The sequence below is a fragment of the Meriones unguiculatus genome, chromosome 2 (genome assembly GCF_030254825.1).
Source record: "Meriones unguiculatus strain TT.TT164.6M chromosome 2, Bangor_MerUng_6.1, whole genome shotgun sequence".
In the NCBI taxonomy this organism is placed as follows: domain Eukaryota; kingdom Metazoa; phylum Chordata; class Mammalia; order Rodentia; family Muridae; genus Meriones; species Meriones unguiculatus.
The window spans coordinates 32,668,212-32,740,300 of record NC_083350.1 but is presented as its reverse complement, the minus strand read 5'-3'; the positions used below and the strand labels follow the sequence as shown (position 1 = coordinate 32,740,300).

Below are 72,089 nucleotides of genomic sequence, written 5' to 3'. Positions count from 1 at the left end.
GCCTCAGCCGAGAGCTGAATGGGCCTTTTCAATCTCTAGCCGTTATGATCCTCTGAAATGATTCTGAGAAGAGGTGAAAAGAGTAGGTTTTCTTTCCGCATTGAGCTTCTATTGGTCCCTCGAGGAAATGGGGGTGGTATAGAAAGTGTGAGCTCACTAAGTATTACTGAAATGACCTTGCTTAATTTCCTCCTGAACAGGATATCTAATAATAGCAGCATCTTCTAATAAGAGCAAAGCTACAAAGTTATACACGTCAGAACCATTTTCCTCCGCTTGGATAGCAGAATCCAAGTGACCTCGTCTTTTCCCAATATGCCAACCTTTATAGTCTACGTTTGCTCTTAAATGTTTGATTTTACAGGTTCTCTTTACCCTGATACAAAGCATCGGTGCGAAGCTGAAGAGATTCAAAGGGAAAGGACCTTGCTGCCACCTCACCATGAGCAAATCCTGAACTGCAAATCTACCTCGTATTTAATTACTCACCTAGACAATGTGATGATAAGGTCTCAGGGTGTTGTAGCCCTCAGGGTGAGTGATTGGGATTGTTGCAATAATAAGCTTTCCCACAGCTAAGCCAAAAGGTTAAAAATATATGCGGAATTTAAAGGCAAGCATTGTTTATAAAAAGCTGAAGAAACCAAAAGCATAACAGAACCTTCTTTTGAATGAATGCCTCAGTTTCAAACCCTTCCATTGAGAAAGTAGGATTTCTGTGGAATGAAATGTGTCCCCTGGAGCAAGTTTACAAGAAGTAGGGTCAGTGATTGGGGCTGGAGAACCTGACTTTCCCGTGTCAACTTGTACCTCATCCACAGTGTCATTAGCTGGCATTTATGTAGTGAACATTGAAGAAGACTGGACTTGTGAGATGAATCAGCAATTCCCAATTAGAAACAGCAAAATGAATTGTCGTCTTTCAGAACCTTTACAGAAAGCAAATGAGAGAGTGACTAACAGACTTTGTTCTGCATCAATTATGGGAGGGGGAGTTTGTGTTGGGAGCCAAATTTCCAAAGTAAGGCATAATGGCCTTGCCAGCAAAGCTGTTCACACCCCCACAGAGACCACAAAACCCTGCAGCTGTAATTTCAGAAACACACATGTGAATAAATCAAGCAATTGAACACCTAACTATGCATCCGAGGCTGTGTCTGTGTTTTTCACAGGTGCCTGAGGCACTTGTGTGATGTTTGGCTTTGGAAACAGGGTTTAGTTTAATTGACAGGATATTATCAAATTCAAGCTGACTTGGACAGGCAAACCTCAACGTATGAGGGTGACATCCAGCATCAGGTACCACCTGTGAGTGATCCACAAGAGTGTTAGACAAGGTCCTTGCAGCTGGCTGGATTTTGAAGCACATGAGAAGACGAAATCCAAATGCTGTCTGATTCTAATTCATGAAAGTATTTTTCCAGAGCATCAATGGAGCAACATCATTTTCACGCGTTATTGCTATTTGCTGATGAGCAATGGGGTGGGGGAGAATGAATTGAGTATTATTTCATTTTATATGAAATTGCTTTCAGAGGGAATGAAAGGCTGCTCTGCGTCTATTACCCAGACAAGCACACAGAGCCATGGCTTTGTGTTCCAGCTGGCTGACATCCCAGCAGACATCCACAAAGCACCCAGCCAGCTGCTCAGGAAAGTGAGACTCATGGTAACAGAAGATCAGCCTACAGCCTATGGACATGAGCTCCAATTCTTCCAGGAGAGATCCATGCTTAACGGGACTTTAGCGCAGAAGTGGTCACTATGAACTCTACTTTGCAGATCCCAAAAGTGGTATTTGTGCTGAATCAGTAGTTTCCTCTCCAAATTCTGCTACAATGCAACACATCCACTTTGATTTAAATTACCAATTTCTCATTACCCACCAAGAAATTTATAGATTTGAGGCTTTGTATACATACACAGAGAGAGAGAGAGAGAGACACACACACACGCACACACACACACACACACACACACACACACACACATGCTCATGCGCTCCAGCAAAGAAACAATTCCAAAACTTTCTACCCAATATGCCACTGTCTGTGCCACTCCTATTCCTTCCCTAAAGGCTGTAAGGATAATAATGATAAACAATAAGGTACTGATAGAGGTTCTAAGTGGACTGTAAAAAAATCTACATGAGCAGTCCATGCATCTGGTTCAAATTCCACTATTGAAAATAGAGTCAGAGGCCCTATAAAATTTAAAAAAATAGCGTGACATGGTAACACTATAGTTAAAATCAATCTTATAATAAAGTGTCCCAGAAGAATGATTTTGATGCAAAAACCAGTAGTCAGCCAGAGCAATAAAAAGAACTCTCTACATGAATTTTACCCATAATACCTTATATACAAAGTCTCTTTGGTCTATTCAGATCAAATTTCTAGTATGTCTTGTTTTCATAAAATGATTATCAAAGAAACTCATTATATTTGCATGTAATACTAACCAAAAATAACATTTCAAAGTGACAGCAACAAAACTTAGCTCTTCTAATGACTTACAGATTACTAGTGTTAGTAAAAGCTTCAGTCAGAGGCCTGTCATACCTCCTTCGGCTTTGTTATCAAGAAAGCTGCAAACACAGACTGTTATAGTCTATTAAGGAACCATTAGGCCATAAAAAGTCATCTACCTATTAACACAGAGAGGGAATCTGAAAGGTACAATGGCTAAACAACAGCCTGGTCTTTATGTAAGGCCTAGAATGAGAAGCTATAGGTGTCTTTGCCATCGAAGAAACGTACTAAATTCCCAGTCGATTAAGGGAACAGGAAATGCAGGGCAAAGTAACAACATGACTGTGCCCTGAGTAAGTGATGAGAAGCATGGGGGTTTTAAAAAGCACAATCTACAACTGTCCACATTATTATGGACAAATTATCGGTCATTTGTTGCTATTGCAGACAGAGTAGGATCAAGACATGTTCTAGAATGTTGTGAAATCTGGTATTCGGCCCAGTGAAAAACACTGAGGAATCCACTATCCCTGCCCTTTCAGTAGCTCCTCTGACTGATCTGGGGGCATTTTGTGATCATAGTGTCAACTAGTGTTACACATTTGGACAATAAAGAAATATTGTCGATTGAAACTAGATCTCATGAAGCTTAAGTTTTAGTCTAAAAATAGTCATATTCATATGTGAAGGCCATGGAACTATTTCACACATTCACAACAGTATAAATGACTGACATAAACTTAACTACAAGGAGTCAAAATCAAGAATGCATACATATAATTCTGCTTATACAAACTCAAGAGCAAAATTGTGTTCTAGTTTTAAGGGCAAGAGTAGCATTTACCAGCTGGACATAGTGGCACATGTCTGTTACCCCAGCACTCAAGAGAGAAAGGACGTGTAAGTCAGCCTGAGCTACACAGCAAGAACTTGTCTTTAAAAAATAAATAAATAAATAAAATAAAAGGTATTACCTTTTTTTATTCTTGACAAGGTGTAGGTGATAGCAGTGGTGGGGGGAGTTGTTGAAGGAGGAGAGCACAAGTGGACCTTAGGGAATAACTAGGACATTCGTATCTTGTGTGCTTTCATGCATTCAGATTTTCTATCATTTGAATGTTGACATTTCAAAAAACAATCTAACAAAGTCAAAATACATGGTTTACTTTGAATCAAAGATAAGGCCTTAACACCCCTTATATAAAAACAACAATAAGCCAGGCAGTGGTGGTACACACATTTATTCACAACACTAGAGAGGCAGAGGCAGATGGATCTCCGAATTTGAGAGCCTCATCTACAGAGCAAGTTCCAGGATAACCAGGGTTATGAAACCCTGTCAAAAAGAGAGAGAGAGAGAGAGAGAGAGAGAGAGAGAGAGAAGAGAGAGAGGGAGAGAGAGAGAGAGAGAGAGAGAGAGAGAGAGAGAGAGAGAAACCAACCTACAAAATAATACGGAAATATTAAAGACATCCTAAATATAAAAAAGAGATGATGATGGGGGTGGGGCGAGAGAAAGTTACAAACATTATTTTCATTTGCAGTAACTTAGGCAGGTAGAGAAACTGGGCAGCTTTACAGAGAATTAGGGGAGGCTCCAGAATGAAAGCACTGAAAGCTCTGGGAATGAGGAATAGAACTGGAAGCCTGGTACCCTGTGGGTTGGAGAGAGGTTCACTTTGGAGCATTCCCTATTTGGTTTTGAAATGGACGCAGTCAGTTGCAAATCAACTGTTGTGTTTTTTGGAACAATTGTTACATAAATCATCCTTTGACATCTCTTGCTGTACATAGTACTTTGACAACTAGTACCGGTTCCTACTGATAACAGGTTGGACTCTGTGATGATTGTTCAGTAAACCTGGCAATCTCTGAATAAACAAGTGCTGAACCACCAGGAAAATAAAAGCCATGAGAATCAGGAAACCCTGTCAATAACAATGTGACAGGTAATGATACTTTCTCTCTAATTAAAAGACACATGTTCACTGGCTGTTGTTGTTTTGTTTTGTTGTTTAAGAAAGCCCACCTTTTGCGGTCTGTAAAAATCCATCTCCCTAACAACAAGAACAGACACAAAGGAAAAGGGTGGGGAATGATAAATCAGGTGAGTAGGAGCCGAAAACGAGCAGGAATAGCTATACTCAGAACTGACAAAGTGTCATTCAAGCCAACATGTGAAGAAAAAAACACTCCCTACATATTAACAAAGGAAACAATTCGTCAAGAAGATATGATTGTGAGTATATGTGGACTAAATGTTGGAACATTCAGTTTCATGAGACACTATTAAACACACATACACACACAAAATCCAGACAGGTTGAGATACAATAATTGTGGGTGACTCTCACCAACAGAGATCATCTAGATTAAAAATTAAAATACGTTTCAGAGCTAAACTATATCATAGATCAAGGAGAATTCATGGCAATCTATACATTGTTCCATTCAACAGCAGAGGACTGCACATTCTTCATGGCAGTACATGGAAATTTCTCTAAAAGCATGTCATATGTTAGGCTGTAGATCAAATCTCTTGAAATATATGATAAATAACCGCTTGTATCTTATCGTGGGATAGGAGAATAAAACTTGAAATGGGTAGAGACAGAATCTACAGATCTACACATGGACATTGAATAAAAGATTTGAGTGACCAGTGGATCACAGAAGCAATCAGGGAAGAAATTAAATATTCCTAGACTCAAATGAAGGTGTGAGCATACATTATCAGAGTGTCCAAGGAAGTTTTAAGGCAGCATGTGTAGCTATGTGTGTTTCCATTAAAAAAACAGAGATATTTCAATGATTTCTTGATATGCACAAAGGTCTTCTAAAAATATGAACAGGTCAAATCCAAAGTCAATAGGTGAAAAGAAAGAATAATCATAATGAAATAAATGAATAAAATGAAGATTGAAATAATAATACAAAAAATGAATTAAATAAAGCACTGTTCTTTGAAAAGATTAATAAGGTTAGATTAAAGCCTTAGCTAACTAAATCAAAAGAAAGAAGGCCTACATTAATAAAATTAGAGGTGAAAGAATTTAAATTAATATTAATATTATATAAACAACATCAAAAGGTCTGTGATGAGCTTTGAGATGGGAGGAACTATAAAAAAGAACAGATTGGGACACAGTGGATTCACTGCTACGTCCTAGCAACTCCATAAAAATCAGGTACAACTGGCCCTTGAACTACCCTATAAAAACAGAAAGGGAAGGAAGTCTACCAAACTCATTTTAGGAACACCATTATTCTGATTCCCAAACCAGGTAAGGATACACACAAAAAAAGAAAAGATTACTACAGAGGAACATCTCCAGAGGGAGCTACCGCTGGGATATAAAGTGAATACACTGTAATTAATATGAAAAAGAAAAAGAAAAAAAATATTTTCAGTCTGAACTCAGTAATACTTAAGTACACCACAGTCACTTTCATTCCAGAGACGTGGGAATGATTCAGCACCTGGGAAGCAGTAAATGTAATACCTCTAAATATAATCAGAGACAGAAATCACATGATCACCCTATTGATAAATAAAAAGGGGCTTTGACAAAGCTCAAAAGACCCCTCCAAAAAAAACTAGTAATAAAAGTAACATATTTTAACATAATAAAAGCTGAATATGAGAAACCTATAGACAACAGTACACTAAATAGGAGAAGACTGAAAGTATTTTCTGTAAAAATCAGAAGTAGGAACATTGTGAGTTTTATCTAGAACAAGACAAGAAAGGCACAAGAAAGATATGAAGCAAATATAAATGGGAAACAAGGTAAATCGTCCTTATTTATAGATGATATAATTTTTAATTAAAAAGACCCTAAAGATACTAACAAAAATTTCATTCTAATTAGCAGGATATAAAATAAACATGAAAAGAATAACTTTTCTAAAGACTGATAATGAGGAAAAGATGAGGCAAAAAAATGAGGAAAACACCTCATTCATAATAGAAACAAGTACAATGCCTACGAATAAAACCAGCCAGTTCTCTATAATGACAACACTACAACACTGAAGAAATAAAAATAATGAAAAAGACTCTAGAAGTTGGAAATATCTCCCTTGTTCATGGATTACAAAATTAGTATTGCAAAATGGTTATGTTACAAGAAAAATCTATGGATTTAATGCAAACTCTGTCAAAACGCTTATGACATACTTTACAGAACTAGAAAAAATATTCATGAAAACATCTTGGAAGTACAAATAGTAGATTAAGCTACATAAAAGAGATTGCCACTGAATAGTATTAGAATTCATGCAACTGCACATCCCGGTTAACTAGTTTCTGTTAAAGCTGGTCTGTTCTTGCAGTTTGGAGACAATCTGAAAGAAGAAGGAGGCCAAGAGGGGAAAGCAAGAAAGTCCATCCCCGGACTGCTCCTGAGTACATCAACCACACTGAAAGGCAGGCCCCCGGCCTAAGAGTAGCTCACCAATTCAAAAAGAGAATTCAAAAATTCTCTTCTGGAGTTTGTGTTGTATTGTTTGGGCTCTTTTTTATTTTTGTTTTTTGTCTTGCTGGTCTTTGATGGTTTTGACTTTTGTTTTAGGGTTGGATGTTTTGTTTTGTTTTGGTTTTTGGTTTTGTTTTGAAAGAGAAAAAGGACATAAATTTGGGTGGGGAGTGAGATGAGAATAATCTGGAAGAAATTGGGGGAAAGAAAACATGTTCAAAATAAGCTCTACAAAAAAGAAAAAAAAGGAAAAAATAAAGATAGATTACATAGATAGATGATAGGTAAATAGGTAGATAGATAGATAGATAGATAGATAGATAGATAGATAGATAGATAGATAGATAGATGATAGCTAGAAGGCCTCCTGCTACATACTAACGAGTGCTACAACAAAATGCTTCACTCTGGTCTTATGCTTCCTGTTTAAAAGTCTTACATGAAGAAGTGCTCCAGGAAACATGGTTCAGATGCTGTGTCAAAGTGGACCCAGCACAGTGCTGTAACTTCACAGAAACCCACAGGAATGAACACTTCTCCAGGAAACCCTGTGCTGAAGCAGGAGAACCTGGAGCTATGGTGCCAGAGGAAGGACACCAAGAAAACCTGGACAATTTCTTTACAAGGAAACCTATATGATGTCCCTGGTGCAAGCAAGGCAGTGGGAAGGTCCTCTCCATGTTCTGGCCAAAACTAGAAATAAATTCATCTCCTTTCTCCAATTCCTGTCCCCAGAAAAATTGCAAACAGGAGAGCAGATGCTGAAGATTAACAATGCCTCTGTACCCTTCTTAGGTTGCCTTCGTAATTACTCCTTTTAGAAATGGATGCAGAGGATCATCTGCCTCTGCCCAGAATAAGCCATCTTTCCACCCCTGATCATGAAGAAAATACCACAACTATGGGCTTCCTAAACATCCGTCAAATATATATCAAATATACATATAAAAATATGCATATAGATTAAAATATATGTAAATGGAAAAATGTATCCCAAAATGCACAGAAATTTGAAAAAAAGAGAGAGAAATTGATAAAACATTCCACGTATTTTTTTTTTATTTCACAGACTACTTGAGATAGAGATCTTAGTATCCAGCCATCAAGATTGCCCTGAATGACTTTCTGCTGAGTTACATACTGAACTATTTCACAGCCTATCACAAAGTAGGTACCCAGCATGATAACTCATTATATTGTACTTTCTTTTACATTTGTGTCTTGCCTCTCGCTATACTTACCTTTTCGACTTGCTCATCATCATTAATAAGAAATATTGATCTTTTCTTCTCAGTCTCTGAGCTTTAGAGAAATTAAGTAAAAGTATCAGACAACTTGAAGACCCAGTGGTGACTGTGAACAATTAATCTGAAATGGGAACCTATTCGCTTTCTTACAAAGGTCACGTATTATCCCACTCAACTCTAAACATGGAAGGGGGAAATGCAGGATTATTTGGTTCATTCAGGATTAGGATTTTGTGAAAAAACACCAATGAATTTTTGTCACATCTTAGAATTTTGCCACATCCTTGACATTTCAGGCATAGCTTTTGGACCCTTTCCACCTATTTTTTCACTAGAAGCAAATATCAATGAAGGCCAGTTGGAAATACGACCACCATGGCTAGATCTGAATATATTATTTTGGCAGAAACAAGAATACAGAAGAGGAAAAAAAAAGGGGTACCATGGCTGGCTGCCGCTTCATGGTAACCTGTGAAGAGATCCGTCAGGAAGCAACATGAAGTAGTGGAGGGCTTAGTAAGGAGAATAAAGTGCCATCAGGAAAAAGTCTAGTGCTGGGTAACTCATGAGTTTAGAAGGAGATGCCTCTCTCTATCCACCTGAAAGAGAAGTAACAATTGGGGGCATTTAAGAAGGGCACGAGAACATTGTTCAGAATCTGAGCCCCTCTGCTTGCAGTTGGACTGAGACTCCAAACCTTCTGGTTCCTCTTGTTTTGCCTAGGATACATTAGAACACTAGCACATGCATACTGAAGCACCGCACCATTCTCTCCCAGCATGTAAGTTACCTCCTAATTGTAAGAAGAGTTTCCCAATAAGAAACAGGGTTTGCAAATATGGAACAGCCACTGAAATCGATAATTGCTTCTATGCAGCAAAACCAACCTGAGTGCTGACAGTGGGAGAAACAGTGAAGCTGTGTTCTCTACATTTTAATTGAACTAACATTTACTGAAGATCCCTTACAGTCCGCATAAAATGAATAGCATTAGTATGTAAAGGGGAACTAGGGCTTAACCTCAATGTGTGTGAGAAAGAGCACTGTGAAGGAGGGAACATGAAAGGCTCTGACAGAAAAGGCACTTAGTCCTGGGACTTTGAAGAGATGATAAACACCTTAGGTTTGGAGGACAATTAGATACTAGCCAGATAAAAGAGGGAACAATGACACATCAAAACGGCCTTGGATATATGTTCACCATGACACTTGCTAAGGAATTAAATATTTTTCAAGGAAGAAAAAAAAAAAGCCTTATATATCACTCTTAAAACCTCATTCTTTTTACCTGCTTTGCTCTTCAAAACAAAGAAGACAAAGCAAAAAAAAAAAAAATAAAACCCCTTTGAGTCATACGGTACGGGAATGTACTGCCATGCAGCTAAAAGGAAATAAATTTGAGCCTCTTCAAAATTTGGTATGGGATTAACATTTAAATAAATAATTACTATCCTACCAGGGGGCTGCTTGCCACAGATGTGCAAGACTTTCCCCCAGGTGCACTCACTTGCAGCTCAAGTTATTTAGGTGGTTAAATGTATGCCCGGAACCTCATGCGGAGACATGACAAATGGAGAGAAGCAGGAATAACAGAGAGTAAATGATTTTCATTTATTTACATATTATAAAAGGATTTGCTTCTGGATTCTTAGTACACTATCAGCACTAGGCTCCTTTTTCCCCCTTAAAAGAATGAGGTCTCCTTCTGAGTCAAACAATAACTTGAGCCAACCCACTGTGTAAGGCAGCAAGGCATTTCCCACAATGCACCTGGAAGTTCCCTCTGCCTCTGTACTTTGGTACAGTTAATGACAGAAGACACAAAGAGAACCAGTTATATAGACTATTATGTTTCCAAAAGCTGATTACAGCATGTTATGTATGTATGTATAGTGTGATGGGTTTTGTCTGTTATCTTTTTGCACATTTTCACTTTCTCTTTACTTCAGGAGTCTTAAAGACAAACGACTATCAAACCACACTGTCATGCAATTTTTCGTTTTCCCTTCTATTTGATGTGCAAGCACCTAATCAGAAAAAGGTGATTACCACCAGGACAGGCTGGAGGGACACAGTGTGCTCTGCATCCCCAAGCTCTGTACTTGCACAGTCAAGTCATGTGGAAGCCTCAGCCTTCCGATCTTTTTCACTACCTGTGCACACCAAATACTGAATCACTGAATAGACAAATGTCCAGAGGCTTTTTCCAGGGCTCAAACTCCCCAAGGCTCCTCTGCCCCGTCTCTTCTCCCCCACTTCCAAGAATGCTCCACTGAATGTTTGCAGTATAACTGAAAGCCTTAAGCAGCCTGGCCGTATCTGGAACTCCTGTGGACGTTTACAATTCTTGTAAAATCTAGCTCATCTCTAAGGACAGGGCCCTTCTAGTCACCCTTTCAAATGGCAGCTCTTTACTTTTTCCAAAAGCTTCGCACTACTGATCTTATAAATAAAGTGGTCACCCTCATTGCTTCTGTTTCTAATCTCAGGCTCTTCTCCTTGTCAGATCAAAACCCACTGCTGGGCTCTGCACTCTATTCTTCTGATAACCTTAAGGCCACTGTTCTCTTTATTTGGAGATGTCATCTGCTCCTCATCTGCATGCCCTCCTCCTTACATGGCTGCAGTTCCAACGTGACTTTCTCTGTGGTCATTTTTATTAGGTCCACAGCACACTCTCATAGGGATTCCAGTTCAGGCAGTAAACCACTTTGCCCACAATTACTGGTGTTTCTGAAAACAAATAGGTGCTTCTTCCAACCATGGATCTTCTAAATTTTTCATATTTTGAAAATATTTTATATTTTGATGGCATTGTCCTGTAATCAACAGCCACATCCTGGATCTTGGCCACTACCAAACATTAACTTCTCTTCTCTCAAAATGTCACTTCAATCTCTCCATTATCTTATCCTTCCAAGTCATACCCATTGTCTCTCCAACCACACCAGTCATTACTGCCTAAGAGTTGCTACCCAATCATTTTCTCTCACTTTGTTATACATGTATTTTCTTGAACATGCAACTTAAATTACCTAACCAAACATTAAAACCCACCCACTGAATGTACTTTTAATGCCTTGTGTCTCCTGATTTTCTTCTGTCTTAAGTAAAAGTAAAACCTTAGATAAGTGCATATTCTCTGAAACCTTTATACCTGCACCCAACTACCTGAAATAGGTAACACACACCTCACATGCACACTTCACATGTACACACACCTCACATACACACACATCACAACACTATTGTGAGTAGGCCTACTACACTAAGGTTAAATTTGAAAGCACTTCAAATAGGCCATTACCCTACAGAGCAACTTGACTATATTTCCCAACATCATTCATTCTTCCACTCACCTAGATGGTTCCATTTCTTACTTGTCTTTTTAGTTTCCTTTTAAATTCTTCATACTGAATTTAGATCCTATTTCAACTAGGGAAGGAAATTAACCAGAAGTGAGACAACTCTTCCAGTATGCCTATCCACCCTGCATTTAGGTACTACCTTCCATCTTTGTAAATTGCACAGGATCTTTCAAAGGGCCAGGTCTCACAATGATACATTAGACCTCTTCTATTCATCTAGAAGAAGAAAAAAGATAGATGAACATAAATACCCTAAGAACCTGGGGAGGCCATCAGAATGCATGTGAAACACCACAGACCCTACAGACATGACTCTACGTCTCTATTCAGACACCAGAGAAATATACAAAACTGGAATTTAACTATGTCTTCTGGAGATGAGCTTAACATAAAAAAATGATCTATTTTATGTAAACCTTAATCTGAATAGTAGGGCAGAGCTGCGACTTCCTCATTTTATCTATAGTTTCCATTTTTATTAGGTGCAATTAGAGATTCAGTTTGTGAAACTAACTGGATTGGTTTTGCCATCCACATTAACTTGTCTTCTTGCTTTTAAAAGTTACGCTGTCAAACTATTAACTAATGCACTCCTTGTTCTTTGTCATGCCCTGGATATTCAATTTCTGTCACAATTATGCAGCCCAGGTAAGTTCCAGTGTTTCCGCTGTGTTTACACTGGAAAAGAAAGCTAGCATGGCTTTCTTGCAAAGATGTTTGTGATATCATGCCCCATATCATCATCAAGGCAGTAATGAAGGTTGGAGAGGAAAGATGATACACCACACAGGCAGTTCTTGCTTCTTCAATATGCCAAAGTGAAAGAAAAACATCTCAAAGGTATTTCAAAAACTAACCCTTCAAACTCATGTATCAATTTATTTTCAATAAGAAATGAACATACTATCAGTGTGTATAGTTGTTCAATTAATGGTAACATATCAAGGAAGTCAATTTTCACAGTTAATGAGGAAGACATTTAATCTTTTGATTGAGAATAGAAAAAACATTAATATTTTGATTTCCCTAAAGATTCCTTCTTAATATAATATTTTCAGGTATTTATAAACTGAATTTTGATCTTATCCATCATCTACTACTCCCCTCCAACTTCTCTCAGACCTCCCCATGCACATTGCCCTCCTACTTTCATTCCATATATACCATCAGCTACCAACTGCTAATAGGTCCTAAGCTAAGAATGGAACCTCACAGGCCCTTCCTCCATCCATGAAGAAATTGTTTATCGCATTAATAGATATGTTAATAAATATAATTATTGCATCAAATATAATGTAGAAATTAGCATATCATAAGCCTTCTAAAGTAACTGTTAAAACAAACCTCTGAACACTGAAACATAATTGTGTTCCTTTTTATAAATATATGTAGAAATCTGACCTCATGATCACTACAGAGTACGTATATTTTAAACTTAACTTTTTAACATTTAATTTCACTTTCAACTATATCTGTGTGTGAGTACAAACACGTAAGTGAAGTTACCACGGAGGCAAGCGGGATTAGATCTCTTTGGGGCTACAGGCAGTTATAGGATGCCTAGTGTGGGTGCTGAAAAATGAACCCAGGCCCTACACAAGAGCAGTACATGTTCGTAACTGCTGAGAGCACTTCAGTCCTTAAACTTAAATTTTATTATGAAGAAAAATCTCTCAGTCTTTTTCTTACCAAGAATAATGGGGTTTACGTTTTCAAAACACTGTGTCCGTAACTTCAATAAATATTTTCATTAAGCACTCAAGCACTGTATGGCCAAAGAGTTAAGTAGACTTTTAGTTATAATGTATAATATCAGATTTTTAAATTTTCATTAAGAAAGAACTGTACCTGAAAATCTCCTTGAGTGTGGAGGCAATTGAGTCCAGGGTCTGATCACTGAGCAGAACAATTACCTCCTCCATATATTAGCTAGGATTCTTACCTGTACGTAGTTAAAGTCGACCTGACCTAAAATGGCTATTCTTCTTTCTTGGGTATGAAGTTTGGGAATTCATTTTGCCCCCTTCATTTCTTCCATCTCTGTTCCTATAAGTTAACAAGAGTTCCTTTGCTTTATCAGTCTGTCCCTTCTCTCCAGGTCTGAGTTTACAGTTGAGCCCCTGGGTCTTGCTAGGGTCTAACTCTTCCCGTATTATATCTGTTTATTTAGAGAGGTTTAGGATTAATAGAAATACCCTATTTTTTTAAAGTGAACTCCTATAATGACAGGAGTATATTATCTTCAAGCAAGAGGAGACACTCCTCTCCTTAGTGAGCTAGGGATAGAGGTGGGTTTAAACAACCAATACAGGCTCATGAGAGATGAATATCCTTCAATATTCTGAATTGATCTTACCATATTGATGAGAACTATTCTTAATTAATACCCTAACAAGTACAGAACAGACCTAATGAGGCTATGGTTCAGATAAGAATGCATTTCATAAATAGCATGCATTTTTTTTCATTTCATTGTATTTATTTTTAGTATATTTTAACTAAAACAAAATTGTGTCATTTTGTTCCTTCCCTTTCTTTCCTCCAGCCCCTCCCAAGTACCTTTCCTCTGACTCTACTAGGACCTTCACTCTCAAATTTATGCCCTCTTCTCTTGTGACTATTATTGTTACAAACATGTACACACACACACACACATACACACACACACACACATATATATGTATGTATGTACGTATGTGTAAGTATACATCAATGTATAAATACAATGTGCTGGGTCAACTTTTGTTGTCTGTGTATATATGGTTTCATGTCTGAGCACTTTGTATTGGATAACCAAGAAGGGAGCTCATTCCTAGGAGAGCTTTCCCTTCCCCAAGAGTTTAGTCATCACTAGTTCCTTCTTTAGGAATGGGACCAAAAATTTAAAAAAAAAAAAAAATCTTCCCTCTTCCCCGTTAGTATGTCTATTGCTACTGCGGCCATTGTTCCAGCTTTCTTAGGCAGCCATTTAAAAAAAAAAATTGTTTCACAGTAGACTTTTCAATTTTCTGTCTCTTACAGTCTCTCCATTTCCTCTTTTGTCATATTTCCTAAGCCATGGATGCAGGAACTGTGATGTATGTCTCTCCATTGGGCCTGGGATCCCCACAATTCATTCATCTTTGCATTGTATCCAATTGTGGCTTTTGATAATGGTCTCAGTTTACTGTAAAGAGAACTGTAAAGAGAAGCTTCTTCGGTGAGGGGTGGAAGCTTTCAGTGGGTATAAAGAAAAGAGTTAGAATATAACAAGGAATCATGCTGTTTTAGCAAAGTAGTAAGTTCTTTCCGAAGGTCCATGACCTCACTAGTCCTGGAAAGGTTAGCTGAGTGTCTAATAACAGGAATGATTTCCTTCCTGTTGAGTGGGCATTAAACCTAAGTAGACAGTCATCGGTTACCACCAATGTGTGTGCCACTTACTACACCTTTGCAGATATATCTTGTCATGCTAGTCATTGCTGTGGTTCATGGCTATTATAACTATATAAGACCATTACATGCTTTGCTCCTTTGGCAGCTTTCTTAATATTTTCTATTAACAAAAGAGCTAGATTACAGGAAAGAGACTTTCAGATTATGTCATGCTTGAATAATCTCAATAGACATAGAAAAGTCCTTTGATAAAATCCAACACGTTTTTACAATAAAAGTCCTAGAGAGAGTAAGACTTGAAGAAATAAACCCAAACATAATAAGGACTACATATGACAAATGCGCAGTTAACATTATCCAAATAAAGAAAAACTCAAAGCAAACCCATTATCTCAAAGACAACTGTCAATTATCTTTACTGATTTTCAATACAGTAATGAAAGCATTGGCCAGATCAATAAGGCAAAAGAGAGAAATAGGGTTATAAAGAGGGAAAAAAAAGATATTCCCAAAATTCCATCAGAAAACATCTAGAAACAATCAACAATTTTAGCAATATACCAGGGTACAAAGTCAACTTGCAAAAGTCAGTAGGCTTCCTTATACACCAACAACACTGAGCAGGAGATCCTGGACACACTCATTTATAGTAACCTCAAATAAAATAAAGTATCTTGGAATAAATCAAGGAGGTAAAAAATCTCTACAATAAAAACTGCAAAGTTTTAGTGAAAGTGATTGAGAAAGAAATTCTATGTTTATGGATTGGGAGAATTAATATAATGAAAATGATCATCCTAACAAAAGCAATTTATACATTCAATGCAATCCCAGTCAAAAGACTCCAACATTCTTTAAAGGAATAGAAAAAAAAATCTCTAAAATTCATTTGGAATCATAAAGGACTCCACATAGGCAAAGCAATCCTGAGACAAATATTTTTAATCCAGAATATTAACAAGCATATTAATTACATTACAAAAGAATAAGCTCAACAGAAAAACTTGCAAAAATATATAATCAGGTTATTAGAGGGAAAATCAATTTTTAATAAAGCATGCTAAGATATTCAACTCTTTAGAAACAGCGGGTATTATTTTTATATATTACTTTGCATAAATTAAAATACTCTGAAGAATGTGAGCACTCTCAAATTACTCTCACAATAATATAGTGTTTTCAACGTTTTGAAACCAGTACAAAATATCTATTAAAATTAAAATGAGTGAACTACCTCAACTCCACCTCTTTCCTAATGAAACAATGATTGATATATGTAAGGGGATAGAAGCTAAGGTAAATATTATTTAAATGTTTGTAATGAGAGAAAGTAAAAGTAATCTCATTCTTGCATAGAAAGGTTACTAAATATAATTCAGAACATTTGTTGGTTGTATTACTTTTGAAATGGTCAGTGGAATAAAAAAATGTCAAGCTACAAAGAGTGCATAGAGTAAGTAGTACAGTATTCACATTAAGAGCATATATCCTACAGATGCTCAACCATACAACAAGGATATTTGCTCAACTATGTTCATAGCAGCTTTATGCATAATAGCCAAAATCTGGAAACAAACTAGATGTCCCTCAATTGAAGAATTGACACAGAAATTGTGCTACATTTACACAATGGAATACTACTCAGCTACTAAAAACAAGGAAAACATGAAATTTGCAGGCAAATGGATGGAACTAGAAAAGATTATCCTGAGTGAGGTATCCCAGAAGCAGAAAGACATGTATGCTATGTACTCACTTATAAGTGGATATTAACCATATAGTATATGATAAACATACTAAAATCTACAGACCTAAACAAGGTAAACAACAAGGAGGACCATAGAGAAGATGCTTAATTCTCATTCAAAAGGGCAAACAGGATAGACACCAGAAGAGGTAAAAGTGAGAGAACAGAATGGGAGCCTACCACACAGATGTCCTCTAAAAGACTCCACCCAGCTGGGGATTGAAGCAGATGCAGAGACTCACAGCCACATTTAACACAGAGCACAGGTAGTCTTATGGAAGAAGGGGGATATAAAAGGACCCAGAGGGGACAGGAGTCACACAAGGAGACCAACAAGGCCAAAAACAGAAAACAACAACAAAAAAACGAAAAGCCATATAATTACTACCCTAAATATAAGCTCTCTTAATTCTCCAATTAAACAAGAAAAAAAAAAAAAAAACTAAGTGACTGGATTTGAAAAAACAGCATGCAATTATCTGCTATCAAAAATAAACAACCCCCACTAGTAAAGAAATATAGAGACTGAAGCTATTGACATGCTCTTTGGCCTCTGAGAGACCCAGGCGTCAAGCGGAAAATGGGAATAGCAGAGAAAACATTCATACGCATAAATTCATTTAAAAAAAAAATCTAGGAAAATTCAACATGGCTACCAATGGCTTAATCCCTAAAACTTAACTCTTCCATTTTTAGTATATCAGAAAAATACATTTATGATACATTTTATACCAAACTTTTAAAATATTTTTAGTTATTTTTATTTATGACCCCTGACTTCAATTTCTTCCCTACAACCCTGCTTATCTTCCCTCTTACTCTTTATTCCCTTTCAAAATCACGGCCTCTTTGGATTTTATTATTATTATTACATATATATTTATGTATAAATGTATTTATGTATATATTTATGTATAAATGAATTTATATATCTATTAATGTATAAATGTATTTATGAATGAATGTATAAACGAGTCTGTGTAGTGTGGCTTATGCTGTCATTCTCTGGTGGGGGCCTGGAGAACGGGGGTACTGTTTTTCTCAGGGGGAGCTAGAGTGACTAGGGTGAGGCCCAAGTTCACTAAGCCGGAGTGTGGAAAAGGTTTGCCACAGAGTGTTACAATTTAGCTCTTTTAGCATGGGATTGCCCGTAGCAATGGCAGCTCAGGTGTTCCAAACACTGTGAGGGCACCAGAGCGTTACAGCTCTTGGTTAAGCTGCTGTGCTAAACCCAAAGCCCAGGCCTGGTCAGCTTGCAGCCAAGACACAGGCCTGGTGAGGCCCAGGCCTGGTGAGGCTCAGGCCAGAGGGCAGGATCCTGGACAGGCCCAGGGGAGGACAAATGACAAATCTCAGTCGGTCTTGAAGTGAGAAAACTCGAGACTTTATGCAAGTGAAAACAAGGGCAATGTAAACCCTGGGCAGAGGGAGGGATTTTGAGGGTGAATACGTTTGATTCGATGGAGTCAGGGAGTCAGGGATACTTAATGATCCTATCAAAAGAAGAAAAATACCATACTTAATAACAGTTCGATAAATAATAAATTATTACTAGCTTGCAATATAAGATATATAATGATACATATATATGTACCTTTGTATATATAACATATGCATTTATAGATACACATACATGAAATATGTAACTTTAGATAAAATATAAAATACTATGATTCTTTAAAGGCTTTCAAATATCCATTGTGTTATTTATCCCTCCTTCCCTCTTTTCATTCTATACTTACTTCCCTCCTCTCTGCACAGCTTAAAACTCCTCCACATTTTATTTCCCCTTTCATATTACCTGCATCCTGCTATTCCCCTCTCTAAGATTCCCTCTAACCCAAGGTCCATTTTTACTTTGCTCGTTTCCATGGTTACCCCAGGTTCTACACCCGTCTCTGAAGATTTGAAGGTGGAGTAACAGCAGAGAGTGAGCGTTCAACACTTGTCTTCCTGGGTGTGGGTTACCTCACTCAAACAGTCTTTTCTAGTTCTGTACATTGTGCTGTTTGTTTTTTTTTTAACCTATCCAAATAATGCCACAAGATATAATAAACTGTGCTTCAGAATTTATCATAACCAAAGCCGAAAGGAGGTGTCCCAGGACCTCACAACAACAACAAAGATTTAGTCTTCTAATTCTTCTTATTAAAACACCTGAACAGGCTAGACATAGCTTCCAGTAAAAATCAATCACCGCTTCTGAGTTCGTGATTGAGTTATTTATAGCCGTCTGCTAAGACTATGAAACATATGTAACCATTTCAATGGCCTCCTATGGAGTCCTCCTATGGAGTTCTCCTATGGAGTATACCAATATCATAATAAATGAATAAACTATCCTAAACAGAGTATGGTCTAAGGTTTCCATTTACTGCCATTGATTCCAATAAATGTACTTGGAGAAAGAAAGAAAGAAAGAAAGAAAGAAAGAAAGAAAGAAAGAAAGAAAGAAAGAAAGAAAGAAAGAAAGAGACCTGTAAATGAGGAGTTATCAGGAATTTTTTCTAAAATGTTCAAATAACAAATCATTTTAAACTTTTCAGTTATTATGATAAATATCACATCTACTCTATTCTGCCACTGTAATACAAAGACAACTATAAATGATACCTAAATGACTATGGATATACTTTCAAAAAGTACATTTATAAACACTCAAATTTGAATTTTCTATTAATTGCATATGTTAAGATGGAGAACTCTAACCTTTTTGCAATCACATAGAAATAAAAAAGTCATTCTTACTTCAAGAGTCATACAAAAACAGGTGAATGGAGTTTTTTTTAATCTAAATTTTAAGATATAAAACTTAACTTCCTTTTATCATCCGATGAAAAGAATGTGTCTAAGTTGTCTAAAATTAATGGTCCTTGTGTGCACCAATTCATAAGTGATTGATTAAAATGAAAATGAATGCTGCTTCAAACATGTCATCTGAGATAAATTTATTTGCTAAGTTGAGATAATTACTGTGTTTTCCCCCCACACAACTTCATGGTGAACACACAGGCCTAGTGCCGGGTCAGGTGGCATGGAAGAGAGCTAAAGGAGAGAGACTTTGGAACAGGTACCTGATTAATAATAGTTCAATAAATAATAGATTGTTACTGGCTTACAATCCGTAGCTTGCAATTCTGTCATACATACAAGTGTCTTCTTACTGTGAAAGCAAATGCCTGTGGCCATAGCCAGTATTTTTCCAATATTTCCATGCCCCTGTCTAGACCATCTCGATAGGGAGAGAAATGAAAATAAATTCTTGATTTGCGCAATTATCTTGCTTGCTATTCTTTCCTCTTTATCGGCTATCTTCTAACAACAATGTGGCTGCGTGTTGTCTATTTTTAAAAGTTTTAGGTTTAACATCCTAACATAGGATGAGATTTTGGCAGCTTATCCGGAGATCCTGGAAGCACAGGCCAATAGCTGAAGCCACCTACGGTTTTTGAAAAGATTCTCAGGCTGAACACTGTCCCTCCCCTCCCCCCAAGCTCAAAAGATTCAGCAGGAAGATGAGTGCCCACTGCAGGGGGTGAGAGTGGGGGTGGGGAGCCTCCCCTTAAGCATGTGACAGTTCAGTGTAGTTCCCCCTAAGGAGTTATACCTGTGGCTGCCAAGCTGGCCGACCTAGCACTATGAACTCGCCTGGAGCTGGGTGCCTAGCGATCTTCAGTCCTTTGCTTGAGAGTCTGGAAGGGATTGGGCGATCAGGTGAGAAGCCTTTCAATAATCAAAATCGTGACTAAGGAGAACGGCTTATTAAAAAGAAAAAAGCAGAAGAGAGCCATTTTCATCATGCTGGCTTTCTACCTTAACATTTTTTTTTCACCATTCTTCATCTTTGTTTTGTTTGCAGTTTATTCACTTTATATCTTGACGGTAGCCCCCTCCCTCATTTCCTCCCAGTCCCGCCCTCCCTCCCTCCCTTCCTCCCTACCTCCCTCTTCCCCCTCCTCCTCCCCTAGTTCACTGAAATGAGGAGTCCTCCTCCCCTACTATCCTAGCCTATCAGGTCTCATCAGGACTGCCTGGATCCTCTTCCTCTGTGGGCTGTCAAGGTCGCCCCGCCAGGGGGAAAATGATCAGAGAGCAGGCAACCAAGTTCATGTCAGAGACAGCCCCTGCTCCCTTTACTAGGGAGCCCACATGGAGACCGATCTGCCTATGGGCTACATTTGAGCAGAGGGCCTACGTTCTCTCCATACATGGTGCTTAATTGGTGTATCAATCTCTGCAAAGCCGCCCTGGGCCCATATTTTTTGGCTTTTTTGGTCTCCTTGTGGAGCTCCTGTCCCCTCCAGGTCTTTCTATCTCCCCTTCTTCCATAAGACTCCCTGCCCTCTGCCCAAAGTTTGGCTATGAGTGTCTGCATCTGCTTCTATCCCCTGCTTGGTGGAGTCTTTCAGAGGACATCTCTGATAGGCTCCTTTCCTGTTCCCTCTCCTCTCTTCCACTGCTTCCGGGTCTGTTTGCCTTCTGAAATGAGAATTAAGCATCTTCCCTAGAGTCCTCTTTGACACCAGTAAACTCCCATCTATTTAAGAGTTTTAAAAATGCATGTCATGTCCACAGGCTTTATATGCAGACAATGGAAAGCATTTCTGATGTGTTATTGGTTGGTTGTTGTCAATAAAAATCCCTGCTATCTTTGGGGGATCATTTTAGACTGTGGGAAACTGTACTGAACTGACTAATGAGCTATTTGTGGCAGAAGCTAGAGACTGCCAGGCTTGGAAATGTTCGTTAATGCTTCACTATTTCCCTTGTACCCGACTGCATCTGCGCGAGCCTTCTTCCCACCGTCCTTCCAAAAGCGTGATGGAGAATTTCCGTGAGGCTTTCATTATCAACGGGCTTCTGATGTTTTTCTTGCATTGTGTCTATTTTTCCTTGTATACACAAGACAAATGCTTTTAGCCGGCAAGGGGAGCCAGGCACGCTCTGAGTGAGGGACTCATTTAGTGGTGCTTGGCTTCCTGTGCTTGTCAGTGGCAGGTGACATTTAGCACAGGCTTTATCTCAGTTGTGGTAATTACGAAGCTGACATGAGCACTCATACACACCGCAGATTGTTTTCAGCACGTGCAACCAAGCAACCCGGCTTTCTCTGGTGCAGTTTATCTGGCTTTCCAAATGTGACATTCCAAACACACACACATACACAGGAGGCGTGGGAGGTGCCACTCTTATGGAGGTAGTCACCCTTTGTTGCTCTGACTATATTGATTTGCTTTATGCCGTGGAGTGATAGTATGGGATATCTTCGTTGTATACAGCTTCTGCATTACAAGCTATTATTATAACTCATTAAAGAGAGAAGCCATTGTTACAGTAATGTGCAGCATTAATATACCACATGCTAATTTAATGATATAATTAATGCACTTGAATTTCCCACTTTATTTTCTTAAATACCAGTTGTGTGACTGATGGTATAAAAATGGTTTAAAACTTTATTTTTATTTGTTTTTAATTACGTGTAATGTATGAGAGAGGGGTATGTGCATGTAAGCACAGAGGCCCACAGAGGCCAAAAGTGTTGGATCATCTGGTGCTGGAGTTGTAGGACACCAGACTTGGGTGCTAGGAATGGAATCCGGGCCCTCTGCAAGAGCAGCATGCATGCTTAACTGCTGAGCCATCTCTCCAGACACTAGCAATGACTCTGTCTTTTAAATTTTTCTGAGAGTGGTCTATTTTTTTTAATAAAAGAAGATGTAAATAAAAGAAAATATTTTCATTTACAAAGAAAGTCACAACTGCAAGCACTTAAATATTTGTATGAGCAGTTGGGTGTGATCGCACATGATTAGTTTCCCAGCACTCAGAGGGGCAGAAGCAGGCAGATCTCTGTGAGTTCGAGGCCAGTCTGCTCTACTAAGTGAGTCCAATACAGCTAAGGCTATACAAAGAAACTCTGTCTCCAAGTGACAGAGCTATTATCCAAGTGACAGAGCTACCTCCCTAAATTAGACAATTATTGAACATCATTTATAGTATTTCTCCTTAATACCCAAATATTTTCAAGTAAAGAAAAAAATGCCCTGGCCTTTTCATATTTTCCACTTTAATTGATGTATGCACATTACTGATTAGTATGGTCAGATAGCCATTACATTTTACAAGTACACATTGGACAGAACTGTAATTCAAAATACGCCAGTTAGATTATCCTTGCTGTGAACTGTAATTATTTAAATGTTCACATTTCCAGTTAACTTAGCAGAGGGCTGTTCATGATGTTCAAAGTACAGAGACAAGATGTAGGCTTACTAGAAGCAAAATGCTCCCGTGTATGTTGTGAAATGTATGCAGGCTTCAAGCCAAAGGTGCTCAGCAAAGTGATGGGCTGAGGACCATATATTAGAAGGGTTGGGTCAGATCAAGATAAAGTAGATTAATGAGAACTTAGCTAGGCAGAAGAGGATTGTCCAATTCTGTTATGATGCAGCACTGAGAGCAGAGGAGGAGGAAACACTTGGGCACACTACTTAAAAACATTTTTTCTACAGTTGTGAAAGAAAGAGATTTTTTTAAATATTGGAAGTATCTCCAAGACCTTTATATGTTGCAATTTATGTTGGATACACTGAGGTTGGGCTCAATCATAATAACCAAAACAAAGCTTTTGTAGGTAGACTTTTCATAGGCAATTTGACCTCTGGCATCTAACTACAAGGCAAGGGATGGGGTGCCATCATGGATGTTAAACCTGAGCAAGATAGGAACTTACGAAAAAAACCCACCAAGAATTTCCTAGCTTGCCCTCAAGTTCTGTCAGAGAAATAAATGTTATAAGAAAGTATCTGCCACCTAATATGCGATGCAATGATGTAAAAACAGAACGACTAAGTGACAGCCTCGTGTAATCCTTTTACTGCATTATGAAGGAAGATGTCATTTAACGGAAGTCACCTACATTACTTAAGGCACTTTAAGTGGAAGCTACCTTTTAAGTATGCATTTAGTCGTAATGACATCTTTAAATGACAGAATGTTGACTGAAATTAAAATCCCATTCACTTGACAAACCCTGCCTCTCTCATAAGATTCCTCCAGTGCAAGGTTATTTTCAATTCTTGTAGCAAATGATAATTGACCTCCTGGTTAGGACGGATGCTTGCCTAGCTCTCTGTCGCAATACACATGTTGATTAGCATTCCTGCAGAGAGAGGGGTAACATTTGTGTTGCTCCTTTTAGCGTTTTCTCTGAAGAAAACCAGATGGGCCAGGCAAGGAAGGAGAAAGATTTATAGTAACAGGAAACGAGAAGTTCAGATGTAGCTGTCATTGTATCCTTTCCCAGTCTTGAAACTCTTCACTATGGAAATTCTTTGATATGTGTCCCTTACCCTCTGCTACATATTCACCCATTCAGTGGTTAGCACATAATCGTGTTGGTCTATCTTCTACACTCTCTACAGGGAAGTCTTGATATCACTTTAAAAGGACCACTCACTAGAATTTAATCTCGGAAAATCTCCTAACAACCGTTTCCTATATAAAACATCCACGCTCTTTGAAAAGCAAATTCCAGGCTTGGAAAAAAAATCACCCTAATAACAGGGCTGCAAAGGGAATCTTTCCATTTGTTCTTTATAGACCACCAGAGAGAGGCAAACCACGCTGTATCCTACCAATGAGATGAAAGGAAACAGATTGTCAAGAGTTGGGCTCACAGCCTACAGCAGGCCACTGACAAATGAGATCAACGTGCAGCCTGTAGGCCGGGTTATGAGAGATCCCTCTCCTAAAGCCCATCACTCAAAGTTCATAATGTTTTAGTGGCTTTTCTCTTTGAACAAAATAAAACCTGCAGATTGTTAAAAAGAATGAAAGTTCTGTTTAAAGCAAGGGGTGGGAGTAGGGGTAGAAGGGAGTTGATGGGAACCAAATGTCTCCCAACTGATTCTTGTTCTTCACAGAGTGCCTGGAAGGCCATATTTAAAAAATAAGAATAATAATCTGACTCATACAATTCTGCACAAATCCAGATACACGCATGTAATAAAAACACACCTGTAATGAGACATATCTATGTTTTTGACAACATTGTGGATTCAGCACCAAATTGCCTTTATCTGAGGTTCGCAATTTATTTTGCTGTTTTTCTTACATTTTGGGATGTAGCATGATATTGGTAGGAAAAAACTACTCGTACTATTTCAGAAATTAAAAGGACTATGAACATTTAGCACTGCCTCAAATGACAATGTTATTTTCTAATATGTGTATACTTAGCTGATTATCATTTTTTATATATGAAAGGATATCAGAATTCTTCCAAGAGGTAACAAAGCATTATCATCCATTAGCAAAGCACTATAAAATTCGAATTCTCTTTTCTGGACCTGGTTTTTCACCTAAGCAGTTGGGATGGCAACATTTTCAAGAGATGGTTTTACAGATAATTTTACTAAAAACAAATGACAAGCCTTCCACCAATGTGGCTCCTGCAAGATAAATTGAGGAAGCGGGACCATTTTTTCGTGCACACTGAGCACAGTATCATTTGTCTTTCTCTGGAAAATGCATGGAGAAAGAAATGAAGCCAGTTGAAACATGAACCAAGTGAATAATTCAAGGCCTATAAGCCAAACTGCAGACTGCATATGAGCCACCGAGACATTGATATATTTAGTTAACTCTGAGATGTGTGCCAATCAATAAGACGATCTACAGATTTTGAAGCACACTACCTCATTTCAAAGAAGAATCCAGAGTTCTGCAGAGATGCATCCTGCAGACAAGAGGCAGAGTATCTATTTTAAATACTGTATGCTCAGGATTATAGGCATTTAAAATGTCACTGGACCCCTCAGGCAAAATTAATTGCTCCCTAATATTTGCTTTCCGAGCAATTTTACACCTGTCAATTAAAACACTTTCCAGCCTAATTATAACTATTAACTTGTCGTTTTCCCTTGTGTGACTGTGAGCATTTTCAGGCTACTTACCGTCTTTATCTTTCCAAAATTCCACACTGTGTTTACAGCACAGAGGCACTCACTGAGCCCCTCCTCTACCGTCCACGTCCATTTTCAGACACAGCCTTGAGAGTCAGAATCCAAGGGGTCCGAACCCTGTACCTGGTGAAAGCACAACCAACAGGGGGCCACAGCAGAGCCACCCATTGAAATGGCATTGCCAAAGATAGCATGGGGCCACCTCTCATGTTATCCTGGCGTTAGTAGTCCTCAGGAAGGAGTTGTGAGAATATCTTCCATTCCTGAGGAAGATATACTAAACAAGGTAAGCCAAAAAGAACCTTTTATTAGGCTCTGTGTTTTAGTAAAATTAGCACAAAAGAAATAAGCAGGGTTAGCAAAATTCATGAGATAGTTTCATACCTTTACCTAAGAAAAAACTATTTAATAAACAAACAACAAATAAAAATGTCAGCACCCTAGAATGAGAAAATTAGCCAACAGCATGGCCTGCTTGCTAAGCTGAGGCCTGTCATTAGCGAGCATGTAGATAAAGGTCAGGGAATCAACCCAGTCTTTGTGACATAGTGATAGTACAATCAGGGAGACAGTATCCTGCTATAGCTAGTGAGCTTGATGACTAGAAAAACGCAAAGGCTTTAAACAAAAATCTCAGCCAAAACCATAGGCACATGCTGAGTTGTAAATAGAAGGAATAAGAAGCCTCAAGCGATGGCTTTGAGCTTCCAGTTTTTGTCTCTCTAGGCGCATCCCACCTGAACCCAGACTCAGGGGCACGGCTCACCTGACATCCATAACCTGTGAACACTGTCCTACAAGGGGGCTTAAAATTGATCACACACATACACATACCCAAATATATACACACAAACACATACACAGATGCCTATAAATGCACACACATACATACACAGGTACATACACAGGTATACACACATACACAGACAAATACATCACACATACAAACATGCATACACACCTGGGGGATGCTATTTTTGTATTCAAAGTTGGAATCAGATTGATTTCTCAGTGCCTTTCTAAATTAACAAAGACAACATGAGTGGCAAGTTTTCCTGCCTGAATTGCAAGCTACTATCTTAAAATAATAATAATAAATTTACTTACTTTATGTGTACGAATATTTTGCCTTTGTGTATGTATGTGCACCGCGTTCATGCCTGGTCCCCACAGAGGTCAGATAACTCCAGAGGCTGGAGTTACAGGTGGTTGTGGACCACAATGTGATTGCTAGGAATTAAAGCTAGGTCTGCTCTGCAAGAGCAGTAGATGCACTTAAACACTGAGCCAACTCTTCAGCTCCTAAGCTAGGATCTTATGCCTCAAGGAAATACAGGCAAAAAATTGTAGGGCAATGATAAAACTTCTGGAATTCTACAACAGCAGTGTCCTAGCAAAGAATGTGGTAATGTCTATTGCTCTCCTGTTCACATCCAACTAGGGAACAAGAACCGGACAGAGAGTATAGGTAGGAGAAACTCTGAAAATAAGACTTTCCATTGCTGCAAGAGGGCAGTGAAGAAAGGACCCAGACAATATGGAGTCAGTATAGAATTAAGAAGCAACCTGAGGAGAGAAGTCCAAACAAGAGACTTGCAAAGGAGAGAAAAGCTGATTCAGTGCCGGGGCCATAAAACTCAATAGGCTTTTTTTTTACGGAAATGTGGGGATCTAATTTTAAATGTTTTTCACTGCTCTGATGCGCCCCTTCCTCCCTCAGCCCTTCCCACTGCTTTGCCTATGCTGTTTTCCACAACTTTGAATGCAGTTGATCATCATTATCCATAGGCTCCAAATCTGAAATTCACATGCTTGCTGAAGTATATTTCTAACACCAAAATCATGATGAGAGGCAATTTCTGCCAATGGCAGACATGCTCAGAGAGCAGGGAACAACTTGCATTGCCTGAAGCAATCACTCGTGCAGAGGTTGAGCAAGGTGATGATGCTCTGCCTTCTCGCTTCCACCCTCATGCAGGAAATAAGCACCCTTATCCTCTGCGCATAATGTGGGGGTTTTGCACACTTGTGGGTTTTGCTAATAGTTCCACTACTTAAAATTCTTCTTTCTGTGACCTGCAGGCACAGTGCTGAAGTGCCGTCCACTGTCCCTAATGGCATAAGGCTGTGCGTGTTCTGCACCAGAGACAGAAACACCATTCAGGCAGGAGTTCACACACTGTTGTCCATGAGCTCAGTGCTCATGAATAGGCAACCTGTGCTTTTTAAAGGTCTCTTTCAGCAACACACGTGAAACAAGGTTACACATTGATCATCTGGTTAAAATTTTGCTATGGCTCCTGGAAACCTCCTCCTATCTTCTAGAATCAACAATTCAGTATTTGCTAAGTTGGTGTTCAAAGTCACTTTGAAATACCTAGAATAAAAAGCCTTAACTGTCTGCATACAGAGGCCTTGGAAGAAGTGGAGACAGGCTTGCATTAGAAGGAAGGGAGGGTCTGCTTTTAACTTTGCATAGCTACAGCCTAGGCTTCTGCTTCTAGGTGATGATGTAAGGCCAGTTCCACGTGCTGTGGGAGCTCCTAATCAGAGCATGAGTCTGACAGGCAGTTCTGTCATGCTTTTATGTGCTCAAATGTTCTCTTTAGCACAATGATAACTTCATCTGAAGGATGAACATTATGCCACCTTGAGGGAAAACTGGCAGCCAAAATTGATGATATCTAAAATGTGATAAGTATGCTTATAAAAATAATTGCCATTGACACGGGCTTCTTCATGACTGTAGATAGAATAAAATACTGTTTAACTAAAATAGCACATAATGTGTTATACAAACTTTAACATGTATGATTTATGTTCTAAATGTCAGTATATGTAATATACATTTTTAAAAACAGGTCATTGTTTTGCACTCTTATATTCCAACACTGGGATACCAGTTGCCAATTGTGATGGAACAATCATGTCTATGAAGTTCTGTGCAAGCAGAACTGCTGATTATGCTGTGGCTGTCCTGTCACTCCAAACAGAAAATGGCTAAAATCGAAACAAAAGCAACGTACTGTATAAATAAAACTTCAACATCTGACCAGTCCTGCTCTGAGTGTGCATTAAATTAGCATGTGTTTTTTTTTCCTCTTAAATTTGAACTGCAACCAAGACTCTATAGAAATAATATGTCATGATACTATTAAATGGAGGACACTGCCCATTGGATACCATTTAGCTTGAATCAGTGGTAGTGCTATTAATATCTCCCTTTTAAATGCACACTTTAGCTTGTACATGACCCATACCAGGGAACATCAGTCACACCCCAGGGACCAGACATTAACAGCATAAGACACGAGTGGTTTATTTTACAATTGCTGTGAAATAAAAGCTGATAGAAATGAGCTGCTGGTGAAATACTCACTAGCAAAAAAACAACAATATTTGTACCACTGATGAAAATGCTCTCCCAAAAGGGGAATGCAGCTGGGGTGTACTTCTTCTGTTCTCTCAGAAATCAAGCTAAGGGGAGGCAGTTCAAAGTCTGCAGTTATTTATTGCATAAAACAATATATTTTAGAAGCTGAGATATAGTACCACGCTAATTAAAGCAGAGTTCACATGCATATGCACACACACACACACACACACGGGAGCAGAGAGAGAACATACAAATAAAGTAATAAAATAAACATCATTCCCAAATAAACTACAGTTCATCAGGCCTCTCCTCTCATAAAGTAAACAGTAATATGCCTTCAATCTTCTGATGTAGGTTATATTTCCAGAACTCTACAGAAGAAGAAAATTAAAATTGCACAGCAGGGTTTTCACAGCAATTTATTCCTTTATTGATTTAAGAACGTTATTTCTTTCTTCATACATCTTTTCCACTAAATGTGGCCAATATCAGGATTATTTATGGCCTCATAGAAGATATTCAAATAGCCTCAGATATTGCACTTGGGAAAGTGTGTTCTACAGGGCTGGGGCAGGATGCCTCAGTCTCTGCACAAGCATGAGCACCTATGTTTAGGACCCCAGGACCCATGGAAAAGTTGGGTGTGTTGCACATCTGAAATCCCAGTCCTGGGGCTTACTGGCCAGCTAATCTATTCTAATTGGGGAACTATGGGTTCAGCGAAGACCTTATTTCAAAAATTAATCTGGAGAACCATGGTGAAAGATAGCGGACATCAACCTTTGGCCTCCACATGTGCACACATGGACAAAGTCACCTGCGCACACGCACACATGTTATACACACACATACACACACACACACACATACACACACTCACACACATTCACACACACACACTCACACATACATTCACACACACCCCGTAAAACTAACTCAGTAGGATGCATAAACAAACACCTTGTCTACACGGAAAAGACACACCTGATTAATTTAAATGCAACATTCACGTGTAATTTCAAGTATTCCAAGTTCCTTGTTCTAAACTAGATTTAAGCCGTTAACCTCTCACCCTTCTTTGAAGGGATATAGATGCTAGCACCAGGGGTGAAAGAAAATAAGGTTTTCAGATCCAGATGGCACAGTGGTCCACACTAAGAGCCAGAAGACCCGGTAATTATCCTGCTCCCAGGTTTACACACACGCGTTTGTCTGTGATTAACCGAATCCTGCAGCTGCAGCTCCTTTTACAGAAAAGTTTGACCTTTTGCTCAAGTCCAATCTAGCAAGAGAAAATCATTATTCATTTCTCTCCCACTCAAAGTCTAGATGCATATTTGAAAATGTTATTTACTGTCTGGCTGTTAGTCTTTAACGCTGAGCAGTTACCACTAAAGGAGACAGCTGGCTGCATCGACCTATCCTTTACTGCCCCCAAGGCCACGCATATCTAATTCAAGGATATCAGATAATGGTATGTGGCATGATTTACATGTGGAGAATTCACAATTCATTGTGAGACTATTTATAACTACAGCACCGCCGATAGAGACGATGATTTAATAGTGGTTGTAAGGGTGTTCTGACAAGAGGCATTAATATTAGAACCTTTTCCCAGAATGCTGCTAACAGTGGCGTGAAGATACAGCTCGGCTGAGTTATTCTTCACTGGCGACCCTCTTTGTGTTCATTAGCACTTACAATTCTAGGGTTGAGAAGCCACTGTTTTATCTCTAATTTGTATGTAATGAGCATATTCCATGCACGGAGACTCTCCTTCATTAATGAAGCGGGGGGGGGAAAAGGCTGGAGACTATCATGAAAAAGGACTCCCAATCCCATAGAAATTTATCAATTGCAGTTTTGCATATGGGTAATTGAAGACCGAGGCTCTGCTGTCTAGACATTCAAGGCATATGGTAAAGGTTCTATCATACCTTTCAAAAGAGGTAGAGCAAGCTGCCTGCCAATATAGCTCCCTTCAATAACACTAAAGCTAACGGATGAGGCTGCCTCTGGATATATATATATATATATATACAGTGATCAGTGTTGCCAGTGACTACAGAGCCATCTAACAGTTTACTAAAGCATCGTGAGGATTAACCACACATCTGAAGATGAAGCTTAATGGAGCATGTTACCAAAGAAGCCTTTTTCTGTTAATAAGACATCTGGTTAGCAATTGAAGGAACAAATCAGAACCTTTTTAGTTTGAAGTGTAAAATCCTACTTCAAATTAAATCTGAAACTATGTCACAAGAACTTCTATAATACATACAGCCCAGGACCAAATTTAGGGTTTAAGGAATAATCACATCAGAATCATTAAAGCTACTTTTGCAATGTAAAATAAGAATAAATGTTTCTTATTTTGTGAAAACATATCATTTTATGATGCTCAGAAGACACGTTATGCCTAACATTGTAAAAATAAGTTGACCCAGTGAACTGACCACTGGGCCTGCTCCCCCCAAAGTCTGGCAAAAGAGTTTGACAAACACTGTTCATTAAAAGGGTTATTGTTTTCATCTATTCAATGTGTTTACTTTGGCAGACTCTATTTTTTTTTCATATAATTTATATGACAATAAAATTTTGCAATATAATGCCGACACTTTTTTTAGCTTATTTGCTAAGTTGTGCATCATAATCACAACCTAACATTGGCACTTTATATTAACTCCATTGGAAAACACTTCTTGCTTGCACTCACGACTAGACCGTAGATGTATGTTTATCCTTTTTTCTGAACAGATGCATGAGAACATAAAGGCTGTACATGTTAATGGAGTGTCATGTAGCATGTGAGTATGATGTATGCTGTACGTGTCTACTGTATCTATAAATTATGCGGAACATGCCTCTGCTATTTTGCAACAATCTTTAAAACAAATCTTTCCAGCTTTTTAAAATGTATGGAATATTGCTGTTGTCGATAGTTATTCTGTTAATATACCAACACACCTGAACATCTTGTTTTTAGCTCAATGAAATTTAACACCAATTGATCTGCCATTCCCCATACATCTCTGCTGCTGGAAATGGCCATTCAGTTCTCAGATTCAAAGAGCTCAACAACATTTCATTTTACCCATGAATGAGATCACACAGTGCTTGTCTTCCTGTGCCTGGCTTTATTTCAATGAACATAATCTTTAGTTTAACATCATAACCTTTAATGCATCTACAACATTGTAGTATCTCTTTATGTTAAAAAATATTTTTAAAATGTTACATAGCCAGTCATATACAGACCACGTATCTAGAAGAGTGGCTATTTTTACCAAAGGATAAGCAAAGCTTAGCTCAGAATGAAACCACTTTCCATTATTTCTTTAAGCATTAAACAAGGAAGCGGGTGAGGAGGAGGTAACAGCAAGGTTTCACATAAACCAGCTCATAGACTTCTACATGTGCAGAACAGCTAAATGCTTATTGGTTCAATTCAGTAATTCTCAATGATTTGGGAAAGAAGATTCCAGGCACACTTAGCAAGGTGTGGAAAGACTTTGGCTTGTCACGATTTGCAGAGGGGAGAGAGCTCTGTGGGCTGTCACAGTTGTGGGCGGTAAATTTATACTAGTCTTTAGTCTCCATAACTGTCCATCTCAAAATGTCACGTGAGAAACAGATTGAGCTACTCCCCTCTAATTACATGTACAAGACAACAATTAAACACATAGTCTTATGTTCTAATTAATTCATACAACATATGAAATTGTATCTCTTAGCATTCTGTCAATCTTAGTTATTACTTTTCAGTGAACACCAACAGCTGAGTACTGCTAGACATATCATTTTCACTGAAAAAAAACATTTTCATAAGATGCCTTTTGATTATGTTTTCCCCACCCCAACTCTTCCCAGATCTTTTCCCATCTCACTATCTACAAACTTGATATGTCAGATTTTTCTGTTTTAATTTATACATTTCATATTGTAACTGATATTTTATATGTTTGCTTATAAAACATATTTTGTATGTTCTCTTCTTGATCATAATCTTTGACTATTTTTAATTACACTTTTGTTTTTCAGATTTTTTAATCTTTTTTGTTTATGTGCATTGGTGTTTTGCTTGCATGTCTGCCTGTTGTGTGACAGATTCCCTGGAACTGGAGTTCAGAGAGTTTAAGCCACTGAGTCCAGTAGTGTTGTTTATGTGCTTATGGGTATTGGGTCATCTAATGAGATACAAGGAGCCTTTCAGTGGCCACATTCCAAAAGAAAAGTGACTCCTTCTTCCCAAGAAACCATCAGTTGTCAATAATTCTTCAGCTAGGGGTACAGCTTCATGATCCCCTCCTTCCTCCATGCTAGAATTTTTAGTTGGCTGGATCTTGTATAGGTCTTATGAAGTTAACCACAGCTACTATGAGTTCATGTGGGCTATAACCATTTCGTGGCCAGAGGACAGAATGTCATAGCACTCCTCCTCTTCCTCAGGCTCTTACACTCTTTCCATCCCTTCTTCCACAGTGTTCTCAGAACTTTGGGGAGAGAAGGTAGACGCAGATGCCCCATCTATGGCTGAAAAGTCACAAGTTCTTATTTTAAGCACTTTAAATAATAATGCATCTCTTCATTCATCACTATCAACTGCAATAAGACTATTTTCTCACCAAAGTTGGGAGCATCTACATATATATATATATATGTATTCATATATATGAATATAAAGATAAGTATGTATAAAGTGATCATGATCATTTGTAAAAACATCAGCAGGTTGTCTCAAAGGGCCAATGACTTCCATAAATAATGATATGTTTACGATATCAGGGATCAGCTTCCTCCTGTGGAGGAGGCCTCAAATCCAATCAAGACGGTAGTTACTTACACCCATAAATAATCTTGCCACCCGTGCACCAGTGGGCAGCTCTTGCCTGGTATACTGCCATTATAACATAAAGGACTTCATGCCAAGGGAGCCCACTGATGTCTTCTCTGTCCCAGTAGTCTGCATAGCACCTTCTGACAAACACTAGGAAAGCTGGCCAGCAGGTAGAGTTTCCTGTTTAGTTCAAGATTTATTTCTACGTTTCCTGTAACTCAAGTGTGTGATATCTTCGGCGATGGGATCTGACCACCTATTCGCAACGGCTAACAAAGTATAATGGCAATAACTGTGCTGCTCTGGGTGCCTGAGGAGCCTCCTTGACCAATAACTCTTCAGAGTGTGCCCGGAGCCTGGCACTGAGATTTTAACATGATAACCAGTCTTCTGGAGAAGTGTCATTTCCTAATGTGGGAAACAGCCTTCTGTTGAAACCTTTGTAAAAAATATATGTATTTAGTTAGAGTAAGTGTTTTTAATAGTGAATCATCCTGTAGAACTTTTCTGCAGCTGATCTTATGTCAAAATCCTTTCTAGGTTTAGAATTTTCTATTAAATTTAGAATTAGATTTTAAAATCATATTATAGCTTCTCCTATGATTACTATCATTTCTATTTTATCTGATCCTTGTGAGATTTCTCTTAGAGAGCCTGTATCTATATTTTTCTGGATGACTACCTAGTTATACTATCAACATATAAAAATTTCCCCAATGAGTTTCAATCCTGTCTAATATTTTCATTGCTTAGATCTATTGTTAAGATTCTCATTCCATTTCCACACAGCTTTTATCTCTATTTAGTCCAGCATTATATTGTTCAAATTATTGTAGCATATTTTAATGTTCACTGAAAAGGAGACACATTCTTTTTTGATGATTTTTAATTAATTAATTCAATTTACATCTTGGTAATAACCTCCTCTTCCTCTATTCCTAGTCCCACCCTCCATCTGGCATCCCCTCTTCCTTATTCCTTAAATAGAGGAGCCCCCTTACCCAGGCACCCTAGGACTGAGTTTGTCTTTCTACTGTGTCCAAGGAACACACTTAACATAAAGGAAGACACCACCTCACGGAGATATTCTGAGCAAACGGATCTATGAAGTAAGCCAACGTGACCATTTTAATGTCTGACAAAATACACTTCAAACCAAAAGCGATCCAGAGAGATAGAGAAGGACACTTTATATACTCATCAAAGGGAATGTCAACCTAGAGGACGTGGCCATTCTTAACATCTTTCTTCCAAATACAAGGAGACTCAAACTCATAAAAGAGACACCACTCCTTTCTCCAGTTCCTCCTGGGGGTTCCATAGGGTGTTTCTTAAAAACACTCCACCCCTCCCCATGCAGCCATGTTACAATGACAGACACAGCAGATGCCAGCCAGTCACCCCAACTCCTTCCAGCTCTTCCCCAACTCTCTTGCTATTTTCCAAGCCACACCATTATTGGCTATTGTTTCAGTCAGTTGGCTCTCCCCGACTTCTAATGCTTCAGAAATGGTTCCTTTCATCACAGTTCCCCTGGTCACGGTGCTTCTTTCCAGGAAGGAGTCTGAACACAGAATTTCAGAGCTATGGGAATAGGAGAGCTAGGTCCTCAGTAATGCTTTAAAGTTCTGTGTCCTCTCCTTATACTTAGCTCCAGCCTTTCTCTTTCTCGAGGTCTAAACATATTTGTATGCAGTTGAACCAAAAACAAGTTATTGAAATTCAAGAGGGCTGGCCTCAAGGTCAGTGTCTGTCTCTGGTAAAGAAAGGTTGTCATCGAATCCAGCTTACTACACCACATTCCCTTCCCTCAGGATGAGGTCTCATTTGCAGTGAACATCTGTTTGGCTATCCAATGAGTCAGCATATACTCCCCCAAGAGTTCTGACAGCTAGCACTGAGGACAGAAATTACCTCACAGGAAGAAACTCCCTTGCTTATCTCAAGTGTTCATATGTGACCAGATATGCTTAAAGTTCCACACAAATAGAAGGCAGATAAGTTCTCACTTATTAAGTCTGATGAAAGGAAATACAGAGCGTCAGCATACAAGCATACATACAAGTCCCACTAGCCTGCCTTTCAGGGCCCTAGCAACCTCTGACATCATCACCTGCCGCCACTAAGTACATCACCAGGTGTATGCCTGGTAAGAGGAGCTTGCCAGCCTCCCTAGCTCTTACTGTTTTTCTCACGCTCTGTCTCTCTCTCTCTCTGTCTCTGTTTCTCTGTCTCTGTTTCTGTCTCTCTCTGTGTGTGTGTGTGTGTGTGTGTGTGTGTGTGTGTCATGGGCACCCTGCTGTCCTCCCACGCCATGCACTTCCCACAATAAACCTCCTTTATACAAAATATGTCGTGGCGGCATTTAATCATTATTATAACATGGAGAAAGATAGGAAGGATACAAAACATGCTACAAACATTTACCCTGTTTGAAATGGGATTTTTTTTATATGTGTAAATCCTTGCCTTAGTGTACTTCGGTCAGTTAGAACAACCTCAAAGAGGAAGATCAGGAAAGAATATAATAAAGGGGTTACACCGAAACAACCTGGATAGAGAGACGGCTCAGTGAGCTAAGTATTTGCAGAAAAAAATCCTGAGGACGTGAGTTCAGGTCCCCAGCGTGCACACAGAAGCCAGTGCAGCGCAGAACATCTACAGTCACAGCACTGCTGGAGCAGGCACAGCCGGGTTCCCGGAGGTCACCAACCACACAGTCTTAGCAAGTACTTAAACTCCAAAATCACTGAGGAGACTTTGTCTCACACGAGGTAAAAAGCAACGAACACTCAGCATCCACCTCCGGCTTTCACACCCAGTCTCACACACATACACATATGCCACATACACATATGCACACATGTAACAGAGGGACTGGAGATGGATCTTCCTGGTGGCATTCTATCTGTAAATAACACCTCCCTGCCCCCAAATACGCGTGAAAGCCATTCCCTTTGAGCAAATAAGTCATTCTCAGTTCTCACACAAGAAGGGTGTAATTAAGAATGCTAAATCACCCCCTGGCCACAGCAAGACTGCCCAACCTACCCTGGTTGCAGTGTGGGCTCGGCAGAATTCAAATGTGAACTGTCTCCCTGGTGGGCATAGATCCCACTGCCACCTATTTACAGGAGCCGATTACTGAATACCTTCACACACGAGCGATGTGATTGAGGCATAAATAGTTCATTGTTTCCCTAGTTCTGGGATTAAGCCCACAACGCCACATGCTTTGGGAGGCCTGCACCACTAAGCTGCACCACCAGACACAGAGTTAGTTATTAATACAAGACACTGTGTTATTATGAGCAGAAGCTGGCTGTGGTGGTGCATGCCTTTAATCTCAACAGTGAAGAGACAAAAGCAAGCATATCTCTGTGAGCTAGAAGCCAGCCTGGTCTACAAAGCAAGTTCCAGGCCAGCCCAGGATAAACACCAGATTCTGTCTCAAAAATATCAATGACAACAAACAGAAATCAGAGCTAGGGAAATGGCTCAGTTGGTGAAGTCGCTGCTCCATCAGCAAGAGTTCAGATCCCCAGATCCTACATAAAAAGCCATATACAAACAAACACATGAATACACAAACAGGAAACATAGTTGGGTTAAGGGGAAGACAAGAGGGGATTTTTTTTAAGTACAATGTCATGACCTATACCGTGAGTCCCAATTCTCAGTTTTGTTTTGCTCATTTTTGCTACATTCTGTTGCTGTTGACGACATACTAAATTAATCATGATGCATACTGGTTCATGCTATACCAATACTTCTGTGGATATTGGTCATTGCAGTGGCATGGGACTTTTGCCTAGAGAATCCACGATATTGCTATTCACATGTGTACACTCCATTTTCACTGTACCAAGGCTGAGAAACTGAAGGAACTCCCCACCCCCACTAAACGCCATGACTGAACTAGCCTCCCTCTCCTGATATTTAAATTCATCTATTAGTTTTCTATCACAAGCCCGAGCATGTTTGCTGTCCTTGCACTACCGCAAAGAGTAACTCTGAAGTAATTTAGCAAGAGAAAATGAGGAAAGATAATTTTGGACAGTGAGAAATATACACTAAACTCCCTGGCGTAAGAGACTCCATGATATAAAACTTGATTAACAGTGCAGAGAAAAACTAGAAGAGAGAAACTCCAAAGGACAAAATGTCATTTGTAGGAGAAGAGTTTTTGGAAAATAATAACAATGGATAGAGGGGAAAGAAACCACGGAAAGGGGGAAGGCAGTTGAAGACTGTAATATTTACTCTTGTGTTGCTGTGATAAAACACCATGGGCAAAACCAACTTAAATAAGAGAGTTTTGACAGGATGCACAATAGCAAGCACCAGGCATGGCGGCAGAAGCAGGCAGCAGGAAAACCGTATGTTCAACCACATGAAGCAAAGAGAACAGACTGGAAGTTGGGTGAGGCTATGAACCCACCTTCAGGGCTGAACTTCCTCCGGTGAGGCTGCACTGCCTCCCCAAACAGCACCACTAACTGGGGACCAAGTATACCTGAGCTTAGAGAGGATAGTTCTCACTAAAGCCACCACAAAGCTAGTTCACAGCTTTCAGCTTAAGGACATAAAGTTGAAAGTAGAAAGGTGTCACTAATATAAACACAATGGGATAAGATTTTTGCGCATCATCCAAGTAAATGGATTTCCCCTCTCCGGCTGCTCAAAAAGGAGTACCAGGTAAAAATATAAGCAGTGGTATGTGTGGTTTGGCTGCAAAATATCCCCATGGGCTTATGTGTTTGCCCGCGTGGGTTCCAGACGCTGCTGCTATTAAAACAGTTAGGGAACCCTTAAGAAGTGGAGCATCATTGGAGAGGTAGACCTCAGGCTTTATAGTCTGACCTCACTTCCTGCTCATTCTCCTTCCAGACTGATGACGTAATGTAATGGGCTGGCCTTATGATACTGCTGCCATGCCTTCTCTGCCATAGTGAACTCTAACCCCTCTGAAGCTGTCAGGAAAATAAACTCATCCTTAAGTTGCTGTTGTCAAGGTCTTTAACCCCTGAAAAGATGCCAGACTGAAATTAAGTTGCAGATCATCGCAAGTAGCTGTCTAATATATGTACACAGTGTTTAATACTGAGGAGCTGCTCTACTGTAACTGTAGCAATCAGGATGGGTTGATATACTTGCTGATATGGACTCTAGTCCTCTGGCATGCACAAGCCAAAATAAGCCCCTCCTTCCTTGAGTTCATTTTGGTCCTCATATTTTATCATAGCAACATAATAGTAACTAATACACCAATAAAATGTTATTTTGAATTTCAAAATTTGACATTAGTAAAGCAACAAACTTGATGACAGAACCAGAAAATGAATTGTATGCTATTCATACTAGAGAAGTAAAACCTTAATTAAAAACTTAAACTTGACAGTCCATGGCAGCTATGTTTGACACAGCTAAAATATAAAATATATGTTCTTCCATAGGTATATGTTTAAGTAATGCAATCATAGGATGGAATACTACTCAGAACAGGAGAAAGTACTGATACATCACACAACATGAATGTAACTTAAGGGTATGATGTTACGTAAACAAAATGATGTTGGTGTTTGATCTGGTGCTATTTATACAAATGCTAATTACTGGCTGCCAAAATTTGGTTGCAGTCCAAATGAGTACATTCTCATGTACACTAAATGATGTTGTATAAACTTTGCTCCCCAGTTATCTCTGACTGGTTAATAAAGTCAATTACTGGGCAGAAGAGAATAAGCAGAGCATTGGTTCCTGGGCTAGGGGTCTCAGGTAGGGACCACAAGGCCAGGGGGAGAAGAGAGGAAGAAGAAAAAGATAGAAAAAGAGGATGTGGCCTGATGGAGCAGATCCAGCCCAGACAGGCTTACTTATTGGCAAGTAACTTGGGGAATGCAGCTGGGAGGAAGCCACACTAGCTTAGAAAATTAGTTTAAATTGTACCTGCCCAGTTATTATACAGAAAGCTTGCTTAAATAAATCATATGTGTCTATCAATTATTGAGGAACTAGCTGGGTCATAGAAAAGCTCTATAGAATTTAATAAATATTCAATAACAACCTGATCTAATGGCAGATAGGATTTCACTTGTGAAGAACCTACCACATTATAAAATCATAGTAATGGAGGGACGATAAGTTGCCAGATTTTAGAGAAGATGTATATGACTTGAAGGAGTCAGCATCACAGGGGGTCTTTGTGGTGGAGAATAGTTCTGGAGCTGGGGTAGAGTGCTTGCTAGTATTCACAAAACTCTAGGGTGGGTCCCAGCCAGAGAGGACCTAAAGGTCTCCAAAACAGTATAGACAATTGCTATTTCTCATGTTGGTCTACTAGAACTAGATAGTAAATCCCAGTTGCTGAAGTTCACAGAATATGAAGACATCAAACTAAAAGTGAGCTACAAGCTATATCCCTGTGGGCTGGTTTTCATAGCACTGGGAACTGCTGTGCAGTTCAATGGGGGTGGGGGTGGATCATCAGTGGTCTTATCAAGCGGTATACCTTTTGTGCTACAATCACCAACATGCCAAGCAAGATGTCCCCATTCATACAATGGTGGTATTTTTCTTATGAGGGTAACCAAGCCCTTTCTGTCTGAATTGGAGGCTTACTCCACAGAAGAAAATTCATGTGTGTTACGGTAAACATGCTGAAAAGCCCATACTGTTGTTGTACTAAACAGCCATGTAAACATGGATTTCAGCCTTGTCAGAAAAGAGTCTTTTTGCAGTGGATAGCTGTAGTTACTTATACAAGATCAAGCCCTTTGACACTCCAACATGTTTTCTTTTTTTTTAATAGCTCACAGAACCTCTCCCTTTCAGTTAATGGCTACCAAGAAAGAGGAAGCCATTTTTCTTCTCTAGACATTACAATTATATTTGACCCAGAGAGATATAGTTCTTATTCATGATTCTGGTAAAACAATTCTCTACTGATCAGAATGGTACATGCTCATTGAACTTGTGCAAAGTTATTGCTCCCCAAATAAATACTTATGAATATTTTTTGCTTTCTTCTATGTGCTTCATTTAGTATGGAATATTTAAATATTCATATATATGAGACTATTTAAAGCAAAATCATTTTATATGGAAATCATATTAAAAGTAAGTAAGCTGCTTATTAAAGTCTTAAAAGCTAGGAATCACTTGCTGGTAATTTTTTTTTTTTACTTTTTATTGATTCTTTGTGAGTTTCACGTCATGCACCCCACTCCCACTCATCCTCTTCCCCTCGTATCTGCCCTTTATCCTTGCTACCTCCCCATCAAAATAAAACACACAGAGAAAGAAAGAAAGAAAGAAAGAAAGAAAGAAAGAAAGAAAGAAAGAAAGAAAGAAAGAAAGAGAGAGAGAGAAAAGAATTAAAAAAATCCCATCATGGAAGCTGTAGTATGTCACAGTGTTCATTGCAAGGGGTCTTTGGTCTGGTTTGAGATCTCTGGCTTCTGTGACACCATCAATATTGCATCCTCGCCAGGACTCTTCCCAGTTGTCCTGTTGTTTCCCTATGTCATGGAGATCCCGCAGCTTCTGATCAGCTGGAATGGCCCTTTCGCACATCCCAGCCATTTGCAGATGATATAGATTTGGGGGTAGGCCAACCCAGAGCCCTGGATCTGGGCCTGAATGGTATCTGACCTGGTCAGTGTGCAATCGTTCCCTTATCTGCATCACGAGGGTGACTTCCCCAACACTGCTCCTGCTAGGACACCCAATGCTGCCATTGGCATGAGCCAGGGTCAGCTCTCCTGTTCTCATGCTCTTGGGGCCAGCTCACCTACACCCATGCTTCCAGAGCCAGCTCCCCTGTGCTTCCCAGGCAATGCCTAAGGCTCACTCTCCCAAGTGCCACAGCCAGACGGGCTGGCTCACCCCTGCCTTGACCCTCAGGGCCAACTCCACTGTGTTGTCCAGGCAAGGTGCTGGACCTGCCCTCCCAAGTGTGGCAGCCAGTGAGGGGGCATGGTTAGCTCTCCTGCTCTCATGCCCTCAAGGCCAGTTCTCCCAACGACCTAACACAGGTGGCCAGGCACATAGGGAGGGCATCACCTCCGCACCCACACCACCTCACAGCAGATGAGTGGTGGGAGCAGCTCTCCCTTTCTCTTGTCCTTGGGCTAACTCACTCGTGCCCCTCAAGCAGGGTCAGTTATACCGTGCTGCCCAAGTGAGGCACCGGGTTTATGTCAGCTCTACCGTGCTGTTCAGGTGAGGTGCAGGATCAGCTATCTGGAGTTCTGCTGCCAGTGAGAGGTGATGCCACCTTCCCAGAGTGCCACAGCCAGTAAGGGGCAGGGCCAGTTCTGAACAGCCCCTAGACAACCATGTGGTCCCCAGTGGCTACCCCAACCAGGGATCTCCCTGTGCTCTCTAGTGGTAATATGAGCCACAGACATCTACATGACCCTTGCTACTGCATAGCCACAGACGCAGACATGGCCCTCAGCAACAGCTCAGGCCGTGACCTTACCATGGCTCCAGATGGTGCTGCTGACCGCTCACAACAGGCTGCTCCTCTCCACCCTCGATGCTCCAGTTCTTTCTCTCTTCATCATGCTCAAGCTTCTCCACTTCTCTTTCTCTCCCGTCTGTCTACCACATAATTGTACACTGATGGCACCCACTGCAGGCTGGCCACTTGGCACCTGGGGACCAGGGTGACCTCTTCCTGCAAACGGCTGTCCATGGCCTGCCTGTGCTCTGGCCCAGAGGGCAGGTCTTTGGGCATTTTTCCCAGCATGCACTGAGCGGTATGGCAGAATGCAGGTCTTCCTTCTCCAGTGCTGTGCTACCTGGATTTGACTTGATTTGAGTTGAGTTTTATATGTCCTAAACATAAAACAGCTTTGGCCACCAAGCCAGGCATTAACTTGGATGAACAAAGGACTGCCATCTTCTCTGCCCTTCTCTGACTCATACAAGAACACCACCACCAACATGGTAGCTCTTTGTCCATTGCCAGGGCTCAGGGGTGAGGGGATCACTTGTTTTTAAGGGGACTATTTAACACTAAATGCTTACAAATGGCACTTAGATGTGAAGTCAAGCTTGTTTACATTCACCTTATTTGAGACACATTGTCCTCCACAGACACCCTCTGACATGCAATATAGACTTATGATTGGTGATAAGCAAAATGCTCTCCCCGAAATGGAATCTGTCTCTGCTCAAAGCATTTAAGTTTAATCAAGATACTGTTGAAAAAAGATGACAAAATAAACTTGATAACTGGGGGCAATCCTTATTGTTCTTATTGTCATTTGTTTTGAATGTGTTTTCTGCGTGCATGTATCATATCTAGTACCAAATATGTCAGGAACAAATGTAACATGGGAAGAAATACACAGACACATAAATTTATATATGAGTTGTAGATGGATGCACAGTAAGCTCTTAAATAAATATATGTACATACATACATGCATGTGTATATAAGTATATATACATATATATGTATATATAAATACATATATACATATGTATTTTTTTTGAGACAAACTTTCTCTGTGTAATATCCCTAGCTATTCTGGACTCACTTTGTAGACTAGGCTGGCCTCAAACTCACAGAGATCTGCCTACCTCTGCCTCCTAGAGTGCTGGAATTAAAGGCGTGGGCTACCATGCCTAGCTGCTATTAACTACTTTTAATATCAGAAATCAGTGATGGGGGAGGCATCCTAGAGGAAGTTTTTTTGTATACACTTCTCTATCATTTTATATTTTCTGCTAACAAACATGTATTTGTGTTTAATGTGCATAATTAAATGAATATATGTTTTAAAATGAAAGAATGTTTTGAAGAGCACCTTTGTTACATTCATAGATCTTAACCTACAGTGTTATAATGATGGCTACGGTTTGAGTGTAGTTTCTCCTTTAAAAGTTTATGTGCTTCAACATGGTGCTCAGTGCACTTTGAAAGAAGGGGTGTAGTGGAAAGTTGTTATGTCGTTGAGGGTGTTGTCCTCCAAAGGCAATCATCACAGGGCCTAACGTTCTCATGACAAGTGTTACAAGAAACCTGCCTGGTTAACTTTAGTTGTCACCTTGACAACCTAGAAATGAACTGAGAAAGGAATCTCACTGAGGATCATCTGTTTAGGTTGACCTGTTAAATGCCTGTGGAGGCTTTTTTTGAACACTTCGCTTATTTTGAACATTCTTCCATGAGCAATAAAGAGTACAAACCCTAAGTCACCCTCTGCCCTTGACCTCTTCCTACAAGCTGCTGCTATTATAACCCCATGCCTTTCTGGTTTTATTATTGTCATAGTTCTTCAAGAATTGTGTTTTGATCCTATTCGTCCTCTTTCCATACTCTTGCTATATCTACCCTCTTTACCTCTTTATTCAATTGTGTGTTTCTTGTTTTGCTTTGTTTTGTGTTTTGATCAAAATCAATTTGTATTTCCTAACTATTCTTAGATGTGTGCCCTCACAGTGACACATGGGTGACTGTTAGGGGCTACATTCTTAAGAGAAAACAGGTCCTTCTTTTCTAAGCAGATAACAGTTGCCAACAGGTCCCCAGTTAGGGGAGTGATGATGTGAGCAACTCACTGCTCCTTGCCTGGCTTTTGTCTGGCATGGGCTTGCACAGGTGTTTGAATTTTACCATCCCCACTGTGGGTTCATATGAACAGCTGCCCTACTGTATCCAGGAGTGCTGTTTTCTTGTAGTCATCTACCACCCTGTCTCTATACTCTTTCTACCTCTTCTTCCGCAATGCTCCCTCAAACCTTGGGAGGAAAAAGTGGAGTGTATTGTTCCACTTCGGGTTGATCATTCTCCATTGTCTTAGTCTCTGAATGTTCACCAGTTATAGATCTCTGTGCTACACTAATCACTGTATGTTGCAGATAGGAGCTTTTCTGCTGAGGGCTGAGAGATTCATTATCTATGGGTATAATTGTAAGCCCATTCAGTAAAATAATAGAAATATATTCTCCCCCTAGGGCCTAGGACCTGTCAAGGTACAGGTTTCATGACCCAATAATGGTGCTAAGCATAGGTTTTAAATTGTGGAGTGAGACTTAAGTCCAATCAGAAGGTGGTTGGTGACTCCCATGGTGTTCATGGTGCTATTGCACTGGTAAGCATGTCTTGTCAGGTTAGTCATTATGATGGCTTCTAGGGTTCACAGCTAGGTAATACTAATGATTACTTTTCTTCTCTGATGACGTGCATAGCACCTTTTAGGACAAAGAAAGCTAGACAGTTGGGATGAAGATTCCGTCCAGGTCAGTACAAATTCGATTTCTTCTTATTCTATGATTCAAGTAAGTGGGGCCTTCAGGAATAGGTTCTTAAGGGCTGTGTCTTTCAGTCTCTAAAACTCTAAGCTACATAGCTTTTCTTTGTAAAAATTAGTCCACCACAGGCACTTTGTTGTACTAATGCCAAGAGATTATAATCAGTTCTTTAAGCTATGCACAGCAGATTAAAGGCAGTTGAAAACTGACACACTTCTTATGAAAAAGTGGACTCTTCTCCTCTTACTAAACTGGCTGTCCCATGAATGTCACTCTCTCCCTCTCTCCCACTCTCTCTCATCATTAAAAGGATTGTTAGCTTCTTTTTTTGTCCTATGGAGCCCTGAGTTACTATGTGAGAAAACACACACACACACACACACACACACATTTATATATGTGTGTGTGTGTGTGTGTGTGTGTGTGTGTATTGACACACTGTCAAAAGTTCAAGTCACTTAAAGAGCCTGAGAGAGCACGTTACCACATAATAAAAAAAGAAAAGAAAAACAAATCTCACAAAAGAATTAGGTTGGAGAGGGAAGAAATAGACATATATTCTCTTGGGAATTACAATACATTTCCATAGACAAATCACACAACCTGACATTGCAGACCCACAAAATCGTGCGAAGAAGAAAAATGGTTTTTCAAGTCTGTGAGGTTGAAGTTAACTTGATATATAGTTATAGATATCCAAAATCATGTGTTTATGAGCAAATGTACCTTTCTCATTTTCTTAGTTATATTTTTCAGTTTTCCATAATAATCATGACAATTCTTGGGTATAAAAGCATATTAGAAACTAGGAAAATTATTTTTGGTTTAAGTGAAAAATTGAGAGAAAGATGGAGTCATGTCCAGCAGAAATACACTCCACAAAAACAAGCAATAAATTTGTAAGTGTACCCTTATGTCTGTGAATGGGACCCTCTACTACAGAAGCCATTTGAACTCAAGGACTAAGATTTATGCAAGTGGAAACTTCTAGAACTAATCATCAGCAACTCTCTCTTCTCTGGGGACATGCTGAATGTCAGAGAATCTGAGTATCTGCTTAAGGACAGCAAAGCCACGAAGGCTTTTAGTAGAGCAATAAAAACTGGATAAAAAAGCTGAAAGCTTGGAGGACCACTATATAAGATTGCTCTTCTAGCATTTAGTCAAATGCTGAAATTGAGTAGGACTGGGGGTGGGGGTAGAGTCAAACTAAAAAAGTTCAGAAAACAGATCATTTTTTGCACTCTCCTGGTGTGTATGTGTGTGTGAGAAAGAGAGAGAGACAGAGACAGAGACAGAGACAGAGAGACAGAGAGACCTACCAAAGTAAAGAAACTCTTAGTCTTTTGGAGATCATAGCTGAAGTATTTAATAAACCTTTCTCCTGGAGAACTTTGCCCATTCTAAGCACAGGACAGGATTTTAAAACTTAAACAAACAAACAAACAACAACAACAAAACCCCAGAAATTACAGGACACATTAGTGGTCTGAACAGAGTTAAACCACAGCTGTGTGGCTAATTCTTCCAGAGAGAGGGTCATGAAACTCCGGAGGATGAAGTGTTGACACATACAAGGAACATCAGAAAGCAACAAGATTCAAAAGGCCCTTCCTAAAGTTACACAGCCATAAATAGTCACTGGAAGAAGAGTGTCACCCATGGGGCTGCCTGAGCCTTGAGCAGGAATTCAGCTTTTACCAGTTACCATCCACCCTGGGTAGACTTTTGGTGATTCAGCAGCCTTTAAGTCAACCCAGATCCCATAAGTAACTCCTTTCCTATATACCTTTAAGTAAGTTCAATGAGCTCATTGGTTCACTGTAAAAGTAACTCTTTACAAAATTATTTATTTATTTATTTACTTACTTACTTATTGTGTCTATGAGTTCTCAGTCTGCATGTATACCTGTATGCCAGAAGAGGGTATCAGATCACATTATAGATAGTTGTGAGCCACTATGTCATTGCCAGGAATTGAACTCTGGAAGAACAGACAGTACTCTTAACTGAACCAAAAATAACTTTTATTTGCCCTTTGCAATTGTCATCTTGGAGGCTTACTGCTGAACGAGATCACATTCTCTAGTTCTTTCTGACCTCTGGCTAGCTGGTTCAACTCAGCTGTTTTGGTTCAAACTCTTCCCCAAGCTGACTTATTCAATCTGGCTTCTTTCAGCTTCTCACTGAAGTACTCTGCTTGGCCTCAAACTAACTCTGGAAATTTGTTCTAATCTGCTGGCTCCTTCTCATTCTCTGGTTGCAACCTGCCTCTGAATTGAACTGACCGAACTCAACTCAATGAACAAACTCAAGAAACTCACGAACAAACTCACTGAACTCAACTGAACTGCACTGAACTGCCAGAACTGACTGACTGCACTAACTCAAGTGAACTCAATGCACCAGTCTGTACTGTACTGGTCTATACTAAAATCAACTTTATTATACTGTCTTCTCTAATGAAATTTCTACTATATTCTACTGTATACCTTCTCTTCTTTCTCTCTCTACTCTACCCTACTCTACTGTATTGTCTTCTCTACTGTCTCTCTACTGTACCCTAGTCTCAGCTTTACTGTACTTCTCTTTCCTTATGTTCTCATAAGAGTTTGGGCTTATCCTATTTCTGACTCATTCTGTCAAATCTTTCTCTGATTTGTCACATTATCTGTCCTTTAATTAGATGTCACTTTCAAACATGGGTGCTTCCTTCCTTGTTTGGGAATAAAGATGTATATTAAGGGTGTCTGTATTCCAGCAAGAGGGATTAAAGGTGTGTCTTTCCAGCTGGATCACACAGAAGATATGATCAGAGCAGCCATATTGCTGGATTAAAATTCCTCTACAGTTCACCAAACTAGATTTGAATGGATTTGTTTCTTAGTCCACAAGGCCTCAACCCTACCCAAAGAACTACAGGCAACTGAGTAAAGCTGGGAGCTGGAAGAGGAACCATTAAATTGGTTAACCAGTCCCTAACAGTCAGGCCTGAGAACATACATATAAGTAATATTATATGGACTCAACAGGTTATAATTAAGATATAATACATAGATGCATACAGTAACAATAAAATTTAGAGGCCATGAATTTTAAGAAGGTCAGGGAAGTAAATATGGGAGGGGTTAGAGGGAAGAAAAGGAGAGAGAAACACTATAATCAATTTTGATCACACAGGCCTTTAATTCCAGCACTTAGGAGGCAGAGACAGACCGATCTTTGTGAGTTTGAGGCCAGCCTAGTCTACAGAGAGAGTTCCAAAACAACCAGGGATGTTGTTTCAAGACAAAGAAACCCTGTCTTGAAACCCACCCCACACACACACAAGAGGAAAGGTGCCCAATCAAGCTTTACATTTGAATTCTATCAAATAATTAGGCATAAATTTTTTTTCAAGTACTATTTGAGAGGGCTGGAGAGTTGATTCAGAGAGAAAGAGCTCTTGCTGCTTTTCCAGAGGATCCTGGTTCTGTTCCCAGAACTCACTCACTCAGTTTATAACCACCTGTAACTCCAGTTGCAGGAGAGCAAACGCCCTCTTCTGACCTCCACAGGCATCTGCAGACAGGTGGGTTTTACACACACACAGACACACACCCAGGGGCACACATGTGTACATACAAACGTTAAAGGGAAATAATTAAGGAAAGAAATTCTCCCTTCTATACGTTATGTACACACAATGCTAAACAAATAAACTTTTAAGTGAACTGAGAAATTTAATAATGGTCATTTGTCAACATTTTAAAGGGTATATAGCATTGCATGCATCTCAGAATTAATATTTGTTATGAAAAATAGGATATTCTTTGTATTAAATTTTAATTATACCATTCCATAAAATTTAGGGATTACTTGAAGTAGCTGAAACTAAGTTAAATATTAATTTCATCATTTGAAACATTTTTCTGTTTCAATTAAGTCCATTTGTAGTAAAAATAAAAAATGTGGGGGGAAGGAGTTAGTTTCTTTGAACAAAATCCTTATGAATCTATGAACTTATTGAGGCAAGCACTTTTCTCATTTTAGTTCAAGGTCAAATCCACAACCAGTTGGAGTTTGAATTTATTCACCCCTATACAGCACAGCTACTTGATGAACCTAGAAAAGGGAAAAGCCTCAGATTGAAAGAAATCCTGACCTTATGGCATTGTTTAATCATATAGCTGGGAGAATTTTCCTTTTCTCTCCCTCAGTCTTTCTGTACAGTCTGCTGGTTCAATAAAATATGAGGGTGGAAAAGTTGTTGTTTTTTTTTTCCTTGATATTAGAGAATTTATGCCTCTCAGTGGTTGTGATATCACGTCAGGTTAAACTGCAAGGGAAGCAAGCACGTGTCAAGGGGCGAGCAAACGGTGAATTTCAGACTGCTGCAGGGATGCGAATTTAAACTTCACCTAGCCAGGCCTGTGTAAAGTCATCTTGTGGGTCTGAAGGGGCTGGTGTGCTTATGAAATGCAACATGCAACAGAAGAGTGACAGATGATGCAAAGACCAGCACGAGGCACACTGCAAGCGGACAGCATAGCACACCCCTTACATGCTCCTAAGGCATCAGGAAATTCGATTACTGAGGTATGGGCCATGGTGCTGTTCTAGCTGGAGTGATCTGGAAAGCGGAGCATAGGCTGTTCACAGGTGCCTTCTATCTAAAATAAGTGTTTGCTCTATCCTGTGTGCTTGCCTTGGTAGTGAAGTTAAACCTTTTGTTCAATTCCGGGTGCGTTTTTTTTTTTTCCTCCCTTCAACACTATCAATTTATTGCTCCAAACGCTTCCAGCTGCAGAAAACCGAAGCTTTCATATTGATATGCTAATGGATGCCAGGCTTAGCAGAGTTCTCTTCCTGTGCTATGGGAAGGTACCTGGATTGTTTGTCTCTGGTAAGTCCGGCATTTGGGTGGCTTCAGGGTCAGGGAGAATTACAGAAAGGGAGAATTTGCAAGAGAATTTGCAAGGTAAGCTTTATTCTTTACGTTCATTGCCTACTTATGATATTAGCTTTTCCCCAACATTCACACATGCTGCTGAGGTATGATTCTCAGAGAAAACAAACAAAACACAACAGAAATGTGTGAGTGTGTGTGTGTGTGTGTGTGTGTGTGCAGCTATAGAAACCCTGCTGTCACTTTTGCAGAATACTTGTAAAAACCGCTTTATAAACAAAATTTCTTCAGAATAAGAACTCTGATTTATAATTAATTTATCTCGTCTCTTAAATTTCTCTCTACATTGTCTTTTACTTACATCAAAACTTATTCTCCACTGGTCTCATTGGAGAATATGGACCGAGGGGTCATAACCACAAATAGGTTTCAGGCGCTTAACGCAAGCACTTGTCTAACCCCCTCCAAAATGTCTCAAAGTAGCTGATAGATTTCTGAGATACCACAGTGAGTGAACTGCATCATTTAACAATCATTTCCTGCTGATACATAAAGTTTAAAATAAGGATCAATTAAGCATCTTAAATTCAATATGAGCAAGTTGATTAAAATGACTCCTCAAGAGCAAGAGAAAAGCAGAACAACAACAACAACAAAAAAGATAGATATATAAAGCACTGCATATTGTATAATGCCACTGAGGCAATCTGAGGGATAGCCCATTATCTAGAAATTGGCTCTTTGCCTTCCACATCTCTCCTTTGAGAAATTTCATCAGGCGCTTACTGGTGAAGGGGGAGACAAACAGGGCCAGTTTAAATGATGTTCAGCTCAAATGTAGTGCCTTCTGATCTGTCCTTAAAGTGACCTCCCAGAAAAAAAAAAACTACTTAGCATCTTATGAATATGCGTAATGGAGTGTCCAGGTGCTTAAGAGTATGGGATGTACATTCCTCTCTTGTGCAAATCATTTCATTCTAAAGCAGTCCATATGTCAATCAAGACAAGGATCTATCCCATTCGCATTCTAGGGACTGGTTCTTCCCTTCACCTAGAGAAAGTAATGGGAGTTCACTCATAAAAGAACCTACCAACGCCCCCACCAAACAACAACAACAATCCTCAAGGCTTTTGAACCACAGGCTTCCTGGTCCTCTGGTCCCATTCTGTGGCATGCACACGATGCTTTGGTTCTCACTGTCAGTAGATCTATACTTTCAGCATGACCACTGTTGTGTGTGCTGTGACACGTTTACATCCTTCAGTGTTTTGAAAACATCAAAGCATTCATTCACCCAGCAATACCAACGATTTGTGATCTAATAGGAGACCTACAAAATGCAAGTTTAAAATTCCTTGTCCAAGGATGTGCAGCCAAGGGAACACTCCCCCATTGCTGGTGAAAGTGTATACTTGGACAACCACGCTGGAAATTAATCTGGAGGTTTCTCGGAAAATTGAGAATAGCTATACCACTCCTGGGCATAGACAAAGATATCATGCAATCTGAAGGCAAATGGATGGAACTAGGAAAGGTCATCTTGAGTGAGGTAACCCAGATCCAGAAAGACACCCATGGTCTGTATTTACTTAGCCATAAAGTACAGCTATCCATACTACAATCCACAGACCCAAAGAAACTGAGATGCTTGAATCTCACTCAGAAAAGGAAATTAAATAGACATCTACAGTAGATGCAGGGAGGGATGTGGGTGGCGAGGAGTGGGGTTCAGATGTGTGGGGGTCCAGAACAGACAATAGAACTTGATGGGGGCAGTCATCTCTGGGATTGGAGAGGCTCCCTGGAGTCTATAGGGGTAACCTTAGCAGAGACGTCTAGCAGGGGATATGGAGTCTGCGCTCATTACCTCCTGTGCCCAGGTGGGGCTTCCAGTGGAGGGAGAGGGACACCAACCCACCCATGAAAGCTCCTACCCAAAATTTGTCTTGCCTACAAAAAGTATAGGGATTAAGATGGAGCAGGGATTGGGGGAATGGCAACCCAAAGGCTGGCACAACTTGACAGCCAACCCCTGACACTATTAATGATACTCTGCTACGCTTGCAGACAGGAGCCAGGCCTAGCCTAGTCTTCTGAAAGGCTTCATCCAGCAGCTGATGGAAACAGATGCACAGACCCACAGCTACACAATAGGCAGAGCTCAGGGAGATTTGTGAAAGAATGGAAGGAAGGATTGAGGGAGCCAGAGGGGTCAAGAACACCACAAGAAGACCTACACAGTCAGCTAACCTGGGGGCTCACAGAGACTGAACCACCAACCAAAGAGCAGGCATGGGCTGCACCTAGACACCCTACACATATGTAGCAGATGTGCAGCTTGGTTTTCCTGTGGGTCTCCTAACAGTTGGAGCAGGGGCTGTCTCTGACTCTGTTACCTGCCTTTGGATCCCTTTCCCTAGCTGGGCTGCCTTGTCAGGCCTCAGTGGGAGAAGATATGCTTAGTCCAGCTTGGACCTGAGGTGCCAGGATGAGTTGGTACAGCTTGGAAGCCTCCCCTTCTCTGAAAAGAAGAAAATGGGGGGGGGTTGGGAGGATGAAGACCAGAGGGTGGGACTGGGAGGAGAAGAGGGAGGGGGCTGGGATCAGGCTGTAAAGTAAGTAAGTAAGTAAATAAATAAATAAATAAATAAATGAAAAAAGAAAAGACTTCTTGGCCAACATCCTCAAAGACTGAAATAGTTAAGTATTCAGATTTATTTTGGGAATTTCAAGATATAATACAATACAGATGTCAGATATAAACACCAGAGAGCTCTGGGGTGATATTTATTATGTTTTATTTTCACAATAAATATAGTAACATTTGCAGAAATTTTGATTTACAAATGTAAAAAGGATGGGAAATGCCCTCACGAGCATTCTGATCGTATTTTTCCAAAAAAAAAATAAGTTTGCAACAGTTGTAGATGTTTTTTTGATTTAGAACTCAAAAGCAAAGGAAATTTGACTGTAAATGTTTCACTTTCAGTCTTAGACTAGGATGATGGACAGTTGCTTCTGAGGCATTTTCTCTAGCAAAAGTTCCGGGCTTGTTTCCATTTGGGGAGGATGCAGTAAAGACAGACATGAGTCGTCTGTCTCCTGGGACACCAGATATGCCACCCTAGATGCCTCTCACGACTGCTTTTCAGAGAAACTGCAGGCAGAATCGAGGCTGAAAGGCTGTCTTTTCCCAAATGAAATTTACAAGTGTAATGGACATCTACTGAAGCAGATGCAAACAGACTTCATTGTCCTGCCGTTTCCCTTCTAACTAGGAAAGATCCTTTCGGATGAAGATGGAATGGGGGCTCTAGTACCTTGCCCAGCTAGGGATTACCACAGACTTTTAACTGTCAGCTGTGCACATGCCCCCTTCAGCCTTCCCTCTGCTGCAGCGGCCTCCCTTTCTCCCACAAACCATAGCCCCTAACCCTTTCTTCAGCTCTGCGTGGCCTGCAACCTCTGTGACTTCATATTTGCAGCTTACCTCCTGTTTTTGCAAATGTTAATATATTTCCGTATTTTGTCTCCATTAAGCTAGGTGTTTTTGGTTTACTTCATAAACAAAAATTATCTCAGCTTCAGGAGGGAAGGGGGGTGGTTATTTTAACGATTCTGTACCTCTTAGTCACAGTCCTAGACCCATTCACTTGATGATGCTCAAGCCGAAGGCTGGGAGCCAGCTCCCACCTGCTGCCCCTTTCTGATCAGGCCCTTAGGAAGAGCAACTCTGAACTGAGCTCAGATCCCACCACTGGCTTGCTCCCCTCTCCCTCCACACTCATTGCCTTGAGATCCTGCCTCTTCACATCTAGCTGTGTTTGCTCTTCCCAGCTGTCTGCCTGCATCAGCTCTTAAGTGTTTGTCCCCGGGCACAGAAACTTGTGAAGAGAATTTGAGAGTTGCTCAAGCTCCCTTCCTTTCAACCTTCTATTTAGCAGTTATTCCAGTTCATCTGATTAACAGTGTGGTTACGGTTTTCAGGCTTCCTGCGGGTCTTCTGCCCTGCATTCCTAAATTCCTTCTTGATGATTCTGCTTGGATAACGCACTCTCATTTCCAACCAAATCCAAACTCTTAAAAATTGGCTTCCCTCCAGTCTTCTCTCTTCCACAGCCAAGTAGGCTCAAAACCCTGGAGGCATCGGATGACTCTGATACTTAATTTGCCGCTGGTTAGCAGGGGCTGTGAGCAAGGCCTGCCAGCTCTTCACCCAGAGCGACACACCTCCTTTCTCTTCCAGCCAGTTCTGAAAACACAGCCTTCTCGCCTCATCCCTGATGGACTGCGGTGCTCCTAACTGACTGAAGAGTCAATAGTTCCTTAGCCTGTATGTGCCAAGGCAGACACAGCAGAGGAGGAAGACTTTACCAAAGCATCTTCTGCAGCTATCCTAGCTGCACTTACAGAGCACAGTGCTGGCAAGAGCTAGGAAAAGCTTCTCATTGCAGAGTCACTATTACAAATCCTCATTTGTTTTTCCACTTCTGTCTTTCTGTCCCACACTATTACTTTTCTATAGATACTACTTTATTCATTGCTCCTAGTTCAAGGCACTAACCTGTCAGTGCAGCCCACCCCCCACCCCCCACCCCCGTGCCTCTCATGGTTTCATTTGCCTGAGATGTGACTTCATTCATTCAAAGTCTAGCTCATTTGTCTAGGAAGGTATGACCTTGGGCCACACTAATCACAGAATAGACTTTAGAGCATTCTCAAATATCTGCTCTTCCATTTTCCTTCCATAAGAACAATTAAATTGAATATGCATGAGGTTAGTTATTTCTACAGAGCTGGCTCTGCGCTCTGAGTTTCTACATAGCAAACCACAGCCAAATTTCATATACAAACTGAAACTGAATTTAGGTGTATCTGTTGTGTAATAAATATCCAGTTTTTACTCAGAGGATTCCAGCTGACCAGCTCATGCACAAATTAAGCAAGCACTAACTGCAACCAGTGGTGTGGTTTTTCTGCTTTGCTCCCATGTGCAGTACATAGAGGCTTTCTTGCTAACGTAGCTAGGTAGAGCTCTCTGAATCACATCTAATTCCAAGTGTTGTCCATGCATGTATCATTCTTTGCCCAAATGAACACTTTTAGGTTTAATTTGTCCAAAGTTGTTTTTTTTAACACAACAGAACTCCTGTATTTCTATGGGAATAGGAAGATCCAAAAGAAACATTGCATCTCCCAATGTCAATAGCACTAGGTAGGACCAGTGGCATATGGATATGAATGGGTCATCCTCTAGGCTACATGGCTAAGGTAGGAAAGGTACAAATTATTTAGAGACATTGCATGAAAGGTAGAAAAGGTGCAAATTATTTAGAGACATTGCATGAAAATAAAACAATTGAGGCATCTTTCTAACGCTCTCTATTCTAATAGAAGCAGCAAAGCAACTGTTGTCCACAAAGCTAAGGATTTGGTGGAATGATATAGCCATAACAGTTTACATAAGAGGAATGAATTCTATGTTGTGTAACATAGGTGTCCTAGGTTAACACCTATACCAAACAACATAGAATTTTAGTTTTCTATTACAGTAGACAAACCTATAGCCTAAAAATCTTAAGTATTTGAATTTTACAACTTTTTATAGACATCCTAGAATTGTTAGATATCATGCATTTATACATATCTCCTTCATATAGTGTGAAGGGAGACCAGAACTGTAGCATACGTGTTGGACTTGACCTAACCAAAGCCAAGATGATGCAGAGCAGCTGTGGTAGCCTACAGAAAGAAGACCTTGGGCAGCAGACATAGCAACGAAATAAGTAGAATGATACAGATGATAATTTGCTCTACTGTAATGGTAATGACCCCTTTAAAATATATTTTGTGTTATTATTCATACACACACACACACACACACACACATAGATATATTGGTATTTTGCCTGTAGGTATGGTTGTGTAACTTGTGCATGCCTGGTGCCCTTGGAGGCCAAAAAGGGCATCTGAGCCTCTGGGACTGGAGTTACATTCAGCTGTCAGCCACCATATGAGTGCTGGGAATCAAATCCAGGCCCTCCGGAAGAGTAGCCAGTGCTTAAAAGCGATAAGCTATCTCCCCAGGCTACACATTCTTTTTAATACCAGGCTCTGCCCTGATCCAATTACTCCCTACTGAGTAAACAGTGGCTTTTAAAATTGTGCTTCACCCTGGGAGATTCCATTTCAAAGGCAGCTCTTGATTGTGTTTTAAAGATGGAGGATGACTCTGCCCTGAGCAGACATGTGAAAGGCACCATCTGTCTGGCACCACGCACACGAGGCAGACTGATAAATGACTTAGTCCTCGGAGTAGACAGAAACTGTCCCAGCACATCAGTGAATTACAATCCTATCAGGAAAAGCAGGCCTGAGAACTTGCAAAATACATCAGACGAAGGAAAGGCTTCCTCACCTAGACCCCGTAAAGAGGTGGACACTCAACACTGCAATGAAGATGGCCCACTGACCTGCCGTCTGACCATCCTGTGTGGGTGTCAAGGGACTACCAGGCAGTAAATTCCTAATTTGTCTCCCAGGAATTCAGCTCAGCTAGGTATCAGTATTGCCACAATCTACTCTAATTGCCATTGCCTGTGCCTTCTCGCGCTGTCATCGCGCAGCCATTTATTCATTCATCTGGACTCAGGGCTACCCTCTCTCATTTGTCCCTGCGGTTGGACTCAGCCCTTCAGTTCATCTCTGAGCCTGAAGCTGCAACAGTTTTCCCAGCAGATATCAGGCTGGTTTTATTTCCCTAACAACAGATTCAATTTACATCTTTACCTCTCTCCTTGCCTTATTAAACTTTTTCAGCCATTCTTTAATCTAGACAGACAGTTCGTAGATGATTGAGGGAGATAGGTACGTAGATAGATAGATAGATAGATAGATAGATAGATAGATAGATAGATAGATAGATAGATAGATTCAGACCTATGAACTGTGTGAAGTATAGTGAATAATCTAAAAGCTAACATTAATAATTAAGATTAAAATAAAAGAACCTACGTTCATGTTGGTCAGAGTTACCAAGGCAAACAGGACCACCTGGCAAATTGCTTTTAAAGCCAGCTTACTGTGTGAGGTTTTTGATATTCAAGAAATTCTGCCATTGTGGAAAAACACATGTATGTTCATGTATGCTTCTACCATAGCATACCCATGACAATTCCCTTGTGGAATTGTGGAAGAAGTCCTAAGACCCTTGCTTGGGTTTCCAGTCACCACTCCAGTTTCTTGGTATCAGGGTGTAGATTATGTAAGAGAGGGCAGGTTGACTAGGGCTGGAGGCTTTTCAGTGGTAGGACTGCCCTTGAGTTTCTTATGCTCCTGTAGGTAACTTTTGCTATGTTGGACTTGACAGAATCTTTTTTTTTTGTCTCTTTTATGTGCAACTACCTCCAGTACAAACTCTCCTATACGTTTACACCTTTATCATTATTTGAATAATGAATAAACACAATGAATAATTTCATATAGCATGTTTCAAAATTCAAAAATCCCTTAAATTTCAAAAATATTTGAAATAAATTTTCTTTTAAAAATCTGAAGCTGTCTCACTCTTCCCTGAAATAGTACACAAAAGAAATACATATAATTTCATTTGTGCTTACAAATAAATACAAAATTATTAATATTTATTTTACATTATTTTATAATTCATTAAAAACTAAAATATAGTTATCAAATATGAGTATAGAAAGCCTTGCAAAGGGTGTTTATAATTTTTTGCATTCTCTAGTTTATTAAAAGTGTAATAAACAAATAAAATTTGTATTTATGATGAACATATTTGAGATAGGTAGGTAGATAGATAGATAGATTAATAGATAGATAGATAGATAGATAGATAGATAGATAGATAGGTAATAGATCTGTTTTAATGTTGGCACCATGCTATTTTGATTCTTTTAGCATACCTGGTAAATACTGATATTAAAAATTCTCCATAAAATTCTAGAGGGCTGAATTCAACAATATATGAAAATAGTCATGCCCTTGACCAAATGAGAATTATCTCTGTAATATGAGGATGTTTCAACAAAGACACATTCATAAATGAGATACAGAATGTTAGCAGAATAAAGAATAGAAATCACATTATCATCTCAGTAAATGAAAAACAAATGTTTGGCAAATTTAATATTCCACCAGTACATTATGTACAAGGAATGTACCTTAATGTAACAATGTTAATGACATAGCCAAAGCTGACATCATAGTGTATATACAACAAAAATGGATCCTTTTCCTCTAAAATTAAGAACTAAACTAGCCTAGCTTACAATTATTGACTGTCCCAGTAAAAGCAATTAAGCAAGAAAAAGAAATAAAAGGCATAAAAATTGGAGATACAAGTAAACTTATCTTTGATTACTTTATTCTTTTATAATTCAATACGGATGAAATATATAAAATTAAGATAAAGAATTGTACATATTTCTACATACCAATAATGAACTATGAGGGGAATTAAAGAACCCTATTAACAATTGCATCGGGATTATAATGTAAAATAAAATGGAATAAATTTATTAAAGGATTTGACAGATGCATAATTAAAACTATAAAACATTGATGAGAGAAAAATTGAAGTCACAAATGGAAAGCTGTTCCAAATTCATTGATTAGAAATATGATTATTACTAATATAACGATGCTATTTGAAGTCATCCACAGACATAGGACAGCCTCTGCCACACTTCCAGTGGCAAATTTTCAGTGATAGTAAACTCAGTCCTATAACTGGTACACCAGCACATTTCAAATAGCCAAAACATTGTTAAGCCAAAGGACACAGGAGGGATTGGAGAAAGGAAAGAGAAAGGGGTAAATTACATAATTATATTTTAATTAAAATTGTAAAAATATTAACAAGAAAGGTTAAGTGGCGGGCATATCGCACTGCTTCAGTTCTGAACACACTATGACACCCTTTACACGCGTACGTAGGTGATGCCTTTTTAGTGCACCCTGTGGTGGGCACACGGTCTGTGGGAATGTTTTGCACTGTTGGGCAATATGAGCCATATTTTCTTTTGTGCTGCTAGACTGTCATTTCCTGTATGCCGATACTGTACTGCTTCCCGTGGGTCTTTACTTATGATGTGCTGTTTCTGGTATCCTTCTGTGAATTTGAGCATCACGTATTTGGGCTTCCTACAATCATGGACACAAGGATTTGAGACTCTGAAATTTCTGAATTCAGGGTTCCACTATACACCATGGGCACTAAGATCTCTCAGCCGGCAGCATCAACAAGCCTAAAGACAGCCACAAAAGTCTGTGGTTCATTAAATGTAATCAAAAGGAGTGTTTCTTACACTTAAGCCACTTTGGTTTTGCTTCTCTGTAGCCTGTGTTTGAGGAACAGATTCTGTACCTGTCAATGGTAACAATGAATGAACTGACTACCTAGGATACAGGCTGGACTTCACAGGCTCAGGACAGGCATCTCCTGTTAGCATCTCCCATTAGATGTATATTATGAAAGTCAAGCTTAATGAAAGCAAGCCCTGGTATCAAATTCGTTCATGACCCTGTGAGCAAAAAGTTTGGAAACTTGTAACAGGTTATTGTGTAAGCCTAGTTTGCTACAAATAAATATCAGAACTCTGCTGGAGCAAATGGCCACAAGCCCTGAAATGTCACTTCCAGCTAGTAGTCATGAAGGAACAACTATGGGTGATATCAGTCTTCTGTCAACCTTCTGTCTTTCTGTCATAACTGCTGGCAAAAGCTTCACCTCATGGTCTCACAAGACATTGTATTGTTCTGGTCCTCTTATAACATCGCAGTGATAGGACTTACAGAACAGGAGGCAGCAGATACTCTAGCTATCCCGCGGCAACATTCATGTGCCATCATCCAGGAGATGATTTGAAGGTAATGACAATAGTCATCATCTTACTCTTACACTCTTATCAATTTACTCAAGTCTCTAAGGGTATAGGAGTAATACATTTCCCTGGACATACTACTATCTATTATTATTTCTGCAAAGTTCAGACGTATGTGGGGCTGTTGACTGTTAGAACTCACATGTAAATACTGGAGAGGTGGTTCAGTGGGTAAGGGCCCTTGCCATGAAATCACGGGAGCTACATTTGGATCCCAGCATCCACATAGAAACCCAGTAATGGCAAGAATAGCCAGGTGTGTAGATAGGCCTGTAAGGCCGTTGCTGGTAGGCAGCTATGGGAGGGTTTCTGGGACCTGGGGAACAACAGCGTAGCACCAGGACCAGTGGGACACTCAGTCTCCAAGCCATGAGCAGGCATCCTCTTCTGGCATCTGGGCCTATGCACACAGGTACACACCAGAACACACAGTCCACATACACACACCCACAACACACAGATGTGAAGTCACCTGTGACAGAGTAAACATGATGTACGTCTCCTCTGAGTAACCAGAAGCCTTAACATGGAAAAGCCTAGCGCAAGGTAAAGCTACGTGACATTAGGAGATCTGCTAGTTGTTCCTTGAGGTCATGAAGTTCCAGCTGCACGCAGGTCTCCAACTCAGCTGAGAATCTCATGGAAAACCTGGTGGAAAGCTAGAGGAATCACAGCAGTAGCATCTGAGTTTTGCTCTTCTTCAGCAAACATTAAAAAAGAAAAAGAAAAAAAAAACTGCAGGCTGTTACCTGTCCTATCAAGTTCAAGCATGGGCCACGGGATGTGGCGCTACTGATGGATTAGCTCACCCAACTAAACATACAGCCTTCGCATATGAAATAGAAGCAGTAGGTTTAAGACTGGGCACCAGGAGAAGCAAGCCTGAAAACTTACCAAACTCACCGAACCGAGGAAAGCAGCCCTCACCTGGACCCGATAAAGAGATGGACACCCAACGCTGCAATGAAGATGGCCCTGATGACCTGCCGTCTGACCATCAGTGTGTGGAAAGCTAAGAATACCGGAAACGCTGATGCATGTTCCATCTTCCTTGTCCCGCTACACGCGTCACAAACCATCTTTCCCTCAGGTCACGTGGAGGAAACTCCCTGATTAGGAAGAAAATCCTTCCAGGTTTGTGCGCAGAGGGACTTCGTTGAATGTTTACATCAGTGGGAAGCACACAGCTGTAATTATAGCCCCTTGAATGATATGGAAAAGGAGCAATCCCAGAGGACAGAGCTTACTTTACAGTCATTTGTTATTACAGGTATAATTCACATGCATTCAAATTCCATGATGGTAAGGAGGCTCAGTGGATGTGCGCACTTGGCATCCAAAGTAACAAGCATGGCCGTCCCTGTCAGCATTCTTCATGGTTTCCAGTCCTTTCTCCCAGACCCACCCATCATCTCAGTGTGCCAGTGATGGGACTGTTCCCAATTTAGGTTAACGTCTCCCATTTCAGCATTGCGTATAAAGGAAACCATTCACTGTACATTCCATTCTGCCTGTTTTATCTTGCTTCACATGTCTGTACGGTTCAGTTACTTTTTATATGAATCAGCCGTGCGTTTGTGTTAGTCATGTTTCATGGTGCATACACACACATGTCATAATGTATCTCTCTGCCTGTTCCTTCCTATGGGGACATATTATTGAAAACTCACATTCAAATCATTTACTGGCATGTGTTTTCATGTGTCTTTGACAAATACTTAAAGAAAGAATTAGGCCAGACTCTTTGACACAGAGAAAAGTAAAAGCGGCGAGCTGATGCCCAAATACAGTTTTTTGCCCACTGCTCCTGTAAGATGAGGCCTGAGGTAGATATCTCTACTAACAAATGAACTGTGCCTATAAAGAGCCAGGGTTTTATAAAAATAAAAAGTTTATTTTTAAGTATTTGGAGGAAAAAAGATAAGAAATCACTGAAGTGTGAGAAGACTTGGTCTCACCAGTTGATCATTGACTGCAGAACCCCCCCTGCAGGGAGCATTTCCAACAAACTAAGAAATGAAAGCTGTCTCTTTCTACGGGCATCTCAGGGCTCACCGAAATGTTTACAACTAGAATTTGACATCTATAGAGCATAATTTTTAAGTAACTAAACCTGATATTCTATTAATTTGTATGTGTCTGAGTGTGTGTGTGTGTGTGTGTGTGTGTGCATACATGAAGGTACATGTGTGTGTAAGACAGAACTCAACTCAACATCAGCTGTCAAGCATCTGTTGATGTCTGCCATGTTTCCTGAAATGGGTTCTTGTTGGTCAGGAGCTTAGTAGGCTACACTTGAAGCCAGCAAGCTCCAGAGATCTGTCCTTGACTCTCCAGAGCCAAGTTTGCAAGCATGTCTCATCTGGTTCATTTGTATATGATTCTGAGGATGAAAATCATGTCCTCATATCTGCAGAACAAGCATTTTATCAATTGTGCCGCACCCCTCTCAGGCCCTCAGTTACTCAGTTTAAAATGGGAAATCAGACATGGTATGCATTGAGAAATTTTCCACTTTTAGAATTAGTTAACCAGACCTTTCATAATACTACCATTTGTGTTCATATAGAAATCAAATTTACAACTTCAAGTTGCAGTTTAATATTTTAAGGAAAATAATACACATATATATTAAATAATACTTTTAAATAACAAATAACTTACTTTTCAACTATTTATTTTTCCTAGACTATTTAAATATCAATGGTTAACAACCTAAATACAAACAAAACATGCTTCTCATACCAAAAAAAGAGCCTTTTTAATTTTTTCCACAATGTAAAGAATTATTTCAAACGTTTATTCCTGATTTCCTATCATGCTACTCAAGCCTACAAAAGGTTTGATTACTCTGAGTTGTACTTGAGTATCATGCATGAAGCACCTGCCAGTTCTCTGTGTAATAGAGCAGGAACCCTTGGATATATGTACAGTATTTACATAGTTGTGTCTATTTTGCAATTTTTGTAACTAAGTAACTTATGATTTGGGCCAAGTGAACTCGAAAGAATCAGAGCAATGTACTGGAAAATTCACATTCACTACCACATAACGATACAAGGATTCACAAACATTGCACCATTTCTGAAATTCTTTATTGATAAAAGACCAATAAGACTATTCCTAGATTCAGTCATACAAATAATCATTTGATTTAATGATTCAATGAACAACTCTCACCTTTATATATAGGCATGTTGGGGTAAGAAGTCTACTTAAATACTAAAATTCTCAGTTGAATACTATGGAGAACATCAAATTATATATGTCATAACACTGCTATTTCATGAGTGGTTGGGTCATGATAATCCTGTGCAGGAAAACCTATCAACCGGAGAAACGTGTTTCTAAAAATCTGAGTCCTTGGATGCTTTTATTCAACTAGTAGGTTAGTACACGATGTTCCTTTGTGTCTAACCTGTGACCCACAAGCTTCCTGCATCCCAGGATATGTAAATGACAGCACACATTGTAAATGACAGCCATCACATTTGTAAATGACAGCATCACATTGCAATGTAAAAAAAAAGAAAATATGCAGAGTACCCCTGATGAGGTTTTAAACAAAATAAGTGATTGATTTAGGCAAATCAGGTTGTATCCTTGAGTCAGGGTGGAATAAAGTGGACCCTGAAACACTGGACCAAGTGAAGAAGTAAAGAAGTTCACCTATCGGCCTTGATCATTTGACCTCTGTTGACTTTCTATCACACGTTATTTCTAACTTCCTGCTATGTCCTCTTACGCAGAGGGAAACATTACAAGTTGTCTCAAGCTAAAGATTTGTTTTCATGTTTCAGAATGTTATTTGAAGTACAATCCAATTTTCTTTCCAGGAAGAGTCTGAACCAGGAAGAGTCTAAATTCCAGTGAATTCACCAACAGTTCTTCCTGCAGATTCCTTTCGCAGAATTTATCAAACAAGCACTAGGAACATGCAGTAATTTTGAAAATTGGTCTACATATAATAACTTCCTAGTTACTTATTATGTAAATTTTATAACAGCTTTTCTTTCTTATCAAAAGCACACATAGTTCCTAGGGAAATATTTGGAGAAAATATAGAAGAGACTGTCTTAACTGTAGCCACTTTTCAGTCTCCATTGTTTCCACAAAACCACCTGACTTGAGTCCAGGAAATACAGAGAAGAAACAAACCTGCTGTGGATGAGGAGCCTGTCTCCCGCATCTGTATCATTTCTTCTCCTGGGCTGATTTGTTTGCCACAATAGTTACCAGGATAAAGATAAGATTGTTTATTCATAAGTTTGTTTGTGCCAGTTGTACCTATTAATATGTTTATAAAATATAATTAAATGTCACATGAGTTTCAAAACCATGAGTGTGAAAGAAAGACAGTGATTGAGTCTGCAAAAATAATTTGGGTTCTTTGGGAAGACCTGATAAAAGTAATTAAATTTTGTGTTGATTAGGTATGGGTATAATAAATTGTAAACATAATTATCTGGACTCCTACCACTCTCAAGCGTCTTTAAAATCTTGCTGAAGAATCCAAAACTGTCAGATGGGGAATTATTAAAAGCTCTAGAGAGTTTGAAAACAACCAAGATGAGCAAGATGGTTGAGCTAGTACTTGCAGCCAAGGTCTCGCCTAAGTTCTATCCCCGGAGACCACATGATTAAAGAAAAGAACTGATTCTTTCGAATTGTCATCTGCTCTCCACACATGGGCATACACACACAAAAATAAATTAATGAAGGATTCAATGAATAATGCTACATGAATTAAAAAAAATAACTTCCTTTCAGAAAATGAGTGACCATTTATTAGTTAGAAGTTTAAATAAAATACTTAAGGTATAAAAATACTTGAGGTATGCTTAAAAATACTTCAGCTATACTTTTGGTTTGATGTCTTGATAGTGTTTAACTTAGCTGATCAACTAACTAGTCATGATGATGCTTAGCAGTCATCCCTCATCCTGCAGGAACAGTGTTAATCCAGGAGTTTAACAGTTACAAAGTATCTCCTCACCTTGGCCTTCCATCTAATTTGCATGGTTTGGCCTTAGTGAATACTATGTATGCAAAAGTCTAGTTCTCTTCTATGTTGACAACATAATGACATTTTTTATATATGCCAGTCAAATGTTTTTCTAAAATATTCTTCCAAATTTATTTTAGTTCTATAATGTCCAATTATATTTTTTTCAAATTTAAAGATTTTTATTTTTACGTTTTTTTAAATTAATTTGTTTATTCACTTTACGTCACAGTTGTAGCCCCCTCCCTCCTCTCCTTCCAGCCCCACCCTACTTTACCCTTCTCCATTCCCCCTCCTATTCCTCATAAAAGGGGATCCCCCCCACTAACTCACCCCAAATCATTGAGTCACACCAGGACTGAGTGTGACCTCTTCCCCCGTGGCCTTGCAATGCCCCCTACCGGGGAAAATGATCAGAAAGCAGGCAACAGCGTCCATGGCAGAGACAGCCCCTACTACCCTTACTTGGGGACCCACATGAGGCCTGAGCTGCCCATCAGCTACATCTGTGTAGGGGGCCTAGGTCTAGTCTATACATGGTCCTTGGTTGTTCTTCTGTCTTCACAAGCCCCTCTGGGCCCTTGTTATTGGCTCTTTTGGTCTTCTTGTGGAGCTCCTGTCACCTCTAGGTCCTTTTATCCTTCCTCCCACTCTTCCTCAAGGCTCTCTGAGCTCTGCTCAATGTTTGATGTATATCTCAGTGTCATGATAGGGAGGAGCCTATCACAGGACAGCTATGCTAGGCTCCTGCCTGCAAGCATAGCAGAATATCCTTAATAGAGTCAGAGGTTGGTTCTTTCCCACGCAGTGGGTCTCGTTTGGGCCAGGCATTGACTGGGCATTCCCTCAACCTCTGTTCTGTCTTTAACCTGCACATCTTGTAGGCTGCACAAACATTGGGTGAAAGTTTTTGTGGGCGGGCTGGTGTTCCAGTCCTCCACTAGGAATCTTGTCTCGTTAGAGGATGTCCTCTTCAGAGTCCATGAGCCCTGCTCCCAGGAGTCTCAGCTAGAGTCACCTCATACCTCCCCCCCAGAACTGCCCACTCTTTCTTAGGTTTACAGCTTGTCATAGCAATGCCCGGTCCATATAATGAAATATTTTGTATTCATTTAAAGTGTCCAACTCAGTGTGATTTTTACCACTTTTGTACACTTACAGGCCAAAAAATTAAATCCAAATATAAAACAAAACTACCATTCTGAGAAAGCTCCTTCGTGTCTTCTTTCTAGCTGATTTCCCTCACTAATCAGTCACGGGCATCAACTTATTATTTTTATAAGCAATGGATACCATTGCCTACATGTAGGTTTCATGGAAATCGAATCATGTAAAGTGTACTTTTTGTGTCTCACTTACTTATCTCAATTTGATATTTTAACAATTCATACATTATTTTGATCATTGATATTTGAGGGCTTTTTTTATCAACTAGTATTTTGTGTGTGTGTGTGTGCGTTAATAGGGTACAGCCCATTTAATTTTACCCTGTGGGTGTTGTTTCAGACTAGTTTCAGATTATTAAGAAGGTACAAACCTTCTTGTACAAGTCCTTTCATGGCTGGATATTTCCAGGCCATCAGATGAACACACACTTCATTTCATAAGAATCTACATATTTCTCAGTATGATTTTCAGCCAACAAGGTGAGAATTCTAGTTACTTCAGGCCCCTCCCACATTGAATGTTTTCAATATTTTTCCTTTTACTCACATGAATAAGTATGAAATCATCTTATGTTTTTCATTTGTACTCCATAGATAAAGGCTGAGATGGTCCTTCCTCCGTGTTCTGGGAACACCTTTTCAGTGACTGAATGCATTCCATGGCCCAGATATGCTATATGCGCCATCTCTGCAACCTTTCTAGTCTTCCTTGCTTGATCTAATTGTTCCCATTTCGTTGCAGAGAAGTTAACTCTACATTGTCTTCATTGAACTATGGTTTGGATTTTCTCGTAGTCTTTATTTTAATCCTCCTTCCCAGACCAAATTGGATAAGTAAGCATCATGAATTTAGCTACTTGCAGGAATGCAGAAGAAGTTCTCTGGGTTTCAGGTTTTAAGGCATACTTATTTAAATCTTGTCAAGAAAAACAGGTTTGGGAGCTTGACTCTCCCTTACTGAATTTTTGGTCATATTTAACAAAGATGCTTGGAGATGGGTTCACCCAAGAAAGAGGCTAATGCACCAATTCCGACTGAAATCCTAAACCAAGACTCTTTCCATGGAAAACTCCAGATTCTGGATATTTGGGGAATTAGTACTAAAAGGGAACCAGAGGACATAATCAAAAATACTCCTCCACAAAGAAATGGAACAAGGACATACTTAATTACACTAGGGATAACCGCAAGATAGCTCAGCAAGTAAGGGCGACCAAGCATGACAGCCTGAATTTGATCCCTGGGACCCACATAAGTGAATAGAGAGAATTAATTCCTAAAAACTACCTTCTGACCTCCCCATGCTTATTGTGGCACAAGCATACACACACACACACACACACACACACACACACACACACGTAAATAAATGTTTAAATTTTCAATTAAATATGATTGTCTTTCTATTGTATATATATTATGGTCCTTTGTATATATATTATGGCTTCCAGTTCTCCGTTTCTATGGGATTCCCGAGTTATCTCTCCCAGTCTCTATCATTCTCATGCTTACCTTACTTCAACATTAATTAAATTAGAAAGTTTCATATCTATTGTAAAGTTTCACAAAAAAATAATAGTACTGTTACTTTCCTCAACAAATTGTCTCTTGAACTCTTCCTAAGATTAGTGGGAATCACTTGAAACATTTATTATGTTGAATAAATCCTTTCTATGGCAATGAAAAAAAAATAAAATGTTGCAGTGATTGTAATCACTAAATATAATCTAACTAACAAGCTGATAGTTTAAGTTGGGTGTATTTTTTATGTAATGGATAGATCACTATTTTAAAATTGTTTTCTCTACTCCAAATATTGAGTATCAGAATTACAGTTCAAGTCTATAGTACATTCTGAATTTATCCTCTGATTTATTTTTCTCAATAAACTAATCCAAGGTTTCAAGTAGAAATCCAAGTATTGTAACAGCAAAACAAAACAAATGACAAAGAACAAAAAACACATTAAAGTTTATTTCTTACCCAACATAATCTAATAAATTATAAATGCCATCATCACAACAGACAATGGCTAAATTATATTAAAAATTCCTTTGTAGGTTTATGTTTTAAGAGTTTTGGGTTTTTTTGTTTTTTTGCTAGTTCAGAAGGGTGTTTTCCAGAAGTTCACATTCCCCTTGAGTGACAGATTATCTCCTGCTTCATATATATTTATAAATGAAAAAATAATTTTAATTGTTTGAGCAAGAACCAAAGAGAAGTACATCTAATCACGATAATTAATAATTAGAAACTTGAAAACATTACTTTCCCTAAAATGTACTTTTATAGCAAATTCTCACTCCAAAAGTTGATGAGAAAACAGAATCTCCTCTTCCACACGAATATCAATTAGGACACATCCCTTTCTCAACTCAGAAACCCCAGCACTGATTGATGGACAACAAACAGAGACACTGAAAATGAGGATGTTGTACAAACGTGTTCTCATGTGTTCTCATCATTTCTTTAGCCATCCAGGCCCAACTGTGAACACACAGGAGGAGGCCATATATCCTTGCCATTATCCAATTGACCCACGTGTCAAGAAATCAAAATGTCTTTGGTAGTCTTTGGAAGAAATGGGGATTAGAGATGGGAGGGGTGAAGGCTGCTGCCTTTGTCTTGACACCTTTTAAAACTAAGCAATCCATTTAATGTTGCATGCATTATTCTAAAATGGTAATTAGCCTGAAATATATGATAAACACATGCTAATGAGATAAGGCAACAAGGGCAAAAACTCCACTTTCATAATGCCATCATAGAGAAAGAGTTTTAAGTATAGATGGGGAAATTATCATAAGTGTCAAGGCTCACAAAATATAATAAAAAGGATTGATGTGTTTTATGCAGGCTAAATCACTGATGAAAAATTATTATCTACACAGACTCTCAGCTGACAGAAAAGCAGCCCTGCCGCATAACAGCAACTTCTCTACACATTGCCATTTAATTTTACATTTTTCTCTCCTTGTACACTGAAGTCATAAATCAAATATTTCCTCATATGTGATAAAAATATCAACTCTCTCAAATGAGAGAGAAAAGTTTTTAATACAATATGTATGGAAATAGACAAATCAGGAAAAACTCGATTACTTTTGCAAATACTTCCTTTCTTTCTTTCAGGAGTGAAGACAGATATCTCCATTATTAAGCTTATAATAAAAATCTGCTATAAAAATCAAAGTTATGAAAGCCAAACCCTAAATACAGAGCATAGGCTTAGGCTTGTATTAAGATATTTAAAGAAAAATATAATTGTGTCATTGAAGCTTCCCCAGGAGATGTCACCAAAGTAAAAGGACTAGAAGAGGGAATTAAAAGCAGGACGCAAAGAGAAATACTTAGGAAGAAAACATAAGCGGGCTAAAGAGCTAAATTTCCTTTTTTAAGAAACAGATTTATTATTTTTAGTTACATATACAGTGTGCAGTTGGGGTGGGGAAATGTGCAAATGTGCATGCAGGTTCCCATGGAGTTCAGAAGAGGGTATCAGGTCCTTCAGAAGTGGAATTGTAGGTCGTTGTGAGTCGTCATTTGCTGTGGCTATTGGTGACCAAACTCTGGTCCTCTAGAAGACCAGTGACACTTTCCAAGTTAAATTTCTTTTGAAGACAGAAACTGGGGGTTAGTGGGAGGGGAGAATGTTATTTTTGAAAAGAGAATAAAGTTAGGAATATGTTTCAGCAAGGGGCTGTGAAAAGGGTAGGACTCGATGTTTTTGGCTCTTCTCTGAAGACCCCAGGAATAGCAGAAATGAGAAAGAAACTAAAGATGAAAAGTGTACACCATGAACCATATACTTCCCTACATTAGCTAAGCATAGGCTTAGAGCAGCAACATAGTAGTAATTCTTAGTTCAATCAAAACATCAAACAACCGTCTCCTGACAGGCCGGGGAACACTACAGCTAAGGCTGTCTGTCTACCACTCTAGTTGGTGGCATGAGTCTTGGAGAGTGGGGCCTAAAAATGAGGCCTACTAAAGTCTCACTCCACAGCCAACTCTATTCAGAAATTAGACAGTTTATTCTCTGTGGGTTAAGAAGAGTCATCTGAGGAAAGTGTACAAGGACAAGTGTACAAGCCACACATGGTAAAAGCGTGTTTTTTCATAGACGCATATGAAAAACAGCTGAAGTAAACTCACTCCTACCTGCCACACCTGGGAAGAGCACAAAAACACATTCTAAGAACAATCCTGCATTTGGAAGAAACTGAGGTCACGAAGCTCTTGTCTTGTTTCCTTGGAGTTTTCTCACAAGCACTTAGAATTCCCTTCACACAACTCCATTTTTGAAAGGTGTCCTGAGAGCTGTCCAAGTATTGGCTCTACATCATATTTTCATAGGAAGAAAAAATAAATAGGGAAAGAAGAAAATGATCTGACGTCACCAAATCGCAATGATTTGCAATCTTTGGACTAAAGGAGCTCACTGGGTGCCAGTAACCTGTGAAAAGAAAAGAGCTGGAAGATTTCTTATGTCTAAACAGCAACAATAAAGCTTATGCAAATGCAATACAAGGAAGAAATCAGGTTCCAGTCCCACCAAGAAAAATCTAAAGCTTCTCTGCTACAGAGTTGTGGAGTTGAGGATGCAGGAGTAAAGCAAGCAGTTGTGAAATCTTTTTCCGTGGTGAAGGAAAGCCCACTGAGGCCAGATGTGTAGCAGGGGAGTCCCAGAGGTGTCATTGTGTGAAGGTGAAGCCTAAATTGTGTTGGAGACCCCAAGGTGTTGGAGACGCCAGAGCCATGGGATACCTGCCAAGGAGAACTACAGACAGGGTGTGGAGCCAACCCAAGTGAGAGAAGGGTGTTACAGTCAACAAAGCTGGAAGGGAAGAGCCGTGTAAGTCCTTTGACATCCTTCACAGAGATACAGAAGTGTGCCCTGGTGGGTTTCATTGTTGCATTTGTCTAGTGTTTTCTCACTATGCTTCCTTTCCATCAGAACACTGTCCACAAATTGGGCTATGTGAGGGAAATTCTGAGTGCATCTGAGAAAATTCTAAAACAAAACTAAAACGAGCAAGCAAACAAACAAAAACAAGACAAGAGTCCGTGACCTCAGTCCCTTCAAAAACACAGAATTGTTCTTGGAACGTACTTTTGTGTCCCTCTTGGATATAATGGACAGAAGTGAGTTTACTTTAGATTATTTATTACAACTGGCTACTGTTATTTGTTTATATGCCTTTGTGGAAAAAAATGGGTTTTTTTGTTTGTTTGTTTGTTTGGTGTTTTTTGGGGGATTGTTTGTTTAAACAAATGCAGCTTGTTTTTGTGATTATATATAGCTTGAACTCATGAGAACTCTACTTAGGTGACCTTTCTTGACCCTCAGGGTATAAATCTTCTGAGGCTCTGAATAAAGTGGGCTATTGCATGAGACTTTAGTCTGCCTCATTTTGGGGCTTCATTCTACCAGGTTTCACCACTACTAGACAGGTAAAAAAGTGGCTTCAGAACAGGGACCTGAAGTTGGCTATGAGATAAGAGAGTGGTAACTCTCACAGTAGGAGGTGAGTGAGAATAATACGGCAGAAAACCAGGGAGGGCTTGGGGTTGTTGGGGGGGGAGAATGTTATTTTTGAAGAGAGAATAAAGTTAGGAATATGTTTCAGCAAGGGGCTGTGAAAATGGTAGGACTCGATGTTTTTGGCTTATGTTGAGTTTATGCATCATTTTGTAAAGAAAGGGGTTTTGTTTTGTATATACAAGTATCAAATCACAACTATTAGATTGCTTGCATATTGTAATGATTGTAATCCTAGGTTTCCAGAAGAAGCATAAACAGAGTCCAAAAGAATATTGAAAAGTCAAATAAACTAGGGGGAAAATGCCCATTCGCTTCCGGGTCACTTGGGCATTAATTTGTAATTTGTACTATTATCAAAATGCTTAAGAGAGATAAGGAATAAGTCCTATATATTATGCACTAACCAATATATTTAAAACTCTAAGAGGAAAGGCAGCATTGGG

At 39.5% G+C, this 72,089-nt stretch overlaps 1 non-coding gene across 1 annotated transcript; it reads right to left on the bottom strand.

The window, feature by feature from the left end:
* Positions 1-42,703: 42,703 nt before the first annotated feature.
* On the bottom strand, positions 42,704-42,849 carry LOC132652610 (small nucleolar RNA SNORA48). The gene has a single exon (XR_009590205.1). It is a non-coding gene; the product is annotated as a small nucleolar RNA SNORA48 (small nucleolar RNA).
* Between the last annotated feature and the right edge of the window lie 29,240 nt (positions 42,850-72,089).